This window comes from Dioscorea cayenensis, chromosome 19, assembly GCF_009730915.1.
Source record: "Dioscorea cayenensis subsp. rotundata cultivar TDr96_F1 chromosome 19, TDr96_F1_v2_PseudoChromosome.rev07_lg8_w22 25.fasta, whole genome shotgun sequence".
NCBI classification, from domain to species: Eukaryota; Viridiplantae; Streptophyta; class Magnoliopsida; order Dioscoreales; family Dioscoreaceae; genus Dioscorea; species Dioscorea cayenensis.
Window position 1 is genome coordinate 8,996,417 of NC_052489.1, and position 72,089 is coordinate 9,068,505.

The following is a 72,089-nucleotide window of genomic DNA, read 5'->3' on the forward strand; positions in this document are numbered from 1 at the left end:
ACACACCATTGCTTGTGACCCGCAAGTGCACGGATTTGTCAAAGTAATAAATCCTAGGTGAGTGGGTTATCGTATCCACAGGGAATAGTGAATAGAAACACAATGATTGCTACTTAACTAAATGAAGATGAAACAATAATGGTGTGGATAAAATCAATATGAACGAGACTAAAAAAAATAAGAAAGAGAGGTATGATAAAATGACGGGAAAGACAATCGATAGAAAGTGGGGCACTCAGACATTGCTCTTCTTAGGGTTATTGATTCAAGTGCAAGACCAACTATTATGTCTCCTAACTGATGCTTAATGAGTTGTGTAAATCCTAAAATACACGGTCCCAAACCTAAGGTCAACTGTGACTAACTCTACACTATGTCCCGATGAAGAAATTGCTAAGTCTCAAAACCTCACACTGCACAATGTTGCAAGGAGTTCTAGGGATTCCAAGTGATAAACCCTATTCCTATATTTAGATCTAACTCTTTGGTCCAGGTGAAAGACCCCTAGTCACGATTAAGCCCTAGATACTAAGGATTACTTCAATGCTTCACTCCGTTGCTCGCGCAACTAAGCCTCAGTGGAGTTCCTTTCTTAGCACTTCACTCTATTGTGACTGCAAAGAATTATAGGAAATGGAGGTAGGATAAATCACACCGGAGGGGAAAGGGGAAGTCTGCTACCTCTCGACTCACCCTCTTAACCCTCTCCAATCTTACTTTGTCTAACTCTTATGGTGTGTCACTCACTCACAAGGATTACCAATGTAGACTCTCAACCCTAGTGTCACTCTAAGGGAGAAATCATTCAACAAGCATTCAAGATTGGAACTCAATTAAAGACGTCAATTAAGGAAAACATAATAAAAGGTCAATGAAACAATAGCATCCTAGGGTTTACAAGTCCAAGTACCCACTAGGGGGTTTAGCTCTCCATGGAGCAAGATACAATCAATAATGAAATTCCACTAGGTCAATGCAACGTGATCTACATCATAGATGTGTGCCCGTCCATGCTGTAGATAGCGTTGCATCTTCAAGTAAAAGCACATTTGACGGAAATCTTACTAGCCTTGCATAAGTCGGAACACATGAATGTGACTGCCTTTGTGCCCCTCCAATTTACATATTCCATCAAGCATAATGGAGGTTGGCACACACTCATATGTCTTGGAGCATAACTTGCGTCTTCTCATGTGTCCACTTTAAGATTCCATCAACATAATGCATTCGCAATCTACTTTGGCTCATTTCTTCTCTATTTGGCTCCACAACCCTATATGCGCAAAAGAACACAAAAACACACGTATTAGTGATAAAACCTGATAAAAGTAATGCTCATCGTAAGAAAAGAATACTTCATATTCTCAGTACACAAGCACTTATCAAAGGCCCCAAGACATTGGTCTAAGGCTTATTTCTCCACATTGAGTAGGTATGAAATATTGCGGAATTAGCTCTATCAGTGCTTCAACAAATAAATTTTGGGATCAAGTGGGAAGCCTATATTAACAATAATGGAAATAATAAAGACAAAATTGATGTATAGGATTACAATGAAAAGGGAAGAAACCCTGAAATATATAGGATTTTTGTGCCCAAAAATCCAAAAGAAGCTAGATAAAATAATTGATGAGTCAGGTATACGCTGGGCTAGGTATACTAGTGGACCAAAGTACCAAGTCTCATGTGGGCTAACAGACCAACATGTGGTGGACATGGAGTTGAAGAATTGTTCATGAAGATAATGGGATCTAACTTGCATCCCATGCAACTATACAGTTGTAGTGATGTTCTCCATAAAAGAAAGGCATGGGTAATATGTCAAAGCTTGTTATCATAAGGACACTCAATTGCAAATATATTTGCATTTCATTCAACCAACCAAAGGAGCAAAATAGTTGAGTAATGTATAAAATGAGGAACTATACTCCTTCTCATGATGAGATGCCCTCCAGATAGGCCACACAAGAGTAGAAGAAAGAAAGTTGATGAACCTCCTACAAGTCTATCTAGGGTTGGGAGCAAAGGAGTACAAATGACTTGTCACAAATGTGGAAAATTAGGGCATAACATTAGAACATGTAGAGGAGAGGTTGCGAGTAATAGGAGGCTGCCCAAATTGACTATAAGTAATACCAATTTATTTGCAAGGTAATTCATAGATCCTAAATATTATTTACATTTCAGGTCGGAAGAACTATTTGAGTAAACCCAAGGCAAGATTCAGCAACAAGGGTATGAATAGATATGGGCTTATTTTTCCCCCCTCTAAAACAAACATTTGAGATGAAAAAAATCAACTCCATGTTCCTAGGTATCCACCCAATAGGGCAAGCTAAAAATGTTAGGGAAAATGCTGGTAGAGAAGAGAAAGTGGAACAAGGTGCATTTAGAGGTAAAAAAATTAATACATGATGTGGTTTACACATTAGCTGCCTTTTAGTAAAAACATTTACATTTTAGAGGAGAAAAGATAGGGAAAGAGCCATTGATAGCTTTTAACTTCATAGGTGTGCATGAGGACCCAAAGGCTTTCTTCAATATCGCAGGTCTCATGAGGTTTGATGTGTTTTTTCCATTCATGTTTTGTAACTTACTTGTCATATGCATAAAAAAAATGTAATTTATGTTTTCTAGGAGTCCACCCAATAGAGACAAAATTAAAATGCAAGTGGAGGACAAAGAAAGATACAACTTCATAGGTGAGAATCTTTTCCAAATGTATATAAGAATAGTGATGTATGTAGGTCTTTTACTCACTTCCTAAATCCTAATGAGTAATTGAATTTCATGATGCAATATCAGATAAGAGAACTGGAAAGGTAATAAATTGCTCATTGAAAGAGAGAGGAATTTTTGTTTTTTTTTTTGTAGAAGAGGACATAACTATTATTGGGGAGGTTGCTCACATTGTGCAAATATTTTCTAGAGTTGGATGTATTTTTTGTTGATATACAATTTTTTGTTGAATGTAGAAAAGTAGGATGTTCAATTGTTCATAAATTGGTTCCTTTTTGTGCAAGTGTTTCAGTTGTCATGTAGTTCTATAACGTTTAGTATTTCCAATCAAATGGAAGTTGTTAAGATGAGTTCAAAAACTACTTATTTTTGTTCAATATGAAGATATGGTTACAACAAATTGAATTCTTAATCAAATAGCAAGATCTTATGTTAAATTCTTATAATTATGTATCTATTACATGTACAATAGAATTGGGTTTCAGAACTTTTGGAATTTCAATTACTTGCTTGTACATCAATTTGAAGATGTGACTTACAACTTTTATATTAACATTTTAGCAGCATGATACTACTTATTTTTTCAGTATGAAGATGTGATTTACAACCTACATTCTTAACAAAAAAACAAGATATTGTGTACACTATATATATAGATATATATACATATCTACCCTACTCGAATAAAACAAAATTATACTTTAATATAAAAAAAAATCAAATAACAAGCTTGCACCATTTAAAACAAACAAGGTTAAACTAGGGTAATTAACCTTGCTAACAAATTCAAAACTCTCATACAATGAAATTAAAACCACTCAATCAACTTGAAAACAAGCTTCCCAACTTTTTTCACTTCTCAAAAAGAAAAAAAACATTAATTAAAGGGTAGGGGGAGAATCATGGATAAACCAAACATTTGTAGGGGCTCTATGGCTTGATATTATCATCATCAGGGTGTTCATAATTAACAGACAAAGAAGGTTTCATCCTCGAATAGTTAGGGTTCCTGAAAGGGTGTTAGAGCTCATGAGGAAGATAAGAAAAGGGAAATAGAGCAAAAAAGGAAAAATAAAAAAATTAAAAAAAAAGAGTTTGCCATGGGCATGATGTCTCAAAGACCGTGAGACGAGCATGACATGTGGGATTGTCATTAACGGTGTGAGTAGCAGTGACTCAAATAGGTCTGATTTTAAAGTTTGAGTACCTAATTGAAATTTTTTAAAGTTCGGTGATTCAAATAGGAGTAAAGGAAAAGTTGGGTGACCGTTTAGATAATTTACCCTTTTTTCTTATCCTCCTTCTTCTTGGTTTCACTGCCTTACCTTTCACTTTTCTCTCTCACTTAGTTTTCATCACATTAGCAAAGTTCCCATTTTTGCCCTTAAGTAACTTCCACTATTCACATAGTTTTTTTCTTTTTTCCTTTTTAATTTAAGTATTGGGGTAAAACCCAATTTATTCTGGCTTTTAAAGGGGTTGAACCCAATAAGAAAAAACAAGCATCGGATATAACTAATGATGCAATCACAAATATTAAGCACTCATTCATTCCTTTTCTCATATGGCATACATAGAAGCATCTCTCTCCACAAGGCATCTGTTGTACCCTGTCCAGATTTTTGACTTTAGACCTTTTTAGATTCTTGTGCAAGCATTAGGTGTAAAATGGTCATTTCACACTAGTGACCTCCTTGCATGATTTCACAGTAGGTTGTGTCTGAAAACCGGCTGAAAACTGGGGGCAATTCCGTCATTTGGATCTAATTTCTTTTATTTTCTATTAGAAGGGCATTTTGGTCATTTTCCTTTGTTAAAAAAAATGAATGAGAGGATAAGAAGCAACGTGGTTTTCTCTCTTTCTCTGATTTCTTCCATTCTTCTTTTTGTTTTCATTTTTCCCTTCATTCGGCCGAACACCAAACTTGGAAAAAAAAATTATTCGGCAAGCTTTCCGATGAATCAAAGCTTCTACTCTCTTCCTCTCATTCTCTTAAGCTAGGTAAGGCTTCGATCCAAGGTTTTTCTTTTGTATTTTTCTCGTATTTAATCATTTTCGAAAATCTTGGAAAATCTAGAAATACCCCATAGATTGGGTTGTTTTTTTAGGCTCAGATCAAAGCTAGTGTCATTGTTATTCATTTGTGTGAATGTTTGTAAAGAAATTTCGTGATTTAGTGTTGTAGATCGGCAAGAAACCATTATTTAAGGGCCGGGTACTGTAGCAATTTCTTTGTACTGTAGCAATCCCGAGGTTACTATGGCTCCAAATTTTTTTACCCTTTTCTTGTATTTCTTTGGTCGAAATCGAATCCCTTCTTACTTGGAATTCATTGGAACTAGGTGATAAGTGCTTGTGTATAAGTATTAAGAAGTATACTACTCTTACATTGAGCATCACTTTTATCAGATTTTATGTCCCATTCGTGTGTATTTGTGTTCTTTTGTGCATTTAGGGTTGTAAAGACAAGTTTGGAAGAAAGGAAGCAAAAAATAGATCATGGATGCAATTGTTGAGAAAACTCTTTGACCAAACTAGGATCAAAACACAAGTTGTGCTCATAGACATGTGGGTGTGTGCCAACCTCCAAAATGTTCAAGTGATACATAAATTGGAGGGCACAAAGGTAGTCACACTCATTTTGTTCTGACTTGTGCAACATTGTCTAGGGCTTCGTCAATGTGACTGAAAGCAAGACGCGACGTGATTTACCATATGGGTGTCTGCCCAACTTGGCAACCTCGATGAAAAAAATGAATTCTGGAGTAGTTCGGCGAAAGAACTGTAGAAGTTACTGTAGTAAAATTACTGTACCAGTTACTGTTCATAGCGCATAGGAAAACCACAGCCTGAAAATCCACACGCCCATATTGAATTTCTACAGAGACGTGTGGATGCCCGATTTCAGCCCTATAAATATCGCTTTGAGAGTTGTATTTAAGGAGTTGTTTTTTTATCTTTTGCCTATCTTTTGGGGAGAGCACAACTAGGGTTTAGAGGGGTTTTTGCTGGTATTTAGGAGCGGTTCTAAGGCATTCGACCTCGATCTCCTTTGGAGGAGAGCTATTGGGGGAGCTTTCATCGGCATTGATTCGGCGAGGTGTGCCTTAGGCTTGACGAAGAAGTCTTTGGAGAAGACGAGGTAGCTCTTGAAGACCATCGACACGGACGACAAGTGGGTTATCTCTATGAATTGCTTGCACTTATTTTTTATTTCATCTTTGACTTTGTATTAATCTATGGAGAGCTAAACCCCTAGTGGGTGCTTGGACTTGTAAACCCTAGGATAATTTTCTTTCATTGACTTTTATTATGTTTCCTTTAATTGATGCTTTAATTGAGTTTCAGTCTTGTGTGATTATTGTTTCGATTTTCCCTTAGAGTGACACTAGGGTTGAGAATCTATCTAGGTAATCCTTGTGAATGAGTGACACTTTATTAGGGTTAGACTTACAAGGTTGAAGAGGGTTGAGAGGATGAGTCAAGAGGTAGCAAAACATCTCCTTTCCCCTCTGATGTGATTTATCTGACCTCCATGTTCCAAGAGTTCTTTGCGATCATAATAGAGTGAAGTGGTAAGAGATCTTCTCCACTAGGCTTTAATTATGTGAGTAACAGAGTGAAGTGTTGAGTTATCCTTAGTAATGGAGTTTAATTGTGGTTAGGGATCTTTCACCTAGAGCAAAGGGTTAGATCTAAGTTAGGGAATAGGGTTTATCACTTGTAATCCCTAGAGCTTCAAGCAGTCCCACACAGTGTGAGGTGTTGAGAATATCCTTTTTCGTCGGGGTATAGTGTAAGGGCTAGTCACGGTTGACCTTAGGTTTGGGACCGTGTGTCTTTGGATCTCCATGACTCATTAAACTTCAATTATGAGGCATAATATTAGTCTTGCACTTGAAACAATAGTTTTAGGGAGTGCATTTTCCGAGTGCCCCATTTTACCATCGATTACCTCTCTTTATTCCTATTGCTTTCTATTTTTACTCTTTTATTTTTATTTGCATTGATATTTTGAATCAACATCATGAATTGGTTGTCACTCTAGCTAAATAGCAATACTTCTTGTTTCTGAGCATCTATTCCCTGTGTATTCGACTACCCACTCACCGTGGTATTTTATTACTTCGATAACCCGTGCACTTACGGTACACACATGCAAAGGGTGTATCACTAGATTTCCTCCAGTTTGAGGTCATTTGGGTCCAAGATGATGTCGTTTTCCCTTAAAACCCTAGAGTTACATGTTCGCCATGTAACATTGCATTCACATACATTTTAGTTTTCATTCTTGTGTTCATTGGTTCTTGGATTCCCTGCTTGATTCTAGGTGGCAAACAATCCTTCAAGGGGAAGGAAATTGCCAACCATTGAGCGCGTCTTGAGGTGAGACGACTGGTTCTGTGAGTGGTTTAATTCATAATTGCATAGATTTAATAAGAGTATTATAGCATTTTTTATGCGTTTTATAACGTAAATTTGATGATAAAGTAGATTTCATTTGATATATATATATGGATATTTTGAGCATGGATTTATTTGGCAAAGATGATTCTAGTATACTTATGCGTATTTATCTTGAAAGAAACATGTGTACATGTGGGTGTATTTACATGCAAATGGAATATTGTTTGATGTGCATTTTCGTATTCAAACATTGTATGGTTGATTCCTTGAGTTGGAATTGGAAAGAATTACATTGTGGCATTTGGTTTTGATGGTGACTATGGACTTTAGTCCGACACTGCAGTGGGGGTTTCATGTTTTGACCTGATGGGAGACAACGTGATCAACCCTAAGTTTACCATGTTCAAGAGGTGCGTGGAGCCATTGACGGGGGTTCTTATATGTGAGAAACCCGGGGTCACCACACGGGGATCTCCATAGCCAATGTCTAGGTCATGAATACCTTGATGGCTCCCAACCTAGTTATGACGGCAGCTAAGTTAAGAGTGTTTTTAGTCTAATGACTTGATATTAGTTTTACCGTTCAATTGTGCAAAACATATTATTTTGGATTGTGATGAGGGGGAAAAGCCCAACTGTCATTCTTAGGAGGGTAGTCTCTCACAAAACTTTATATTTCTTAGGAAAATGTTACTTATCTATACTATTTATGAATCATTATGTGAACTGTTAATCTGTTGAATACTTGGAACTACTTTTATATTATTATTGTGGTAACTATTATTTGAAATGCTTAACTACTCTGTTATATCTATGCTGTCACCACTCATTGGGTAATATCTGTTACTCACCACTCTCCTTTCTTCATTCTCAGATTGCGATGTTGGACTGAGTTATGTTGGGCAACCAATAGACTGACTTATCTATTCCCCTTGTTTAGGTTAGTTACAGTGCGCATGTAAACTCTATGGATCCACTAGACTTGATATTTTGTGTGTTGTTCTGGTATTTGTATTTTCAGGTCATATTCGGAACCCTGGATGGTTCTGTTGTTATTATTGTCTCCTTCGTTAGTAAGTTGTGATAGCAGGTTTGTTTTGAGCCTTACGGTAACTAGGAGGTGGGACGCTGTAGGGTCCACTCCTTGTTGTCGTGGCGATTGCCACGTACCCAGCTAGGGTCAGGACATGACAGCATCATCATGTATAGACTTAGTTTCCTTTGCATAAGGGATAGTATTGACAATCCCCTTGCGTGTGTATACCACAAGTGCATGTGTTGTAGAAGTAATAAAGTACCCTAGTGAGTGGATAGTCGTATCCACAGGGAATAGTGCTCAGAAACACAAGAATTACTATTTAACTATAGTGAAGATGATTCAAGAGTGGTGTGAACAATATCGATGAAAGTAAAAATAAAGGAAAGAAGAAGGAGACGCAATAGAAAATAAGAAGAGGCAATCGATAGAAGATAGGGCACCCGGACATTGCTCACCCTAGGACTATTGTTTCAAGTGCAAGACTAAATATTATACCTCTTAACTGAAGTTTAATGAGTAGTGAACATCCAAAGACACACGGTCCCAAACCTAAGGTCAACCGTGACTAACCCTACACTATGCCCTGGCGGAAAGGGATGTTCTTAACACCTCACACTGTGTAGAGTTTCTTAAAGCTCTAGGAACTCCAAGTGATAAACCCTATTCCCTAATATAGATCTAACCATTTGGTCCAGGTGAAAGACCCTTAGTCACAATTAAGCCCCAGCACTAAGGATTACTTCAACACTTCACTCTGTTGCTTGCGCAACTAAGCCGAGTGGATTTTGTCTCTTAGCACTTCACTCTATCATAACTGCAAAGAACATGGAACATGGAGGTAGGATAAATCACACTGGAAGGGAAAGGGGACGTTCCTCTACATCTCGACTCACGCTCTCGACCCTCTCCAACCTAGCTTTGTCTAATCCTAATGAAGTGTCACTCATTTACAAGGATTACCAATATAGATTCTCAACCTTAGTGTTACTCTAAGGGAAAATCAATTCAACAAGCATTCAAGGTTGGAGCTCAATTAAAACATCAATTAAAGAAACATAATTAAGGTCAAAGAAAATAAATCATTCTAGGGTTTACAAGTCCAAGCACCCTGACACACCCCTTGCGTGTGACCCGCAAGTGCACGGGTTTGTCGAAGTAATAAATCCCAGGTGAGTGGATTATCGTATCCACAAGGAATAGTGAATAGAAACAGAATGATTGCTACTTAACTAAATTAAGATGAAACAATAATGGTGTGGATAAAATCAATGTGAACAAGACTAAAGAAAATAAGAAAGAGAGGTACGATAAAATGAGGGGAAAGGCAATCAATAGAAAGTGGGGCATTCGGACATTGCTCCCCCTAGGGTTATTGATTCAAGTGCAAGACCAACTATTATGTCTCCTAAGTGATGCTTAATGATTTGTGTAAATCCTAAAATACACGGTCCCAAACCTAAGGTCAACCATGACTAACTCTACACTTTGTCCCAGTGGAGAAATTGCTCAGTCTCAATACCTCATACTGTGTAAAGTTGCAAGAAGTTCTAGGGATTCCAAATGATAAAACCTATTCCTATATGCAGATCTAATCTTTTGGTCCAGGTGAAAGACCTATAGTCTTGATTAAGCCCCAAATACTAAGGATTACTTCAACGCTTCACTCCGTTACTCACGCAACTAAGCCCCAGCAGAGTTTCTCTCTTAACACTTCACTCTATTGTGACTACAAAGAACTCTAGGAAATGGTAGTAGGATAAGTCACACCGAAGGGGAAAGGGGACGCTCTGCTACCTCTCAACTCACCCTCTCGACCCTCTCCAATCTTGCTTTGTCTAACTCTCATGATGTGTCACTCACTCACAAGGATTACCAATGTAGACTCTCAACCCTAGTGTCACTCTAAGGGAGAAATCATTCAACAAGCATTCAAGATTGGAACTCAATTAAAGATATCAATTAAGGAAAACATAATAAAAGGTCAATGAAACAATAGCATCCTAGGATTTATAGTCCAAGTACCCACTAGGGGCTTTAGCTCTCCATGGAATATGATATAATCAATAATGAAATCGAAAGTAAAACATGTAATCCATAAGAAAAAGACCCTCGATATTTGTGTTGCTGGTCTTGTGGAGTAGCCTCGTCCTCTCCAAAGGTCCCCTTTTCAAGCCTAGGGCACACCTCACAGGATCGGTGCTGATGAAAGCTCCCTAATAACTAAATATCTTCCAAGAGAAACGCGGTGTTGAAGTCGTAGAACCACTCCAAAAGCCTTGCTAAAGCCCCTCTAAACCCTAGCAGCAAGCCTCTCAAAAGATAGAGAAAAGATGGAAAGAAGGATTCTGAAATTAGGCTGAATCGTGGCTTTATATAGGGCTGGAATCTGGAATCCACACGGCCATATGGAATTTCCATACGCCCGTGTGAATCTGCAAGAACCTGATTTTCTGCGGCCTGTGAACAGTAAATGCTGTAGTACCCTACTACAGTACTCCGCCAAAAACGCTTTCGAATCCACACTTTTCTCGAGTCAACATAAACGGGCACACGTCTATGCCGTAGATCGCGTCGCTTCTTCAATAAGGGATAACATTGATGAAGATCTTGCTATTATTGCACAAGTCAGCGCACATAAGTATGACTGCCTTTGTGCCCCTCCAATTTATATATTCCATCAAGAATAATGGAGGTTGGAACACACTCATATGTCTTCGAGCACAACTTACGTCTTCTCATGTGTCCACTTTAAGATTCCATCAACATAATGCATTCGCAATCTACTTTGGCTCCTTTCTTCTCTATTTGGCTCCACAACCCTATATGTGCAAAAAAACACAAAAAACACACGTATTAGCAATAAAACCTGATAAAAGTAATGCTCATCGTAAGAAAAGAATAATTCATATTCTTAGTACACAAGCACATATCAAACTCCCCGACACTTAAGCTTTTGCTTGTCCTCAAGTAAAAATAAAACATTAAAGCATAGAAGAAGGAAATATCGAAAGTGCTTGGCCTTAGGTTCACTAAAGCATGCAAGGGAAGCATTCTACAAGGGAAATGTCAACACTAAATACGAAAAATCATTGCTCTAGCTAAAAACTCGAAGAAAAAAGGACAACAAACCTGAAATCGTGTAAGTGTGTGTAAACTCACTCAAGTCGACCCAACTTATACTCCTCAAAGTTCTAGGTATAAAGGGACTTATTTATTTACAAAACAACACAAAATAAAGAGATGGTAGTAGCTTCACACATCTTCTGAGGTAGCCCTCTCCACAATCCTAAATGCACAAAAGAACACATATACACACGAATAAGCGATAAAATCTGATAAAAGTATTGCTCAATGTAAGAAAAGAATACTTCGTATTACTTATACATAAGCACTTATCAAGTATCTATTACTTCAAGTGCACTGAGTGCATTCATGCAATCAATAGCAATTTCATGATCTTCTATTGGCCGATATCTATTACCATCACCACTATCTCAAAGTAAGATAAATGAAGTCATAGAACCACAAGGGGTGGAGGGGGTGGGATGACTTTAAGCATCAGCATTGAAATTTCAACATCATTTGATTTTAGAATATAGTTCCCCAATATGCTAATGCCTTTGTTGTCTTATATCTATGATCATCTTCATCATCTTTGTCACATCCCGAACCTGGCTTGCTGGACCAAGTGCGCATGTAAAGCCTCAAAACTGTTCTCACAACAAAAATATAACTTCAAAATTACAACTTTAAAAACAAACTCAATACAAGAGGTTCGAATACAAAGAGATTTTCATAAACAAAATTCACATACTCATATAGATATAATGACAACCATTTAAAAGGGAATACAAACTCTCACAAGCCCACTAGGTTGCTTGCCTAACTATTTACTCCTAATATGAAGAAAAATTTAATAATCAGATTATGAGCTTGAGATGCCAGTAAGTAACCCACTAAAAATAGATAGGATCATATAAAATTTCAAAAATTCAGAATAAAAAACAAATCATATCAGATAGTATAAATATTTATCCAAAATATAGTTCATAAAACCAAAGTGGCTCAACAAAATACAATTTAATAACAAACAAAAATATATTTCTCCAAATCAATATAACTGAATCAAAATATTAGAGATCATTTATTTAAACTCAGTAACCTGAGTTCAGAACTCATTTGTTTACCCTCGATGACCCAAGTTAGATTATTAGAAACTATTATTCTTTCACAAACGTCACGGTGAGAAACTATAGTCTCTTGTCAGAGTTAAAGTTCCATGTCAACATGATTAGTTATTAACCCCCTATGGCAAGGTTAGTGCATAGTTAATTGGAGGCTAAACTAATTTATGTCAAAAACAACTTTATTGTCTGAAAATTAAGCAAAAAATCATAATTTTAAATAGAACAGGATATACAAAATAATTTGTCGAGCAAACATACAAACATATGTATGATTTCATTTCTTTATAATAAAAATAATCTAGTTATATTCAAAACAATTAATAAACATAATATTTCAAAGATTGACAAATATAATCAAAATATGGATGTTGATTTTTAATGAAAATAATAATAATAAAGAAGTTAATAATTTCATAAAATAATAAACAATTTTAGGTATTGAAATCAATACAAAAAACAATCAAATATTATACGAATAGTTTTTTTAACTAAATTTTTTAACTAAAACAATTAACTAATTATGTAAATAATTTCCAGTAGTCAGAAATTGCATATATACATATAAATAGATTTATATGTAGTGTTACTTACCTGATTAATGTCCAAAAACTCTGAATCCTAAATCAAACAAGTTTCCTTAGAACACCCTATATTTGGCAGTAAATTCCAAGGATATCTAAAATCTTTTTAACACAAACAAGAAATTTGAAAGAAGTGCTAATCAAACCTAACTTCGAAAGCTAGCAACAATATCAGAAGATTGTGCATAACATTGGATTCTTAACCACCTAGCTAGAATAATCAATTCTGCCTACTTGAACAATTAAACATTCTGTACATTAACAAAGGAACTCACTAGAATATAAATATATATATAAATATTAACAAATGCATAATTCAAGTAGGACTTACACCATTGAGAACTGAATCTAGCATAACTTTTTCTATACTTTCCCAAATCACAAAATTCAAGATTCTGAAAGAGTAGATACCTAAAACTATGATATATCCAAAATTTATATTGTTTAGAGTACTACTCAATCTATATCATTCATTAAATCTCTAGCCATTTCTACAGACTTGTAATTTAGATGAATCCCTTTCAAACATGTATATCTCTTAATATACAACTTTAAAAGGAATAAATTTTACTAACAATCAAATAACTTAATAAGAAACAATTCACCTATTTTTTACCATACCCAATTCAATCTTCATAATAATGAAAAATACCCATCAATATTCAGGTTTTGCACAGAAATCTCACCCGAGACAGTTATACCAATAGGGTTATATCTCACAAACTACATATGTATAAAATCAAAAAAATTTCAAGGAACTTAGCTAACATTAAACTCTACAATTTTTTTATATTACTCTCCTCCAAATTCTTCCTCTAAGATCCCCTAAAATGGAAGAGGGATTTTTGATATTATCAAATACGAAAATCTAAAACCTATCAAATGAAATAAACTCATAATTCTCCTCTCATGGAAAAAGATTGTATTCTAATCAATCACACATCACATTACATCAATTATATCATGCAAAACCTCATCCTTGAGACATGGTTAAGTTTGTTAAAACACCATGGTCAAAGGTCCCAAGAGTATACTTAGGTGCAAACATTATAAGAGAAATAAAAAGAATTCCTGCAAACTACAAATTGGAATCAAACCCTAGAAACTCAATGGCTAATTCTGAGGTTTCAACATGATCACAAAATAGGAACCAATTCTAGGGGTTCATAAAAAAATAAACCTCACAGAGCTAACAAGCATCAATAACAAGAATTAAAATTCTGCACAAAGCTCCAAGATCCTACATTGACAGTGGAATAAAAACCACTCTCAATGAGAAGATCATCTTGTCCTTACCATTGGCACCACTATGTAGAAAAGGAGAGGAAGGTTGTGAGTTTCTTTTTTAAAGGTGAATGTTGTTCAAGGGTTGCATGATAGGATTAGCTCACAGAGATTTGAAAAAATCACTAAGGATAAGAGCAAAGGCTTTTAAAATTTTAAATTCAAAAGTAACTAAAAACTTTAAATTAATACTACTAATAAATGCAATAATATTATTACTAAGTATAAAGGGGTGGGGTCTACAATCTTTATTGGAATTTCTTGATCCGTGCTTATTATTATTTGATTCCTCACTTACAAGGTCTTTTGGTGGATGATGATGTCACCATAAAATTGTGCAAAACTTATCAAAATAATTCCATCTTGTTTTTCTTTTTCTCTATCATATGCACGGACAAGACACCATTATATATATATATTGACAAAAGCGACAAGCACCACCCTACAAAGGGATGCCAAAAAGACAGGTAAGTACATTGACTTAACGACCACCCTAAGGATTTATTAACTCAGTCAGATGTCACATTGGGGATTAGAGTTTTACCATGTGCACGGCCAGAAGATCTTTGAAGAACCAAATCGAGTTAATAAATCCCCCTATAATACAACCCTGAAGGGGAGGAAAATGACATCCTCACATAAGAGGACCCATAAATAGTAAATGGACAATGTTGCTATAGTATTTAATAGTGTGTGCATAAAGCTGTAACAATATTTTGGACCCTTGGTCTGTCCATTCATCATTCTCATAATGTTTCACTACATCAAATACTATTTATATATTGTACATCTAGGTCTAATGATGTTCGTTAGTACGGCCCAAGTGTGGGCTCCAAGATTGCAGGATAAGGAGCTTTTTCTAGGAGATTAGTAAGCCACCTAACTGGCGCACCTCCGTACCTATCTATCCTTTTAACAATCCCTTATATGGAGGGTGGTTGTCACCTATTCATCAAAAAAAAAGGAAACCTTATGTGTTCTATGCATATATTTTTAGCAAATGAGCATGTTAATTGATGGAATGATTATACCTAACCAAAAAAGTTTTACCTTGTAAAAACCTTTCTACACTTTTTACCCAATTCCTGTTTCATTCACAGTTTATTAAAAGCCTTCCATCTACTTTTAAGTGAACTAAATTTATTCATCATTTGGTTGGATGTGTAGTCTTTCAGTGTTTTTGTTCAATTACTTTTTGGTGAATTTCCATTCATTCCTAGAGAAGGAAGTTGTTTGTCAATTTCCTTTCTTGACATCTTCCCTTGTTAAACAAATGAATAAATATTCGATGCTATTAGGTCAATCATCCCTTGTTTAATCATCTCAAGCACCTTATCCTCATCAACATCAAACTTATCGTTTGCCCATCCATCCCACAAAATAACTAAAATCTAGAAGATCATTATCATGATATTTTAAAATTTTCTACAAAAATAAATTATATATATATATATATTTGACAAATGCGATATGCAGCATAATTAGGGGTGTGAGCAACATGGCAAGATTTTGATCGTCGTGCGCCTTGTCCTCGCCCTCACCCAACATAGGGTCCAGGCTGTAAACCCACACTTACATCCAGAGACCCATTGCCACCACTCTACCTAGAGGAGCTTAAACTCGGACCCCTAAATCCTTACATCAATGTTTTCCGGAGTGAGGTCAATGATACTAGGCTATGAACTCTTCAATTCTTTTATATTAATGTCTTATTATTAAAAAAAAAGTTAGAAAAATGATATATATATATATATATATAGAAAAGCAATCTTCTTGTTTTATTTTTGCCATGATGAGTGAATAGACAGCTAAAAAAGACGAGGATGTACACAAGCCTCGTGGAAAATTTCTCTTGGAATTATAAACCACTAACAAGATAAGGTGGACTTTGTGTTGGAGAGGAGTGATTTATAACGAAAATAAAATTTGAATTAGAGATGTTGAGATTAAGAGATAAATTGGAGAGTGGATCACATATCATTAAACCAAAAAAAATTGATATTTATCTATTTTTTAAAATTGAAAAACTTTTGATTTGTTAGGTGGATTATAAAAGATTTAATATATCTATATTAAATAAAAAATGTTATTGAAAAAATGTTCATTATATAAATTAATTATGAAATTATAAATATTTTGTATTAAAAATAAAAAATATTGTTTTAATAAAAGTAAATTCATAATAAATATGGTGTATTTAAAAATATTTTTCTTACATACAAAACATAAAGTGGCATGAAACACTTACACATGTTTGTATATATATATATGAACTATACAATGTGAGTGGTCCTCTTATAACCACTTTCTTTATTAAATAGAGAAAATGATTCATAAAGAGAAATGTGTGAAACGGATTACAAAGTTGGCTATGAAAGTTTTGAAAAAACAAAATTCCCACATTACCCTTTTTATCATAACTCACACATTTGGTGGCAATCATGCGTCCGACTTTATTTTCCTTGCTGCCTCTTTTTCCCAATTTCCTCTCATTTCTTCTTTTATGATTTCATCTCATACTCTTATCTTTGAAAGCTACTCGCTAGTTTTTATTTTGCTTTTGAGTTTGAATTATGATTCTCTACCCATACATTAAACTATTTGAGATGTGAATATTCTTTATTGTTATTTCAAGTTTTCTTAAACTTTAAGCAGTTGAAACTGTTTTACTCGATGAGTTGGATTTTTTATAGAAGTTTGTATTGATTTGCTAAATTATTAAGCATAATGCATGACAACGCCCATTGCATATGTCCCGCAAGTGCACGGGTTTGTCGAAGTAATAAAATCCCAGATGAGTGGGGTATCGTATCCATAGAGAATAGGGAATAAAAAAACTTAAATTGTTTTTTAACTAAGTGAAAGATGAATAGTGATATGTGTGACAAGATATGAAATAACAAAAGTAAAAGAACAAGAAAGAGAGCACAAGTAAAGGAGAAGGTAAGGCAATCGATATAAATGGGGTATCTGGATATTGCTCTGCCTAGGACAATCGTTTCAAGTGCAAGAACCCTCTATTATACTTCCTAACTGATGCAATAATGAGTCGTGGAGATCCTTAAATACATGGTCCCAAATCTAAGGTCAACCATGCCTAACTCTATACATGTCCCGAAGGAGAAATTGAATAACCTCTCAACCTCGCACTCGTATAGAATTGCAATGAGTTCTAGGGATTCCAAGTGATAAATCCTCTTCCTAGATGTAGACCTAACCCTTTGGTCCAGGTGGAAGGTCCCTAGCCACAATTAAGCCCTAGATGCTAAAATCACTTCAACGCTTCACTCCGTTGCACCCGCAACTAAGCCCCAGCGGAAGGTCATCCTTTAGCCCATTCACTCTACTATGACCGAAAAAAACTTGAGGAAATGGAGGTAGAATAAATCACACCGGAGGAGAAAGGGGACACTCCGCTACCTCTCGACTCACCCTCTCAACCCTCTCCAATCTAGCTTTGTCTAACTCTCATGGTGTGTTACTCACTCACAAGGATTACCAACAAGAACTATCAACCCTAGTGTCACTCTAAGGGAGTATTCATACAATCAAGCATTCAAGATTGGAACTCAAATAAAACATCAATTAATTGAAAGCATAATAAAGAGGTTTAATGAAACGAATACATCCTAGGGTTCACAAATACCCAAGTACCCACTAGGGGGTTTAGCTCTCCATGGAGCTAATTGCAATCAATGAAATCAAATGTAAAAGCAAAGAATCCATAGAAAACCCCCTCGATAGTCGTGGTGATGGTCTTGTGGAGAGTCCTATACTAGTCAAAGGGTCCCTTTGTCCGGCCTAGGATACACCTCACTGGATCGGTGCCGACAAAAGCTCTCCCACTAACCTTTTTCCAAACAGAGCACGATGTTGGAGCTGTAGAACCTCTCCTAATACCTAACCAATACCTCTCCAAACCCTAGCTGCAGCCTTCTCTCAAGTTGGGGAAAAGATGGAGAAAAAAATTCTCAAATCGGGGCTGAAATCGACTTTTAAAGTGCTGGAATCGGTAATCCACACACCCATGTGGGCGCCCCTGTGGATTTTTCGCACGGGCGTGTGGAATTTCCACACGCCCCGTGTGGATTCTCTGTTTTGCTCCTTCTTCGGCCGATTATGAATAGTAATTACTACAATGTTTTGCTACATTACCCTGCTACAGTGCCGGCCCGAAACACTCCCGAATCCATGTTTTCATCGAGGTAACATAAACGGGCACACGTTTACGTTATAGATCGCTTTGCTTCTTCAATAAACGGACACGTTGGTGGAGACCTTGCTATACATGCACAAGCCGGAATGCTTGAATGTGATTGCCCTTGTGCCCCTCCAAATCATTGTGCTAACTTGAATACAATGAGGTTGGCACACATTCTCGCATTTTAAACCCAACTTATGTCTTCGCATTTGAACCTTCTCAAGACTTCCTCCAAATGGTGCATTTACGATCCATATTGGCTTCTTTCTCTAATATTCGGCCTCACAACCCTATCTGTATGAAAGTAACATAAATACACATATATTAGCGTTAAAATCCGATAAAAGTAATGCTCATCATAAGGAAAGAACACTTTGCATTCTTATCACACAAGCACTTATCAATGCACTCAAGAGGAAGTTGTGCTGACAATATGAAGGCATAACAAATCAAACAAATGCTTGGAGCATTGTTAGGAACTTTATGAAATTAAACAACATAAAATAAAACAAGGAAAAGATATGCAATTTAAAAACTTGTATAAATGACAAATTTGAAAAATTACAATAACTTTGTAGAGGAAATACGTTCATACCAAATGATTAAACTAACTTTCCATGCATGTTAATTATAACTTTCATTGGACATAACAAGCATTGCAACCCTATTTTATAAGAGAAGTAATTACAAAAAAATCTTTGGAATTAAAAACTTTGGAAAAATAGTTTTTCAAGCTTTTTCCAATATAATTTTTTTTATAATTATCAAAATGACCTCATATAAAATTTATTAATCAATATGGGTTTGAAAACATTACATCAAGGCATATCATCACCTAAGATATGAGTTGGCCTTATAAAAACATTGCGATATTGAATTGTTTTCATTCACACCCTTCCCTTTTAAAAAACTACAAAAATAAGACATTTTTAGATTTTTAAGTGGGTTTTAAGTTATTATTGTTTTAAAAATTTATATATTTTTCAACCACATTTATTTTAGAAAAATATGTTGTTGTTGTTATTATTATTATTATTATTATTCATTTTTTTAATATTGGATAGAGAATAGATTTATTTATTGTAGATTTCAAAGACATAAATTTATTTTGTACATATATTATTTTAAATTTTTGGTTTTAATTAAAAATGATGGCAAACTACAAATAATTTCTATTAATTCGTAGTTGAATGCAATTGTTATTTAAACTACAAATAAGTTGTTCAACCAAAATAACAACAACAATAACAACAACAACAAAAACAACAACAACAACAACAACAATAATAATTTTTCAAAATAATTTCCATTTAAAAAATAATAACTTAAAAATATTTAAAATTTTTCACTTTTGTAATTGTTTAAGAAATAATTATTTTAATAATAATAACAATTTTTAAAATGTCTTAAAAAACCAAGAAGATGTAATACTAACAACAACAATAATAATATATCTTTTAAAATAAATATGGTTAAAAAATTATAACTTTTAAAAAAATTAATAATAACTTAAAAAAGGTTTAAAGACAAAAAATATTTCATTTTTTGTGATTTTTTAAAAGAGAAGGGTGTTAATGAAAAAAGCCAATAATTAAATATTTCTAAAAGGCCAACTCATCACTTAGTGATGACATGGCTTGATTCGATGTTTTTAAACTCATGTTAATGAATAAATTTCATATGGGATGTTTTGATAATTATAAAAAAGAAAAAGAAAGGTTATATTGAAAAAAAAAACCCTAGTTTTTCACTACAAAGCACCAAACACCCCCTAAGTTACAAGAGATAACATGCAAGTGCGAGAAAAAAACATAATCAAAAACCAAAAATCATTTATTTCAAGAATGATACCAAGAAGGCTCTATGAAATTATACTTTTAATTTTAAAATTTTAACTTTTATTAATAATAATTTGCTCAAAACTTGATTAATATCACATAAATCTCTCCAAAACAAATTCAACCTCTACACCCCACTTAACTCAATTTTTCTTTTAACTTTAGCCAAACACCACCCAAATAAAAGAAAGAAATCAAATAAAGTTTAGAAGTATTCATTGACAACTTTTCTAATATTGAAGGGGAGCTCATTTACAGCTTAAAATGAACCAGAGTTCTACTCAACTTTCATTGATTGCCAATACAATTGTTTGTCATAATTAAGTTTTTGAGTGTTATTCCATTAGTAACCCTTTTCATATTACATTATTATATTCTAATAAGCTTTCATTGATTGCTCATTTACCTTGCTCATAATCAGCTAGTTGTCCATAACCAGTCATATATGACCATCCGAGCCAAATAAAAGATTTTCTATTCAAAGAGCAAGAAGCTAAGAAAAAGGAAAGGAAATTAAAAGAAAAATTAGATCTCCGGCAAAGTTCTCTAAGCCATCAGGGGCTATCCATGCCCTGGAAGTAGAAAGAAAGATGTGGATTAGATCTGTTGTGGTTTGCAAGCGCATCAGAAATTTGATTATCTTCACGATTGATAGTGACGATATCAGAATAAGGAGAGGCGTTCAACTTCAGTCTGAGTGAGTCGATGTTGGGCTTCAGACGCCAAGCCACACAATTGTCAAAGTGCTCAACATATGGACAATGCCAGGGCAATCACAAAAAATTCTATTAGGAAGCCAACTTCTAGAAAAGTAGTGATCCAAAGCAAAGTTGATAGTAGTAATCTCAACCGCGATAGGAGAGTCAGTCACAAAACCCAATGAGCCTGAAGGGTCCTTAATAGCATGCACCATGTTTTTGTGGTGTTTGATTTTGACAGAGGAATGGAAGAATTTAGAATTATGCACTTCCTCTGACATCCAAAGCATTTTCGCTCTCTGACCCCAGTAGATAGAATTTTGGCGAAGGAGAGCGAAATGCCGATTGTAAAGAGCTTGAAGCTAGATTTGTTGCCAAGAGCTATCAATAGAACCGGTCGCTCCCTCAATGTTTTGGATCTCCATTTCAATATTTTGATTTCTTTGTCAAGGTGGTGAACACCAGAAGCTCTCCATCTGAGAATATTATGTTTAGTTTGAGAGATAAAATGAGAAAAAGAATGCATGGGAGAAGCGAAGGACTGAGAGTTCCAAGCTTTAACAACGCTGTCATAACAACTAGCATAGTTAAACCAGAAATTTTCAAAATAAAAATTTCTTTTGTTAAAAGAACGGGGGGAAGAAAAAATAGTAAGAAAGATAGGAGAATAATCAGAGTTAGTACAAGGGAGGTGCAGATTTGAAAAGTTTTTAAAACATGAGATCCAGCTAGGATTGGTAAGGTAGCGATCCAACCTAGCCCATCGTATGGAAAGGCCAAAATGGCCATTGCACCAGGTGAAGCTAGGGCCAATATAGCCAAGATTGATAAGATTATTTTCAAGAATAAAACTAGAGAAAATGGAACCTTTGGAAAAATAGTTGTGAAAAGAACCACCTCTATGCTCTTCATAAGAAATAATAGCATTGAAATCTTCGGTCAGAAGCCAAGGAGTGTTCAGAGCTAACATATTAGAGAGAGTTTTCCATATAAGGTTTTGGAGAGAGAGCACCTGAGAGTTGTAGACCACTGAAAGGATCCAAGAGACGTTATCGGAAGAAATCACCATATGGAGGACAGAACAAGAGGTAGCGACTGGGGTGACGAGGCCAAAGTCTCATCTCCAAAGGATGATAATGCCTCCAGACAGACCAATCGACTGAATGGTAGCCAATCCCAAAATTTTTGAAGGGTACCACAGAAACATTGAATACAAGCGTTATCTGATTTAGTTTCAACAAGACAGAGAATGTTAGGCTTGAGCCTGCTCATGATATCGTGGATGCGATCCAGGGTTTTCCTATTAGAGAGACCTCTACAATTCCAAGTAAAGATTTTTAGATCCATGAAAAGTCAATAAAAGGAAGAAAGAAAAAGTTAGGATATAGGAGTGCTTCTCCAAGTAAAGATTTTTAGAGCTCTTTGAAGGACCCCTTCATGCCAGAGCTTCAAGTTTTATGTCTTTTTCATAGTGCCTAAGAGTTATATTGTCATCCGGATCTATTATAGCATCAAAGAACTTAGAGTCTGAAAGCAAAGGCGAAGAAGGAGAGTGTAAAAAGTTAGGGTTAGGGGACGGTGGAGTCTTTGAAGGGCCATCCTCATCAGTTTCCAACGGGTGGTCTACACTCATCTCAAGGCAAGGATTTTCCTCGGGATCTCTTTTAAGACAGAGAGAGGGGCCCACGTTAAGTCTATCAGAGCGAACAGGAAAAGCTGAAGGGTCTCGAGGCAAAGAAGAGATGTTGGGGAGAGCTAGAGGGGTGGTGTAAGGGTTTCCAAGGAGCGAAGGGTTTTTCAAATTGATGTGAGGTCCGCCTCGCAAAGAAGGACCACCACATGTCGCGTGCATGCGAGACAACTCTCCCTCGGGATCCAAAGGAGGACATGCATGCGAACACGCGTCAGTCGTCGGAGGAGCTTCAACCTGTGGAGGATTAGTGTTAGGAATAGCACCACCGTCTCAACGGCCACCACTACCACCATCGCGGACACCGGAGTGGGCACCACCACGACCACGACCTTAGGATTTGGAGCTTCTGTTTCGAGGAATTAACCAAGGACCCAAGTCGCTATCCTTTTCAGAAATGGATAGCGACTTGTTTCCCTCCAACCTCATCAATATGCATATCAGGAGAAACATTCACCTACCCTTGAACCACTGGTTCCAGGGGCATACGTTGCTCCGAGTGTAGACGATTGCTGGAGAAAGAGCAGTGGGCTTCACCATGACCGATTCCACTACAACTGTAATAAAAAACTGGCAACTTCTCATATAAAATGAGCACAAAGACAGAATGATTACCATAATTTACCCAGGTGCCCAGTTGAAGAGGTTGGGAAAGATCAACCTCCATACAAACTCAGGCAAATTTGGCCCTGGAACTATCAAGCGTGTGTTCGTCGACTTTTAGAACTCGGCCGAATTGGGAAGCAACCATCTTAAGGATGTCCCCACCCTAGAGCTCCATGGGAAGATGAAAGATTTGGATCCAGACAGCGGCCATCGAGAGCTTCTCGAAGGCCGGTTGGAATGATTCTTGCCAAGGGGAAAGTTATAGAATGCATCCGGCCACAGTCTAAGGACAACCCCAGAGGAGACGGTTCTGCATTTCCAATGATTCACGTCTGATGAAATAGTATCTGTTCGGGAGATCAGTGACCGAAAAGGTACCGAGTCCTCTCCAGTGTCTGCGAGAGCAAGTTTAGTTTGATCAATAGGAAGAGATTTACCAAGGAATTTCGCATATAATGAGGATTACATGGCATCTCAACATGGAGCCAAAGGTCTTGATCAATGGAGACAAAGGATTTGGAGGAGTTTTGATTTTGTCAAAGTGTTCACATTGAAGGTGGAGAGGAGTATCTATTGAGGGGAGTATGGAGTTGGAGTTGACAATGTTTGCCCAGGAGACCCAGAGCGGGTTCTAGGGGGAAGAGAAGAGGACGAAGGTGGCCCCGACGGGGCCATGGAGACGATGTTAAGGGAGTCGAAGGTTTTCTCAGCTTCAGCCTTTTTCATGCATAAGAATTAAGGAAAATAAAGAGTTGCTAACATAAAGAAATTTGCAGCTGTTACTCTTTCTTAGTTACTCTAAAGTTAAAAGGCCTAAATGCTGCCAAAACCACAGCTATCTTACAAGTAAGAAACCCCGCAGCACCGAGCAGAAGTTCCATTGGTGTTAATGATACAGATGCACCTGCAATCCCATATTTCACTACACTTAAACTTATTATCAATATCAATGCGAAAGAAAACAATGGCTTCTGCAATCTTTGAGGGGTTTGCCTGAAATTATAAAACGTAGCATCTGTAGTTGAATCTATTGGCAAGCCATCAACCAACCTTTGCAAGAGCAATAGATAAAGTAGGCCAGCCATTCCACCCACTAAGAAGGCATAACCTGCTTCTGAACTTATGGCAGTAGATGTGACCATGAAACCAGCAGTAATAAGAAGGGTGTCATAAATTAGCAAGGACAACTTGAGATCTTTGTATTCTTGCATGCTTTCCTCATTTGAATGGGTAACAGTTTCCAATCTAGAACATTGAGAGAAATTTAAACTTGATATTCTCAAAATGTTGTCACTGAAAAATTCAGCAGAAAGCACAGGCCTCATGTTAGCGACAGATACCCCTCCTTCTCCAAGTGGCATATTATCTACCTCAAATTTATACTGCATCCCGTTAACTCGTGCTTTCTTTACCTCATCAATGGATCTACCAAAGGATAGAGGTCCATTGATTACTGCAACGTGAAGACCATCCATCCTCCATGAACCTGATTTTGAAGTTAACAGAAAAACGGTTCTATCAGCTCTAGGGCAATGCAAATGTCATTTTATTTGGTTGATGCTAGGAAGATGAAAAGGAATCAAATAGATAGATATGCATCATACTAATCTAAAACCATTTGGTGGGCATGATCCATGACACCGAACAAAAAATTAAATAAATCATCATCAACATGGAAAAATGATTCTGTTGTGCATGACTGCATGATGAAAAATAGAACAGTAAAACCCGAATCAAAGTCTTACAGACGAGTACCTGATTCAACACCAATCCAAAGTGCTTCAAGTTTTCCTAGCTTTGGTCCAGCAAAGGTAACAATATCAACTGAACCTCTCTTAAAATTGATGGAATCAGAGGAATCTACTTTTTCTTCCCCAAGATTCACATATGAAGCGGCAGATATCCTCTGCAGTATTGAGTAACCTTTTTTATCTATCAAGCAGAACAGTATAGCAGCATTTAGATCTCTCAAACAAGAGCCGAAGTCTTTGCTTGTGTGCAGCTCCACCACATACAGTGCATCAGATTCACTAACCTCTACGGAAGAAAATTTTTTTTCAGAATCATGTCTACTGGTTGTGTTTGGTTTAGTGGCAGCCAGAAGACATAAAGGCTTTACGAAGTCCTTGAAATCTGAAGCAAAAGTTAAAATTTATGATAAATGAACCATGCTAGAATCAGACCACATGTATTTTAAACTTGTGATGGAAAATGAGAAATAATAGGGAGCATATATATATTTCTGTAAATTTGCTAAATTATATATAAAAATACCTCTCTAAAGTTTGCAATTGCATGTATACCAAAGGAAAACCTATATATTTGCGCATGCAAAATTCTAGTTAGGTATTTTATTTTATTTTATTTTAATTTTGGTTAGGTTTTAACACTTCACCATTACAGGAGAAGTAGAATACGCAGAAACCAATTAAAGTATTATCAGACCTTCGCATTTAAAATATCACATATTAATTTAATTTAAAAAACCACATAAAATTGTTGAAAGTATGATTTATTAATGATGACAAAAATAGCAGTGAACACTTGACAAAAAAACCACATTGCTTTTGCAGGGTACACATGAAAATACACATTTTAGAGGATCATTTTGATATTTAACCATACAAGGTTGTATGTGCATAAAAACTCCAAAAGTAATGCTTGAAAAAAATTAATGGTATATAAAATAATGTATAAAAACTCCAAGAGCTACGTCATAAGCTTCCCAAATAGTTTGGCACATAGTTGCCACTAAGCCTCCCACCGATCTTAAATCTAGTTCATACCCAATCGGAGTTCCTTTTTTTCTGGATCGATTGGGTACGAGATCTGAGCCGATAAAAGAGGCGTATTAAAATTAACCATAAATTTTATAAAAATTAATCTAACTGGTTTTTTAAAAAAAATAGTTATAGATAATGCTACATTCTATTAGGTTTTAAAGGTTGTTATAGATAAAATTTCTATTTATTTTTAAACTAGTATAAGTTTTTTAATTATTATCTAATATGAAATTTTATTGCATAAAATTATAATCTATATATACTTTAAAATTGTAATAAAATTAGTTCTTTAAAGTTTGCTCAAAGACTTTTATAACTTTATGTTTAAAGTTCTCTTCTTATTAAATGTTATGCTCATTCACTTTTAGATCTATTTAGTAATCTAAGAACATCTTTTTCTTTTGGATTAATATTAAAGTTGTATAATTTTGTATGTATTTTACATAACCGACTCTGATGTAATTTTCAATTGTATCTTAAATCAAATTAATCATACCGACTAAGCCTACCCCCACTGTATCGGATTCAATAAATGCATCGTTTCTTCTATCCGTACCCGTCTTGCAACTTGGATTGCATTGCATTTCTAGTAACTATGGTTTGGCATCCAAGCCATTCTTTCTCTCTCCTAAGCTCTCTCAATTAAAAAAGAAGAAAAAACCCTTACTTTTTATCATTGTATAGAGTTTATGTTTAGGGGTATAGGGTTTAGGGTCTATGGTTTAAGATTTAGAGTTTGAAGTTTGGATGGTTTTAGGGTTTTATAGGGTTAGTTTGATGGTTTTGGATTTAGGCTTTTATAGTGTTTTTCAGAGTATAAGGTTTATTAGGCTTTAGGGGTTATGAGAAAAAGAATAATGTGGATGCCAAAAGCTATTTGGGTTGGTATTGACTAGCATTAAGGTGGGTTAATCCCAATGTATTTAAAAATAACAAAATATAACGAAAAGATCACTAAATACCTCATAATCACATGTAATCTCATTTTACTTCTCTCTTTAATTCGTGTTCTTAAGAACCAACATCTTATAATCCTTGATCACCTAACGTGAAAGATATTCAAATATTACAGCTGAAAATGAGGCATGCTTTGACATGTTCACTCTAGATATGGGTAATCAGCCTATATAAAAAAAAAGTATATAAACTTAAATAAAGGGATGCATATCTTTATTGGAAGAAGCAAATCTCCAAAATGGTTAAGCTTATATTTTTATTGGAAAATTCGTTGTCCAAAATGGTTAAGCATATCTTTATTGGAAGAAGCCTATATGGGTAATCGCATCACTCTCTCTTCTGGAAAATTCGTTGTCCTAGAAAAATTACCCTTTTTTGTTGGCTTGCTAGGGAAGACAAAATTCTTATTCTCACAAATCTTTTCAAGAAAGGGTGCAATACTCTATATTCCTCAGATGCCTGTGTTCTTTGTCATAATGCCTCTGAAAGCCTGAATCACCTCTTTCTCAACTGTGATTACTCTAAGCGTATTTGGGCATTTTATTCTCAGGCTTTAGATTTAAATTCATCACCTCAATCAATTACTCTACTGTGGAACACTTGGCTACCAACCTTCACCCCTGAGCACCGTATCCTCTGGGACCTTATCTCCCCTGCAATCTTGTGGAACATTTGGATTGAACGAAATACGCGTATTTCTCACTTGAACGTGTTACCGCCTTATAACATTATGTTTAAAAGTGCTAATATGCTTCTCTCTTGGTTCTCAACAGCTGCTGATAGCCACCAGCAATCTCTCAATGAAGCTTCTCAGAAGATCAAGCACTCTCTCAACTTCCTCAGCGCTAGAGGCCCAAACCCTGCACGAGACTCTGACCCTGATGCTGCTCAGGAGTAGTTGCTCCTAATGTCTTTCTAAGAAGGCCTGAGATGCCAGACGGTGTCTTCCGCCTACTTAGATTTTTTCCTCGTCTTTTTACTTCCTTTTGCTGTATTCTGTTTCTCCTCACCCCCGGTGAGAGGAGTTTCCTACTTTGTACTGTTTTTTCCTATTCAATAAATCTGTGGTTTATCCACATTTATTTCAAAAAAAAAAATGCTTAAGCTGAATTGCTCATATTAGGTAGCTACAAAAGGACCCATATCAACCTCAGATAAAAGGGACAAAAACCAAAAACAATAAATTCTCTTTTAAGTGATGGCTTGACTTAGGTAATGAAAAGTCCTTTGCGCCTAACAAGCTTAGGAGACCCTGCTGCCTATTTTCCTCTTTGTTGACAAAAAATCTATTCGGCCAAATTAACAAGGGGAAAGTTTCCACCACAAACATCATTAATATCAACATCATCATCTTATCCGATTCATTGATCATGATTTGTCCCCATCCCAAAGTGGGATAGATTTTCAAATCAATAGTTTGGCTATGTAAACACTAAAAAAGCAGTGCCCAAGTGGGTAATAGCGTTAAGCGAGTTTGATATTCCGTCCGGACTTTGGACTATCATTAAAGCACAAGCCCTAGCTAACTTCTTGGTGGAACTTATGTTACTAGAAGACACTGTAGCATAACTCATGAAGGCAGAGAAAGCGCTAGTATCATAGTTCATATTGACAGGTGAGCGAGGAAAGATTGCATGCTACTGCCATAAGGTTCAAGTTTAAAGCTATCAACAACAAAACAGAATATAAGCACTCCCCATAAGGTCGCGTGGAGCCTAGATTATGTTTGATGATTCAAAGCGTATGCTTACACCAACTCTCAATTTCTTGTTGGGCAAAGAATACAAAACTAGAGATAAGGGTATAGCTAAGTACAAGACTGTAGTTTGGAAATTGACTCAAAGTTCTGGGAGTTTGAGATCATCAAGATCCCCCACAAAGATAAGAAAGAAGCCGATTGTTTCTCGAAACTCACCTTGTTCTAGTGCTGCAACCTCAAGAAGACCATCCATCTTAGGTTTTCCTCCCACAGGAGTATCAATTGGGCAACTAGAGGAACAAGTCATGGAAATCTGGAAGGAATGTGTTAGACAGATCCCATCACAGCAGGAGATCAGGTTGGTTCATTATTATCAATTGACAACTCTATAAGAGACCCCTTTAAGGTAGATTACTTGCTTTAAGAGGTTCACAAAGGCATATGTGGCAACCACCACAGCAGGAGATCGCTCCCCACAAGGTCCAAAGGTAAAGTTTCTACTAGCCTACTCTCATAGAAGACGTAGTCACTATTGTGGAGGTGCCACACCTAGTAATAGTCTAATACTATGCCTTAAGCATTGACCAGGGACATAATTTACAACAACAGTAACTCTTCAGCCTTCACCATATGCAGAATGGACATTCTCGGACCATTTCCTGTGTCTATAACAAATGAAATGTCCCATATTGGTTATCAAGTACATTAAGTGGGGGGAAATGGAGCCCTTGGTGGAGATAAACCGAGCAAGCAATGCTAGGAAATCTATCATTTACAGGTTTGGCATCCTCACAGCTTTCATCATTGGTAATCAAGCATAGCCTGGGTTTGCAGAGCTTAAATGTTATATTTTAATATTGGAAATAAATATTGTGAATATTTGTAAGATTCCTTAACCTATTTTGAGGATTTTGTGGAGCTTCCTATTTTGAGGAATTTTTCTTTTTTTACTTACATGTTCATAAACTTAGAGGGTTATACTAAAAATAAAACTCAGGGATCTTGCTATTTTGGGTAATTTAAAATATTAGGGTTTGTTTGGCTGGAAAATAAAAAAATATGGCATAATTTTATTATGTAGGAAGTGTAAGTGATTATTATAGAAATTATTGTATATTTTATTCCTACAGAATTAGTGTTTGGTTAACACAATAAAAACAATTACGGAGATCGGCCGGTCAGCAACTACACCGCTGGTGGACCGGTGGCCGATCATCGGAGGCCGTCGGAAGTTGGCCGGACTACCAGTGGACCACCGTCATGTCACCGGAGGCCAGCGTCCGATGACCGGACCACCTGTGGATCGCCCGCGTGTCACCGGAAGCTGATGGACGATTGGTCGGACCACCGGTTGATTGCCGGCATGTTACCGGAGGGCGGTGGACCGGTGATCGGACCGCTGGTGGACCGGTGACCGGTCGCTGGAGGTTGGTCGGAATGGTGGCTGGTCGCCGGAGGTCGGCTGGACAGCCGGTTGGACCGGTGGCCGGTGGCTGGTGGCCGAAGGCCGGCCGAGTCACTAATGGACCAGTGGCTGAATCAAAAAAGAGAGAAACTTTTTACAATGAAAAAATATTCCACTAAGAGTGGATTTTTTTTTTATGCCATAATACCTATATTATGCCATAATTTTATACTCTGAAATAAGCACCCAAACATCCAATATGGCATAATTCTCAGTAAATATTAAATTATGCCATATTGTACGGATTATGCCATAATTCCGGCCTATCCAAACAGGCCCTTATTGTGGTTTTATATTGGACAATCTGGTAAAAGTACCAATAAATTACTGTTTTATGAAAAACAAAGAATAAATAGTTATTTTCATAAGCTTGGCTAGAGGTGGTAATAAGGCGGGGAATCCCCGATCCCCGCGGAGACCTAACCCGACGGGGACGTGGATTCCCCGAGTCCCTCCCCCAAGGGGGCGGGGATGGGGGGGGGGGTCAATCCATCCCTGTTTCCTAAACGGGGACGGGGGCGGAGAATGCCCTCCCCGTCCCGTGGCGATTCCGACCGATTATATATATATATATATATATATATATATATATATATATATATATTTCAACATTAAAAATTCCAAAGGCCTAAATAATGATATAAAAGACTCTATATTTAATTTAATGAGACTAATCACATAAACTATTTATTTTAAACTAATAACAATTAAAGTTAGATATGAGAGGTTTTATATAAATTCAAAGGCCTAAGTACACTTGATACGTCATTGTATTTGATTGTAATAGTATACTACATACTTGTATGAATTCCAAATTTTATGTTTTGCTTTATATTGACAACTATTTGGAGAATTTTTTTTAAGTTTTTAAATGTTAATTTGACAAGTTTGTTGAGCTCAATGTTGAGTATTTTTTATGTTATTATATTTTTATGTAAATATTTATTCAGAGTAGTTTTCATGATCCAAAATGTAATAATATGTTTGCAAATAGAAAATCTCCGTGGGATACCCGTGGAGAGAGGATCCCCGTGGGGATGGGGATGAGGGAGCAAATTCCCCCCGTCGGATAATCGGGGATGGGGAATCCCCGTCCCCCGCCAATGATGGGGAGGGAGATGGGGAGGGGCCTCCCCGTCCCCTTCCCGCCCCGTTACCACCCCTAAGCTTGGCGGCTTTTATGAAAAATTCAAAATATACTAGTTTTTTCCTACTGTATGTAATTTTATAATATTAGGGATTTGTATCCAAAATGCCAACAAATTATGATTTTTATTACTTACCCTAAGTTCTTATCATGTCATATACAAAATTGGTATTTATTATTTTCTCATACGGCGAGAAGCTCAGGGATATATATTTAAACATCAAAAGGTATTGAGAGTTTTGTTTAACACGAGGCACTGAAAGAGAAAAAAAAATCACCCACACTACTTTGAATAATTGAACATCCTTTCACTAGGAGCAAAATGTCTTACAGCCAAATTAGCTGTGGGTTGTTTTTTAGCATTTTAAGTCTAGATGCAAGTCAACTTACACGTAAGCAGCTTATTTCGAGTGTTTGGTAACATTCAAGTCACTACTTATATGTAAGTTGACTTGAAGTACCCATATATCACAGGCCCATGATGACGAATGAAAATAAAGCAGATGCTGAGAATTCACATATCATGTAGAAAATTGAACTATATGTGAGCATACCTTGATATACAGACTTTTTGGAGTTTGCATGGTTGCGCATACAAACAATGTTTCTGGAAACATTCATTGAGATTGATGGAAGTTTAAGAAACTCTTCCTGCGTGTTCTTATCCAAGTGCCATCTCATGGACAAATTGGCATAAATAGGAAGCAGGGGTGGATTTGGATAGTGTAAAAGCACCATCTTCATTTCTGTGATAAAGAAAGTTATTTTTTCTTTTTTTAAAATAATGAACCAACTTTAAAATAAACCAACAACCCTCACTATATCACATACAAGATATATGATAGATCTAAACTCAATATTGCACATAGAAATAAGATTCAATAAGTAAAACCAGGGCTCATACCAAGAATGATCTACGATACTTCAAAAAGATACCTATGAATAGATTCTAATGTCACAGAATACATGAAGATTAGCAATATATGTATAAGATGCAACTAATGTTCTGGGGGAAAAAAAAAGAGGACAAATTTGTGTAACAATGAGGTAATGAAATTCAGACCAATAAATTTAGTTGGCCAAATAAAGAATGAATTGCAAGAAAACTAGTTGTAAGTGAACTTTCCAAATTTTATTTATAATGAAAAAATAACTTATAACAATCCAATGGTTAAGGAATCCCAGTCAAGGAATTGGTAGATTCTTACTGTTCATGAGCACAGGTTCTCAAAGTCTCTGAAATCAACACTTAATGGTAGGGAAAGAATTCCTTGAGCTAGCTAGGCAGCGGCATGAGTTTAGATTTAAACAGGTTCTAGGAATTTCAAAGTTTTTATTATAAAACAAAGGGACTAGTACACAAAAAGAGCATGGTTTAAAGCATGATAATGACTTGGGTTTCAAAATTAGAAGAACCCTGGGAAAACCAGAGACCGAACCTTAAGCCAATCACAAGTTGGGATGATTATAATGACCCATATTGTTGTAGAAATCCCTCATACATAAAAACCACAAGTCAGTGGAGAAACAAAACTTAGTAAAATGTTATAGATGGTCTTGAGTTTGCATTATGAAGTGTGATCCCAATGTCCTATAACAAAGCAAGTATTTCAAAAATATGCAAATACCTTAATTAAATAATAATCCCAAGTTATTAGTAGAAGATGCCCAATAAATGCCCTACAATGGTTAGGTCAATCTTTTCTAGATGCACCAAAGGGTTTCTACAAAACAACTGCATACCTTAAAAATTGTTCAAAATAAATGTGTGCAACTTGCGCAACTTAGGCAGTGAACTAGTCATGGAGATAAATTAAGTACCCATTTGGGATAATGAATAAAAGTAGTAATCGCCATGTATGAAGTCTATTCACTCTGAAGATGTTGGGGGACTTAAGGCTTCACTTAAGACCCCTTTCGGAAGCACTAACACGCCCGTAGATGTCCCAATAACCTGTCAAGCTAAGTCTCCAAAACACATGCAAAGATAGGGCTATAATAGAGAAAGAAAGAAAAAACACACATAAACCACGACACAGTAATTACGTGGAGTTCGGCACTCTTGCCTACGTCTCCACGGGGGTCGGGAATTGAAATCCACTATGAAGAATATCTCCGATGGCTTGAACAACTCTCAAGCTCGTCTCAAGAAGAAAACAATAAGAAAATCCTGACTTATATATATCTCATCCCCAACTCAATGAGAGATAATCTTATTAGCATATATTATATGCTAATATATTCTTATATACTAACATAATAATATATGCTAATATATTTATATAACATAAGTCAACATGTGACTAACATGCACATGCCCACAAAACCACTCATAGTTATTTCTTATCATTGTTTCTCTTCACAGAAGAAGTTTTCGTAAATCATACTAAAAAATAACACACAAACACCCACAATAGAAGATTACTTTAAGGACAAAATGATTTCAAATCATGGGCCTATCAATAAGAATATAAATCAAGCTATAATCAAGTAGTAATTTGAAAGGAATATTGGAAAATGCACACATAAAGCTTAGCAAATTATCAGCAAGATTTAGCATTGTGATCATCAATTAGTGAGCAAAAACATCCATTAGTCAGAATTTTGCAAGCAAAAAAATGAAATCATCTATTGTAGTATCCAATACTGAATAAAGCTAGTCACACCCCTTAAATTCAAAAACATGATGCAGACACACAAGGTTGACAATCTGAACTTCCCAGAACAAAACTGATATACAACTAAAATTTCTGAACAATCATTTCTCAAAATTTTCAAGCAAATTTAAGGGTAAATTTTTTTAATTTTTATTTTTTTTACTAGGCCCACTAAAGAGATCAAGAATTGAGCAAATAGAAATATTCTGATGAAGTGTTTGACCATCTAAGTGTCAAAGACTCTTAAGACTCATGCTCTGACTACCTAAGGCTATAAGGAAACCTAACTCTTAATTCTTAGCCGCTAGCATCGCTCTCAACCTATAACCAATAGCTTTCAAATTTTTTTTTTTTAAATATGTTGAGAAGATAATCTTTGCAGGTCATACATTAAACTCATAACGTAAAACATAAATATTAGAAATTTGTTAGTTAAATTTTTTCTGATATAGTTCTACTATATGCTTCACATATTTAAAAACAATATAGCCCTTTTTAAAATATTATTTAATTTTTCTAAATTAAAAAATAAAATGACTAACTGACCAAGTCAATTTTTTAGCATTAGCTAAGTCAGTCAAATGCCAGAGACCTTGGTATAATAAGCAACAAGGAGCTTTTTAAGAATGAAGCATCTATTCAAATGTCATTTATAGAGACCACTTTTTCCAATTGTTGCACCAACAATCATGGGCCTCCATTACACTATAGCAATCAGTCTTTGAATATTCACTTTTTAATACACAGTCAATGAGCTCTGCTCCCTTCATTTTTGATGCAACAACCATATAATTAGTCACCTGATCTTGCGAATGCGTGCCGTGGTCTTCTCTCACTAATTCTTCAAGATCTCTTAAGGAAAAGTTTCTGTAGATTAAAGAGTGTGCATATAATGCGATTGCTTATATTCAAGCAACATTCATGCTGAAGATCTTATGATTTTGCTCGCTAATAAGAAATGAAAAACACGCATATTTTCCTCAAAGTACGCCTATAAGCTATGTCTATAAACATTTCTTGCACACTGTTGCATTTGCTCATGTGTGATGCTAAAAGTTTTGCGAAAACATCTTATGAACATGTAATCACAAGAGGCATATAAGGGTTCAGGTTCAAATAAGGAAGACAAACTCTTGGGTAAAAATAACTAATAACTAACAAAACACAAATTGGTGTAGGAATGTTATTATTTTCCTTTTTTTTTATTTATATTCCGGACCTATGAAAGTAGAAGCAACTCCTAGTTAGTCTAGGCACTTAAATAGAAGGAACTATGAGTATTCTCACAGGGCAAACATGTCCATTAGAGGATATTTAAGTTCAAAACAATACGAAACTTAAGATCATGAAATAAGCATGTCAAGCCACTTGGTTTTGTTCAATTTAAGATGATTCACTTTTCTTAGCGTAAATATCTAAATTTGTTGAAACAGTATCTTCTACCAAACAAGGAACACTAAAAGAGATTTAGTTATATGAATATTACCTACATTTATGTTCTGTTGAAGATTTATCTTAAATATGAAACATTAAGACTTTGGTTCTCTAAAAACAATATCCTTTATTTCGATCAATAGGCAAAAACTAAATAAAATTTTTGGTGCACAATACAAGGCATTGAAAATTAGAAAAGATAGACTACTTCATTTGGTTACATGACTATAGGTTGATTACATCCTCTCGCTCTTAAAATAAATTCATCTTCTCAATTTGCGTATGCCTTGTGACAAACAAAAATAATCAAGTTCATCCTCAAGGCTAAGGAGAATTGCAGTAGCCAATAAAGATCCCTCGAACACAAATATCTCTCTTTCCTGTAACTGATAAGTTCCTCAGTACTCTAGCACTGTAGTCAATCCTAAGAAAACCGCAATATTAAACATTTTTTTACTCTATGAACAGCACCGAAATAGCTAAACAACTACAGTAATGAAGTACCAAGGAAGTAACACAGCGTCTGAACGAAGTATCACAACTTCAACTGATCAATAGACAAGTCCATTGCCAAAATTTATGTCTAAATATGGAATTGCAGGATCACAATGCACTTCTGAATTTTAACATTGAAAATTCACCAAACTTGATGCAATGTCCAGTGATGATCATCAGTTCAAAAGTTCCATCATTGGTGTGATATGTTTAAACCATACATAGAAACTTCAAAAGGACCAAACCGACTTTCAGATAAAAATAGATGGCCACCAATTAAATAAAACGATTGGAAAACTCAAAAAATAAAAAAATTTAAAAAAAATAATACTGACAACAAAGACGAAATTGAACTTTTCAAGGTTTTAGTCCAAGAACCGAAGAACTTTTTCAGATAGTTTCGCGTAAGAATTTCAAAGGAAAGACAGCATCAGACGAAATAGTCTCAGAATGAAGTAGCACGAGCAAAATCGGAGTAATCCAAATTTAAACAAAGCGTTTTCTAACAATAATGATCGGAAAAAAATGAAAAATCCTGGACTGACCTCTGAGGCTTCTTCCCTCACGTTCAGCAATGCGTGTAGCGTTTGTTTCCAGCTTCGGTCGGGATGGAGACAGAGAAGAAACGTCTGGGTGCAAAATTACGAACATTGGCTTCCTGTTGTGTGGTGTATAGACCTATGCAAAACTGGGATCACAAATTTGATAGAGCGTGAGCACGACAGCTTAGTTGTTTTAGGCCTTGTTTGGGAGGAGGTTTTTGAAAATTTTGCAAGGTAGAATTGTTGATCAATCTATACTTAGATCCAAGGTTAAATGATTGGTAGAATATAAGAAAGTTAAATTGGTGGTTAAAAAACTTCCATTTAATTCCATTGCCTTCATTTGACAAAAATATCCTTAATCTTTTCAAAGAATTGTATTCATGTCCTTTTATAGTCAAGCAGCCCTAGGAGTCCTAAACTCTCAGCCACTTCATTTAATCTTTGATTTAAGGTTCTCTCTATTTGGTTGTCTATTTTCACCAAGTTTGTCTGATTTGCTTGTGTCATAAGATGGGTATCTTGCACAGTATCAATAATCAAAAGTCAAAACCAACAATGGAGATAACAATGAACAAGACAAGGAAAATAGGATGAAGCATTTGTCATTGTAACAAAAATAAAAAATATTTGTGCATAAGAAAAGAAATGATGAAGAAGAAAATGAAGATGAAGATGGAGATGAAAAAGACGAAAATAGAGGAGGATGTAGAAAGGAAATTTTATCATTATAAAATTTTGAAAATCATGATATGATGTTTGTAGCGAGTGTAGTGGCAAGTATGGAAAAAAAAAAGTTGGTCCTTGCAAGTCACTTGGAAATTTCCAAGTACCTCTTGGTCATTGTCCATTAGATTATTTTCCACATATTTAATATAGGACAATTGTTAGAAGTTAACATATTTAAAATTAAAGAGTCTCTTTTAACGGCGGGCAAAAAATAAATGAATGTATACACACATATTTTATTTATGTAATATATTTTCTAAATAAATTTCATAAATGAAGCGGATGGCAAGTTGGCTTTTGGATCATTATTCATATCATTCTCTTTTCCATAAACGTTAAATTCAAACTATATGAATTCTAACTATAAAAGATTATAAAACCCTAAATATAAAAACCCTATAATTTTAAACTGAAATATTAAGTTATATACCAAAAATTCTAAAATCATAAATCCTAAATACTAAATATCAAACCTTGAATAACACTAAATATTAAATCTTAAACCTTAAACTTTAAATCCCAAACCCTAAATGATTAACCGCAAACCGGGTTTATAGATTCCAGTTTGTTATTAATAGTTTAGCTTTAAATTGATGATTTAGATGATGAAGAAAAACTAAGCTTTTTTTCTTTTAAAAAGAATGAGTAGGAAAAAGGAAAAATGGCATGGATGCCACCTTAGCATCTATGTCATTTGGGAAAACTATCCGGAAAACTTATTATGTGAAAATATTATTACTTATATATATATCTATATATATATTATATTTATACATATTCATATATGTATAAATTGCATGATTTATGTAAAATTTTTGTTAACATTCTTAATGTTTCTTTCCAACTAATTTCAATATTATTTTATATTGAAATTAATTGTATCTATATATTATCAAATTCATATTAATATTAATATTAAAAATCAACTTAAATATATAAATATTAAAGAGTGTAAAAATATTTATTTTTTTAAAAAAATTATAAAATGATTTATTATGATCATTATGAATAATTAACTTTTTAATTCAAGCACTATCATATTTTTTTTGATTGATCTCCCTATCTTTGGGGAGACAACCATCAGTGACCATCTTTCCTTTTTACTTATCTGGGTGTTTTGATTTCCCATAAGAGACTAGTTTTATCTCATTTCAATGCCATGGTTGATAAAGTCAATAAGGCGGCCTCTAATTGGAATAAAGCTAAGATTTCTAAAGTATCGAAGATTATTCTTATTAACAACTCTATTATGGCCCTTCCTTCCTATTATTTGTCAGTGTATCCGGTTCCTGATTTTGCTCTCGATAAGATGACTTAAGCTGCTAGGAAACTGCTTTGGGCCAATAGTAGCAATGGTAGTCAATGATCAATTGGAACGTTACTACACTTGGTAAACCTGAGGGGGGTTTGGGTATCGGAAATCTCCAATTAGCTAAACATTCCTTAATGTCCAAAAATGTTTTTAACCTTCTTAATAACAGAGATTTTATATGGGTTGACATTGTCCAGCAGAAATATGGTATGTTTCATCCTTGGATGTCCTCCATTCCTGCGAGGTGTTCTTGGTTTTTCAGAGGTCTTTGCAGAACCGTTGAAATTATTACACCTCAGATTTGGATTAATGTCTTTTAACCCGGATAAAATCTCCATTTTATAAGATCTGTCCTTTTGAAATTTCTTTGAAATTTAAATCTACTTACATGAACATGGATTTAGATTGGGAGAATATCACTTGTTCAGATCTTTATAATAATGATGCTTGGAACTTTGAAAATTTTATTCATCATTTTGGAATGAATGTGAATTCCTCCATTTTAAGCAATGGAAAAGTGGACCCAATTGGTAATAATCATTGGGTGTGGTATCTGCATGCTAACAATGACAAGATTCCTATATATAAGTTCTTAAATTGCAGACATTATAAAGATGAAGACTGGATTGGGTGGAGGAACCTTTGGGAAATTGACACTTCTCCCAGGGTTAAGACTATTATTGGCTCCTGTGTCGCAACAAGATCAAAACGTATGATTTACTTTATTCTATGAATCTTGGACCTCATCATGACTGTGTTTTGTGTGGGCTACAGGAGGAGACAGCAGATCATTTATTTAACAGATGTAACAAAATCCAACTGGTTTGGGCTAATGTTGTTAATATTTCAGCTTTTAGATTGAACTGGCCCAACTCTGTTATTTCAGGTGATTGGTTGGATTATAATTTGCCCAATTCTTCTAAGTTTTTGGATTCAATTGTTGCTACTGTTTGTTGGTATATCTGGAAAAGCAGTTGTGATTTGATCTTTAATAACAAGGCTACAGATATTTTGGGTATCGCTAGAGCTGCTGTGGATCATGGTAAGGATTATTCTGATAGCTCAAAAGCGGTTGAATTTTTTCTATGCTAACAGACCTCAAGTCACATTAATATTTTTGTTGCAGGTTGCTGGAGAAGGCATGTGCGGGTAGAATTTTTATCCGGTAGACTGTGTGGTAACTACCACGGAACGGAGACGAAGCTCAATCTTAGCCATGGATTTATAAATTTTATTGTTTATTATTATATAATCTATAGATATATTTATAATTATCTTAAAAGATTCATACCCTTTACTTTAGAAGTTATTAAATAGAGGCAATCCAACCGATGAGGTTGAGGCACATCTCGGTTCTATGATAACTATCATGGAACAGGTTCCGTGGGATCATCTCTCACGTGGGTAAGGCTGGCTTAGGTTTCATAGCTGTTGATGCTAATGCTTCTATTATATGTGCAGGGGTAGATCAAAAGCCAGCAGCTTCTCCGGTGGAGGCAAGTGGTGCTGCTCTTCTGGCGCTAAATTGGTTGTCTGGGGAGAACAGTTGTAGCACAAAAGTTTACATTATTGACTGAATGCTATGGAGGGCTTTACATGGAATGGAGGATGAGACCAATTGGAGGCTGAGGCAGATGTTTATTGAGATCAATCAGACCATGGAGTATATTACTAATGTTTAGATTAATCTCATTCCATGGGCGTGGAATAGAATGGCAGCACACATAGCTGGGAGAGGATTTCAAGAGGTTCAACTATCTTTTTTTCATCAAGGGATGGAAAAGCCTCGTTGGCTTATGCAAGGCTGCACCAAATTTGGTTTTTTTTAATGTGGTTATATTTTATTTATTATTACTGTGTTTATTTTTAGCTTTAGATTGTTCTCCTTGGGTTTTGGTCTAGTATTCCCTGGTTGTTTTGTAGTTCTTTGTTTCATTTTTTTTAATAAATTAGCTAACTTGTAGTTCTTTTCTCAAAATATATATATATATATATATATATGAAGTAATGTTAAATTGGTTCTCTAAATATTATTGAGTCAAGCTGCCGTTTTTTTCACCCATAATTAGGAATTTGTTATTTCTACGGAATTTAACCGAATTTAAATTTGAGATTTGATATTTTTTTTTTAAAGTAATACTGCTAAACTATAATTTTTTTTAACAGTACCTGATTGCTTTCGGTTATTATAAAATAAAATAACAATAAAATAAAAATCTACATACGGATCTTTTCCAGTTCGTCGTCCTTATCGGCTTATCCAGCTTTCCTCATCTGAATATTCGTCTCAAATAATTGCACTCCTTTCTCAATTGGAAAGAAATTAACACTTTCTTCTCGAAGCCCATTCCCTATTCGGACTTAATACGCTTCTCCAAACATCTCCAAACACCATGGACCGCGAAATCCAGGTCGACGTCGTTCACAGCCAAACAGCATTCACCGCTACTGTTACACGCGCTGATCATGCTCCTCCTTCATCCATGGACTCCTCCTCCCAACTCCTCCACCAACCCATTCTCCCAATCTCCTCCACTCCCTCCAACAAGCTTTCCCTCCTCCCCCTAATCTTCCTTATCTACTTCGAGGTCTCCGGCGGCCCCTTCGGCGCCGAGCCCGCCGTCCGTGCTGCCGGCCCTTTACTGGCCCTCCTCGGTTTTCTTATCTTCCCTTTCATTTGGAGCGTCCCTGAGGCCCTCATCACCGCCGAGCTCGCCACTGCCATCCCTGGCAATGGCGGCTACGTTCTCTGGGCTGACCGTGCCTTTGGCCCCTTCTTCGGCTCCCTCATGGGCTTCTGGAAGTTCCTCAGCGGCGTCATCAACAACGCCGCCTACCCCGTTCTCTGCGCCGACTACCTCTCCCGCGTCATTCATTCCCTAGCCGCCGGTACTCCTCGCGTAATCGCCATTGTTCTCTTCTCTGTCGTTCTTTCGTTCCTCAACTACACTGGCTTGACGATCGTGGGTTATACTGCGGTGGCGCTGGGGTTCATATCTTTGACCCCGTTCTATTTGATGGCTGGGTTTACAATCCCTAAGGTTCGTCCTCACAGATGGTTGAAGATGGGGAAGGATATTGATTGGAGGCTTTACTTTAATACTTTGTTCTGGAATCTCAATTTTTGGGACAATGCTAGTACACTTGCAGGGGAGGTGGAAAATCCCCAACGGATTTTCCCAAAGGCTCTGCTTGCTTCTGGCCTCATGACTTGCATTGGGTATTTGGTGCCATTGCTGGCCGGAACCGGTGCTCTTGATGTTCCGCAGGAGGATTGGTCTGATGGTTACTTCGCGGATATTGCAGGTACTCTGTAGTTTTGTTTATTTTGCTTCACTTGCATGCTTGGTTGGTGGTTTCTTGCTTTTGGTAAAGCTGCACATGGGAGTATTAAATTGTGTTTTGTTTTGTTTGATAAATTATTTGGTATGATGACATTGACATATAATGCTGTGATATTATTTTGTTAAATAAAGGGGGGAGCCCGCATCCTCTTTTCTAATGTAGAAAATCTTTAGTCGAATTATATAAATGTGGAGGGAGATCTTTTCCGTATGTTTGGATGAGCTGTGTGGTAGTTGAACAAACTTAAGCAGTAAGAAATGAATGTCTTGGTAAGCGAGCTGTGTTGTGTGTCCTGCAAACATTTTGCTCGAAGAAAATTTCTATATGGAGGACGCATACTATTGCCTGTTGGATTGAATTGGGCATTGTTGTTTTAAGAGTCCAATATCTGTTAGTTGTCTGTAACGCAAGGTGGTTCATTGAGATCACTTTTGAAAAGCTTCCAGTTAAGCCACAGGGCTTGTACTTTGGTACGAATTATGACTTCATTAGCCATACGATTTGTTGAATGACATAATAAGTCCAAATTATTTTCCGTAGCCAGTTTGACAAAATTTATGAACTTTTTTTTTACATTTTTATCACCTTTTCCTTTCTTTTCGGTCTGAGTGATGTTTTTATGATGGAATATCTAGCATCAACCATTAATGGAATTGTTGTGTTGTGAACAATAGAGTTGCTTATAGATTCTAACTGTTGCATTTGTGGATGTTACAAACTCTTGTCTCAGAATGCTGGATGAATTTTACCTCCTTGTTGACTTTGCTGGACTATAGGATTAGTTCACACTTTTTAGTTGCCTTTTTTGGTAATCACTTTGGGGGTATGAAGCTGCTGCGTATAGGTTCATTAAAAAATTAGTTACTGGTAGAACTTTACCTGATGGGATGTGACTCATTTGACTTCTGATAAGCCTTTGTTCATATATTGCTCATGATCTACTGGTAGTTATTAATAAATTACTCTCTGAAATTCCTGTTTTTTACAAGATTAGTACTTTTTTGACCGCGTGCAATGGAGGCATGCTTTAATTAAATTAGATGTGTGGCAAGATGTGATTTATGAACATTTGACTTTTATGTTGTGGGTGATGTAAGCAATTTGTTTGAACTTTCATGTGAAGTCCAAGTCTAACTATGTTAAATTTTTGGTGGTCCATCTTTCTGCATACAACTTGTCATCTCAGGCAAGTACTTTAGAAGTGATCTAAGATATTATTGTTTAGACTTCACTATCTAAAGGGAATTTGCGTGAAAGACAGAGGTTCTTATTCTTATTGGTTTGTTTGAAGACTTTGCTGATAAAGCTGTACACAAATTTTATAAAATGTATGATATTGACAAAACGACCACTCAAATGAGAATGCCAAAAAAGTCTTTGGAAGATTAATTCCTTGTAGAAGTACCAATAATCTGCCCTTTAGTTATCTGATTCATTTACATATTTGCATTCAATTAAAGGAAAATATTACAGATAGCTATCTGAAGATATTATGCATGCATCATTGCTAATATGGCTAAGTTTTCTGCCAGTTTCTATTGGGCTCCTGCACTCAATTCTTGGGAAGGAGATTCAGGGCTTCATTTTGCAGTGAATACTTTGTAGTTTCAATTTTATAATTTGCACTGGATGCAAGCTCGGTTCATGCATATACTAGAGGGTTGCTTAGAAACCTCCAATAAGATAAACTTCCCTTAACAGGAGATAACATGAAGTTGTCTAATTTATCTGATTATAAATGAGGCTAAACAAACAATAACGAATGAATTCCAAGAATGTCGTTGGTTGAGTATATTGATTTTCTATATCATTGTTAAATGTTTCCTAGTGTCTTCTTGACCCTGGACCTGCTATTAAAAGAATTCCTTGTATCAGCGACGGGTGCTTTGCTATCTTTTGTTGTGTACTTGAATGTCAAGCTGCTTACAAGAACCAAATCACATCTGTGGTCTATCGAGCTTGAAATGGATTATTCTGGTTAAACTTATAATGTTGGAGGGTATCATGTAAAATTAAATCATTAAACCAGGTTTATTTATTTTGTTGCAATAATAATGTTTTGTAATGCTTCTTCGGTGCTAAGAAGAAGTGCACCACTTTGTTTTTATTTAAAGTGTCCAATCACTCATTTTACAGATGACATCTTTGGTACCTGTATCTTGCACATTGGCACTAGAAAATAGTATGAAACACTGAATTTTGGCACATTACCACTAGAAAATTGTTTGAAGCACCAAATTTTGTGTTCAATGCCCACAATTGTCAGATCAGTAATAGGCTGCCATAGGTGAGAAGATACAGCATTATCTAGAAGTCCTTGACCCATCAGTGAATTTAATCTCTAAAGTTTACTTGACATTCATTCTTTTGCCAGTGGCTTGAATTGCTTGTCCTAAATGCGAATAGAGTTCATAGTACAGTTAAAATGCTTGTTCTTCTCCATTGCTGTTCACCAATGCGGTATTTGTGCTGCTTCCATGCCTCCAACAGGTATGATTGCTGGGAGATGGCTAAAATTTTGGATTGAGACCGGGGCCGTGCTATCAGCGATCGGACTTTATGAAGCCCAACTCAGTAGCAGCTCTTTCCAACTCCTGGGAATGGCAGACCTAAGCATCCTCCCTCGGATATTTGCCTCCCGAGCCAAATGGTTCCACACTCCGTGGGTTGGCATCTTAGTTTCCAGTCTCATCACCCTCGCAATCTCTTTCATGAGTTTCACAGATATTATCTCATCAGCGAATTTCTTGTACAGTCTTGGTATGCTTTTAGAGTTTGCTTCATTCCTTTGGTTGAGGAGAAAGCATCCTACCCTTAAGAGGCCATATCGAGTTCCCGTGGGCCTTCCAGCCCTGGTTTGCATGTGCTTAATTCCATCAGCATTTTTAATCTTTGTGATGAGCATTGCAACCTGGAAGGTTTATGTGATCAGCCTTGGCTTGACATTATTAGGGATTGGAGTGTACTATTTAATGCAGCATTTCAGGTCCAAGGGTTGCTTGGAGTTTACAAGAGGGGAGGACAAGGGTGTGGAGGTGGAAGAAGCAAGTGGAACTCAGATTTGAATGTTGCACTGATTAGCCCTTCTTTATGTTCACAAAATTCAGGATGTATCAGCTGATTGTCTCCTTGCTTTATTGTTATTTGTGTTTATTATAGTTTCATTACCCATAATTTAAATTCAAATTTGAATTTGAATCTGTACATAATTCTTGCTATGTTTTTACTTTTTACTAATGCGTTGATGGGGGTGTGTTTGGATGGAGGTAATGTGTCACGCTTGGCGCAACAAGGACCGAGTACAGCACACCAAGGACCAAGAGAACCCGCCATGACTAAGTGGAAGGGAGGTTCTCTTCTATACTTAGGGTGTGTTTGTTTGGGTGTATTTGGTTTTACATGTAAAACCAAATACTTTATTTTATGAAATTCATTGTTTGTTTGAGTGTATTTGCAAACCCTGATGTAATTGGGATTACATTACAATAGCTTTTTTGTTGTATTTGGTTTTACGCCCAAATTGGACGTAAAACCAAATCCCGGGAGTTGAAAACCAATGTATATATATATATATATACATGCATACAGACACATACATATACATTTATATATTTATTATATAAACATATACATATATTTTTACACATATATATATATACATACTCATATACATATATGTATATATACATATACTTATACAGATATATACATATACATATATATTTATATACATATATATACACATACACATACATATATACATATATATACACTCATACATATTTTTACACATACATATATACCCATACATGTATATGTATATATGCACATATATATGTATATATGTATATGTATATACATATATATACATATACTTATACAGATATGTATACATATACTTATATATGTATATGTATATACATATATATACACACATATACATGTACTTATATAGATATATATAATCATTACATATATGCATATATACCAAGGTTGTCAAACCCGGATCTGCTCGGCCGGTTCAACCGGAAAAATCGGGAACCAGTCATGAGGCCGGTCAGGTTATACCCTCTAACTCGGTTTGGACGTAACCCGGCCAAAAACCGGGTGACCCGGCCAGTTTGCTCGGAAACCGTTGACTCAGCCGGTTTACTCGGGTCAAAAAATTAAAATTATTTTTTTAAAAAAAAAATGGCGCTGATGAGATGAAGATGTGAGGGAGAAAGAAGAGGGTGCGCCGGCGGCAAGACGGGAGAAACGTATGAGAGGGAGCGAGGGAGAACGATGAGAGAAAGGAGAGAGAAAGAGGAACAGAGTTTGAGTGTGTGGCACGTGATTTTTTCTTTTCCGAGTCCCGATGGAAGAAGACAAGGGTGAGATGAGGATCATTAGGGTTTTTTTTTTGTTTAATTTTATGGTTTTAAAAAATCAAGAATGGATTGATGGTACATAAAATTAAATTTTTAAATATTACATTTAATATTATTTAAGATATTTTTTAAAATCAAGAAAACTATATGAAATTAAAATTTTAAATATTATATTTAATTATTTATGATTTTTAATTATTAAAATATAGGTTATATTATTTTTTTGGGAAAATTACTGTTTACCCCTCGATAATTTCAAAACTTCCCAAACAGCCCCTGTGAGTTTTGCATACCTCAGACAACCCTTCCTTTATTGTTTCACTTCCTTTTTACCCCCTGCATTATGAAATTTCATCATTGCCCTTAAACCTTTTTGCATACATTTTTTTCATTCTTTTTTGCATTCCTTTTTGCATGTACTCATTTCTTAAACAGAGAGCTCATTTTTTTAAACAGAGAACTCATTTCTTAAACAGAGAGTTCATTTCTTAAACAGAAACCAGAAACCTCATTTCTTAAACAGAAACCTCATTTTTTTAAACATAAAACTCATTTTTTAAACAAAAACATTAATATTTAAACAGAAAAACAAATATTTACGTGATAAATTAATCCTGGATATAAAAACCAATTAATCTTGGCCACTCGTACATATTTAAATAGAAACAACTATATTTAAGCACTTTTTTAAACGTAAACGCAATATATTAAACAGAAACATCGATAGTTAAACAAAGACAAACAAACATATAAACAGAGAACTCATTTCTTAAACAGAGAGCTTATTTTTTAAACAAAGACCTCATTTTTTTAAACAGAAACTTCATTGAGTAGGGACATTGAGTATCTCATCGTCGCTGATCTCGCTCGAACGCTTGAGTGCTGAGCTCCAGATCTGGCGAGCGATCTCGAAGGTGGCATGCTCGTGTGGGTCTTAAAGGAGAAATCTTTATTAGCGTTGGCGATCCGGTTGGCGACGTTCCTCGGCGGTCGGAGTGGTGAGGTCTTCGGTGGCGACGTCGGATAAGACGGGCTGAACTTGAACGGAACCATTCTCGACTGCGGAGACCGCAACATGGATAGCAATAGGGTTAGGGTTAGGGATCATTCCGGGGTTTGGATCCATGGTGCCTAAGTCGGTGACGGGAACGGAGGGAGGAAGCGGCGCCGATGAGGGTTCGATCTCGCCGTCTTCGTCTTCGTCTTCATCGTCTTCCCTGTTGTCGACCTCATCTCTTTCATCTTCTTCGTCGTCGACCTCGGGGAAGACCGCATGCTCCTCGTCGTCGAGCGAAGGCATCGAAAGGTTGCACTCGTACATATTTAAATAGAAACAACGATATTTAAGCACTTTTTTAAACGTAAACGCAATATATTAAACAGAAACATCGATAGTTAAACAAAGACAAACAAGCATATAAATAGAGAACTCATTTCTTAAACAGAGAACTCATTGAGTAGGGACATTGAGTAGGGACATTGAGTATCTCATCGTCGCTGATCTCGCGCGAACGCTTGAGTGCTGAGCTCCAGATTTGGCGAGCGATCTCGAAGGTGGCATGCTCGTGTGGGGTCTTAAAGGAGAAATCTTTATCGGCGTTGGCGATCAGGTTGGCGACGTTCCTCGGCGGTCGGAGTGGTGAGGTCTTCGGTGGCGACGTCAGATAAGACGGGCTGAACTTGAACGGAACCATTATCGACTGCGGAGACCGCAACATGGATAGCAATAGGGTTAGGGTTAGGGATCATTCCGGGGTTTGGATCCATGGTGCCTAAGTCGGTGGCGGGAACGGAGGGAGGAAGCGGCGCCGATGAGGGTTCGATCTCGCCGTCTTTGTCATCGTCTTCATCGTCTTCCCTGTCGTCGACCTCATCTCTTTCATCTTCTTCGTCGTCGACCTCGGGGAAGACCGCATGCTCCTCGTCGTCGAGCGAAGGCATCGAAAAGGTTGCACTCGTACATATTTAAATAGAAACAACGATATTTAAGCACTTTTTTAAACGTAAACGCAATATATTAAACAGAAACATCGATAGTTAAACAAAGACAAACAAGCATATAAACAGAGAACTCATTTCTTAAACAGAGAACTCATTTCTTAAACAGAGACCTCATTGAGTAGGGACATTGAGTAGGGACATTGAGTATCTCATCGTCGCTGATCTCGCGCGAACGCTTGAGTGTTGAGCTCCAGATCTGGCGAGCGATCTCGAAGGTGGCCTGCTCGTGTGGGGTCTTAAAGGAGAAATCTTTATCGGCGTTGGCGATCCGGTTGGCGACGTTCCTCGGCGGTCGGAGTGGTAAGGTCTTCGGTGGCCACGTCGGATAAGACGGGCTGAACTTGAACGGAACCATTCTCGACTGCGGAGACCGCAACATGGATAGCAATAGGGTTAGGGTTAGCGATCATTCCGGGGTTTGGATCCATGGTGCCTAAGTCGGTGGCGAGGGAGCGGAGGGAGGAAGCGCGCCGATGAGGGGTTCGATCTCGCCGTCTTCGTCTTCGTCTTCATCGTCTTCCCCAGCCGTCGACCTCATCTCTTTCATCTTCTTCGTCGTCGACCTCGGGGAAGACCGCATGCTCCTCGTCGTCGAGCGAAGGCATCGAAAGGTTGCACCTTTTTCTCGAACTTGAAATCCCATTTTTCATGCAGCGTGACTGTGATTGTGAGCCGCATGCTTTGTCTCACTAGCCCATTTAAGCTACGATAAAGAGATTTTTGGGGGTGATAAATACACCACAAAAAACTCATTTCTTAAACAGAGATCTCATTTTTTTAAACAAAACCTCATTTCTTAAACAGAAAACTCATTTCTTAAACAGAGACCTCATTTTTTTAAACAAAAATCTCATTTCTTAAACAGAAAACTCATTTCTTAAACAGAAAACTCATTTTTTTAAACAAAAAACTCATTTTTTAAACAGGAAACTCATTTTTTAAACAGAACCTCATACCTCATATTTTAAATAGAAGCTTCATTTTTAAATAGAAACTCATTGCACCCAAGGGCATTATAGTCAAACCCTGTCACACTTGCCACAACTTCCCACGCAAGGGACAATTTCATCCAAAAAATTCCAAATTAACTCTATCAATCACTATTAGATGTTTGGGGGGTTTAAAAAATCATTGTATTCAAAAAGAAGGGGTTTTTGAGGAGTGCAAAACTAACGGGGTGTTTTTGGCAATATTGCAAACTTACAAGGTGTTTTTGGCAATTTCCACTTTTTTTTATCATTATTAATTATTATTATATATTTTTTTAATATTTTATTGTTGACCCCGGTTCAATCCGGTCGAACCCATCGACCCCTGACCCCTGGATCTGGCCGGGTCAATCCTCGGGCCGGGTCTGACTACCTTGATATATACACATATATACATATTTATATATATATATATATATATTCGTATACATATATGCATATATGCATATATACACACATATACACATGCATTTTCCAATTACAGATTTACAAATCCTTTCAAATAAACATAAAATTTTATAATACAGTAATTTCAGTTACATCCAAACAAACACAAGATTTGACTGCACTGTATTTTGAAAACCAAGTATTTCTAATTAAATTGTAACTAGAAATTCACTGCATTTAGAATTACATCCAACCAAACGCCCCTTAGAAAAATTCTAAGTATTGTAATATAAAATATCATGTAAATTATGAAGTGTATAGAGAAGTGTAGGGTTTACATAGTCTTCTTCACTAGCTTAGAATGAGATAGAAATCTCGAGGACTTAATGAAAGATTTAGATATTTTCATGGAGTTGTGTAGAGTTGTATAGAATACTCTAGAGGGTCATTAATAGCCATTGGATTGAAATTATCCTCATCGTCCATTAAGGAGGTGGAGACCTACAAATACTCCTTAAGGGCTTGCCTTGAGGGATATAGAAAAGTGTGTAAGAAGAGTCTTTGTTAGTAAAGAGGCTTTTCTTCAAGTCCTATCTTCAAATTTCATATTTTGTATTTTAGGTGACCAAGCCCACTTAGTTAAGTCAAATAAGCCAAGGCAAGTAAGGGAAGACTAACTTGATCGAGGAGCAGAGGTCAAGTGTTGCACGCCACATTGGTGAGAAGTCCGAGAGGGTGACAAATGGACATGGTTTGAATGGGAATAATTTTTAACAATAATTTGACTATGAAGGAGTGCATATTCTGTCCATAATTAGGGGAGTGCTTATTTTGTCTATAACTATGAGAATGACAATGTGTAGGTTGAATGAAGAGGACTAACTTTGAAAAGATTGTTTTATCTTTGTAAATATTTGATTAAATAAAAATTATTAAATTAAAAAGTTAATTATAATAATTAAATTAAATTATTTAATATATTTAATTACAATACCTAAAACTGGTAACTACCAAAAAACCCTTGGAAGTTTTCTTTATGCACACTTGGTCCTCCAAAATGTGAGTATTCTCAAAACAACCTTCTTTTTTTCTGACAGTTTACTTTTCATTAATTCTGACATAAAGGTAACTGACGTTGACAGGAATGATCCTCACCATTTTAAATGGAAACACATAATATTAAACGGGAAGGTTAGATATTAAATAAAAAAATAATTATTAAACGAAAAGATAACATATTAAGTGAAAACTTATGTGGTTATACATGTTAAACAAAAATTATAGTTATTAAGCGGGAAGTACATGTTGTAAGATAGAATAAACTGACAGAATAAGCTGCATTGATAGAAAAAGAAATGTACTGAGAAAGGAGGAAATGTCTAGGAAATTCAATCGTCAGAGGGGGTTGTCTGGGAAATTTTGAAACTTTTAGTGGGCTAAAAGTAATTTTTCCTAGTTAAAATGAAATGACTTTTTTCCATGAGTATTTAATTAAATAAAAATTATTAATTTAAATTATTGATTATCCCGGGTTTGTTTGGATGGATTTTGAGTTAAATGTAACTTGAGTTACTAGGTTTTAGAAATTCAATGTTTGGTTCATAGGATTCAAAAAACCCATGTAACTCAGATTACATCCAATGAGAGATTTGGTTTTACGCCCAATTTGGGTGTAAAACCAAATCCCTTGTTTTTAGACTTCTTCATGTGCATAACTAGGCCTAATCGAATGTTGCGAGGTGCCCTATCAAAATCAAGATAAGTTTTATCAAAATGTTTCCATACCTTAGCATCGGATGGATGATATATTACCCCATCATTTCTTTTGTGTGTGGCATGACAAGTCGTATGTGTTACTGTAGCATCAGAAGCATATAACCTCTATAATCTTGGAGTTAGCGGCAAGTATCTTAGTATCGTCTGTGCAATTATTTTTACGCCGGTGATTATTAGGTACCGAAAGTTGACTCTTTAATTGTTTATACCTTGGCTTATTACAAAACTTGTAAAAAACTTCCATAGCATCATGCTTCTAGTACAACATGCAACCATTTTTGCAAGAATCAATTTTAACCACAGGAAAAACACAATTCATTCATGGGTTTTATATGATGGTAGTTGATAAGTGCTTGTGTGATATGAATGCGAAGCATTCTTTCCTTATGTTAAGTATTACCTTTCTTGGGTTTTTACACTAATATGTGTATTTTTATGTTACTTTTATAAAGATAGGGTTGTGAGGCCGACTATGAAGGAAAGAAGCCAATGTGGATCATAATGCACCGATTTTTGGAGAAAATCTTGCTAAGATTCAAACGCAAAGACATAGGTTAGGTGTGAGATAGTAGAGTGTGTGCCAACCTCCTAGTATTTAAGTTAGCACAACCATTTGGAGGGGCACAAGGGCAGTCACACTCAAGCATTCCGACTTATGCACATAGAACAAGATCTCCATCAACTTATCCGTCATTGAATAAGCAAAACGATCCACGATGTGAACGTGTTCCTGTTTGCGTTAGCTCGATGAAAGTATGGATTCGGGAAGTATTTCAGGCAGGATACTGTAGCATATCACTGTAGCAAGTACTGTAGAAGCAATGTTCACAGCCGGCCGAGAAAACTGCAGAACAGAGAATCCACAATTCCACACGCCCGTGTGAAAATTCCACAGGGGCATGTGGATCCCCGATTCCAGCCCTATTTAAAGCCGATTAAGCCCCGATTTCAGTATTTTTTTTCTCAATCTTTTCCCCAACTTGAGAGAGGGCTTCGGCTAGGGTTTTGAGAGGTATTGGCTGGGGTTTTGGAGAGGTTCTACGGCTCCGACATCGCGCGTTGTTTGGAAGAAGGTTATTGGGAGAGTTTTCGTCGGCACCGATCCGGCGAGGTGTATCCTAGGCCGGACAAAGGACCCTTTGCGACAAGTAGAGGACTCTCCACAAGACCATCGACATGACTATCGAGGGGGTTTTCTATGGATTCATTGCTTTTACATTCTATTTCTTTGATTGTAATTAGCTCCATGGAGAGCTAAACCCCTAGTGGGTACCTGGGTATTTGTGAACCCTAGGATGTATTCGTTTCATTGAATCTCTTTATTATGCTTTCAATTAATTGATGTTTATTGTGAGTTCCAACCTTGAATGCTTGATTGTTTGAATACTCCCCTAGAGTGACACTAGGGTTGAGAGTTCTTGTTGGTAACCTTGTGAGTGAATGACAAACCACGAGTGTTAGACAAAGCTAGGTTGGAGAGGGTTGAGAGGGTGAGTCGAGAGGTACAAGAGCGTCCCCTTTCCCCTCCGATGTGTTAGATTCTACTTCCGTTCCTCGAGTTCTTTGCGACCATAATAGAGTGAATGGTCTAAGGGATGACCGACCTTCCGCTGGGGCTTAGTTGCGAGTGCAATGGAGTGAAGCGTAGAAGTGATCTTAGTATCTAGGGCTTAATTGTGGTTAGGGACTTTCCACCTGGACCAAAGGGTTAGGTCTATAATTAGGAAGAGATTTATCACTTGGAATCCCTAGAGCTCATTGCAATTCTATGCGAGTGCGAGGTTGAGAGGTTATCCAATCTCTCCTCGGGACATGTATAGAGTTAGGCATGGTTGACCTTAGATTTGGGACTATGTAATTAAGGATTTCCATGACTCACTATTGCATTAATTAGGAAGCATAATAGAGGGTTCTTGCACTTGAAACGATTGTCCTAGGCGAAGCAATATCCGGGTACCCCATCTTTATCGATTGCCTTACCTTCTCCTTTACTTGTGCTCTCTTACTTGTTGTTTTTACTTTTGAGAATTGAATCATTGTCATGTATATCACTATTCACTTTTCACATAGTTAAGAAGCGAATTAAGTATTTTTATTTCCTGCTCCCTGTGGATACGATACCCACTCATCCAGGATTATTACTTCCACAAACCCGTGCACTTGCGGGATATAAGCAAGGGGACCTTGTCAGTAGTAATCAATCGGCCTTGTGTTATATGATGGAAGAACCTCCATAATAGTGGTGATCATGGTATTGAAATTAGCCTAAGATATATTAGCATTAGACTTGATAGATAACATCATGGCAACAAAAGACAACTGAGAGTGATTCTCATAGCCCTCATATAGGGGTTGATCGACAGCTTTTAATTTATTAAAAAATTTGTTAGACAATTGGCTTATTTCATCACCCTGTAAACCCGAAACTGGCTCATCTAATAGTGGTTCGCACTTGGACCAGCTTCACCATTATAATGAGATTGATCCATTAGTGGAACATGAGAACGAAGACAATCATATATTATCCTTGATCGTAATTCATCTGCTCATAATCACCCTCATGTGCCATCTGATCTAAAGTCTGATCATGAACCTTCTCAGGCTCTTCACTAATTGGGAAAAAATCTTCACCATGACAAGTCCAATTCAAATAGTACTCTTTAAACACTTGGCGATACAAATGCAAAATGATATCATTTGGATGAAGGAATCGCCTATTTTTGCACTTGGAACATGGACACCTGATTCCCCCCCCCCCTTTTTTATACAAGACATCTTGATTAATTGTAAATCGAATAAATTCATCAATCCCAATAATGAACTAACTGGTCAATCATTTTTTTCCAATAGATTCCGATTATACATCCAATGTCTTGTCAACATTTTTGTTCTTATAGTCATGGATTTTTTTTAATATTTTTATTATACATTAAAAAAATAGTGTGAACACAAAATCAATCGTTAGAAAACGGAATTAACTTTTAAGGTTAAAAGTTTATACTTGTTTTACAAAAAGGTCAACAAATTTATAAGCAATGGAGAATGATATTAAATTCATAATAGCTTATTAAATGTCCACTGACTATATCCACTATTGAAGATCTCTTAAACACATCATTCAACAATTAGTAATATTCTCAAGTCTCATTAATGAGAAATACATAGCAAAAAAAAAAAAAGTTCTAAAATCGCACAAATATATATATATATATATATATATATATATATATAATTTTTAATCCTTGTTTGTCTTGGATTTAATGTGCACCCATTCAAGGGACCCATGTCACACTTTTGTGACTGACATAACTTTCATATATGCTCCAATGTCATGTTCATGCATGTCCATGTCTTGGATGCATTTCATGATATATAACTTGAACTTGTTTTTCTTAACATCAAAAGAATTCACACAAGCATTTGGATCTATCGTACAGTTAGTGATGGGAATAAAACATAAAACTAATAAAATGATGAATATGCTTTATCTATTTCACAATTTATAGATTGTATCTAAGAGGGTTGTAAAAGATAAGAAAGACAAACGTTTGAAGAGATGCATCCTTTTTGAAAAGGAGTTTTATTTAAGAAGTTCAGAAGCACTATGATAGATTTGTTTACGTATACATCTTCTGGTTTAACATATCTCTATACATATTTACTGGTTCAATAGATTGTGACTATGATATAACATGGGGGTGTGATTGCCTTTGTGACCTTCCAACTCACAAATTGGCTTGAAATCTCTTGGGAGTTGACATAAATCTCCATGTACATGAGCTCCTCTTGTGTCTTGATCCTTATGTTGCACAAAAATTTCCAAAATTTGTCTTCATAACCTATCTTTGCTTCTTTTTCTTCCTTCAAGGCATTCACTACCTAATTGCATAAAAGAATACCAAATACACTATACGAGACATAAACCATGGTAAAAATGATGCTCAATGTATGTAAAACATATAGAAAAATATGTTTAATCAAGCAATTATCAAAGGACATTGGTCTCACAACAAAGTACAATCTAGGAATCAACATACAGAGTTCTCATGTATATAAAAACATCAAAGTACACCAAGCTTAAATCTCAAACACACCAATTGCAATAAAATAGATCAAAGCATCCAACTGCACAAGTTCACCCTAAGGTTCACCAATATCTGGTGACCTTGGGGTTTAGTTGTTCATACTAACAAAATACATGATCAAATCCGTAATGAAAACCAAATAAAGCAACATAGAACTCCCTCAAGTGATGAATGCGAAAAAACAGCCGTGGAGAGCTTCCAACGATGCCACCAAAGGGTTGGCTTCCTTGCCCTCTACAAGCTTCTACAATAGGAGATGAGATGAGATCTTGTTGAATGCTGCTTTTTCCTTCAATTTCCACTCCTAAGGATGTCTTCTTGAGCTTCTTTTGCCCCGAATTTGGAGATGGGAGTGAGTGGTGTATGGTAGGAGGAGATGATGCCTCAAAAAGCCCTAAAATAACCATTTAAAGTCCTTCTCGGGTTAGCTTCATGGCCTTGTTTATGGGCATGAAGGAGAATCCTGTAAGAGCCTCGGGATTTCTGCCAAAAATTTTGTAAACGAAATGCTACAGTAAAATGCATATTCTTCAGCCAGTTTATAGGCAGCTTCACGACCATCAGGAAACTCGTCAATGAAACTAGAGACTTTGTCATTTCCTAACCTTTGTGATATAGTGCTTGCTACAATGTTGTTATAGTGCTCGGGCTCTAAAATGTTCTTTTCGGTGTTATTTTCTTTCTCATTTGCATTGTCGAGCTCACCTGGACATCCTTGAGGCCTGTAACACAAATAAGACCAATTAAATAAGAAAAACGGCATTGAATCATCATTTTATAGATGAATAGTACAATATAAATACGCATTAAATACACACATTTAGGCGTTCATCAATAAGCATGCAAGTATGCACTTAATACTACAATTGGTCCATTATACCGCAAGTGTACATGTCAAGTAATACCTCGTGGGTGAGCATGAGGGTCATATTTCAACAGGAACGACGAGAGGCTCCTATTGCTTCCTTTTCACATAATTAATAGCCTAATCGTTTACGCTTTTTCTTTAGTTTACTTGTACAACACTATTAAACAATACAATTGGAGACGTCATTAGGCACATTTAGAAAGAGTTGAGAGTATGTAATATAGTTATTTTGATTATTAATTATGCTAGGCAATAAGTGTCAATCAGCCATGGCGACTAGGCCTAAATCACTTGGAACTTAAGATAGAATCTCTTCCACTTCTGCCTCCTATGTTTGCCTTAAGTGCGGGAATCCTATGAGAAGAAACCAATCAAACCCTAAGCCTAAGGGGGAATCAATCCCTATTCCAGAAACCTAGCTATACTTAACCTCATAGAACATCCATGGATCTATCATGGCATGGGTGTCATCAATATGGGGCATATCCTTCTCATCCACATTAATAATAATAAGCAATTAAGAACATGCAATGATTATGAAAACTAGAACAATTTATATTAATTAATCAAAATTCATAAATAATAATCGAGGGACCTAGACAATTCCCCTAAAATTAGGTTCTTATGGATCATACAAAACAAAGCATCAAAGCACAAGATAGACAGAAGACCAAATTAAGAATAAATAAGCTTTTAATGTATTCCTAGACTAACTCTCTTCAATAGTTCTCTGAAGATGGTGATTAGAGGATCCCAAGATTGTCAGGATGACGTGTGCCACTTACACACCTCTAATGATGATCTTTGAATATGTCTGTCACGCGCAATCTTCTCCGATGATGCTCGTTAATGTACTCTCAAGAAATGCAATGGAATCTGTTGGAATACGAAAGCAACACCATCTCTCGCTGCACAAATCTCTAGAAATTCGGCCACCATAGCTTCTTTAACAAAAGAGTCTCCCAGAATTTTTAGAATATTGGGGTATTTATTGTAATCGGTTCTGCCATATCCTCACCATGGACATTGTGATGCCTATTGTGAGTAAATTGATTCTTGTGCTCCAAGTCGCATCCTTGCACGGTCTTTGGACGTTATGTATCTTGACAACGGCTATTATGGACATCACGATAGGCGTTGTAAGGCCGTTATGGCTTCTATGTTACTACCAGTGAGCTCATGCTGCCACGGCTTGATCACAGTAGTGGTAAGTGTAGGTAACGGGCGTTGTGAGTTGCCATAACGTCCGTTGTGACTCATGGTGCAGTCTTTATTTAGCAACTTGCTTCATTTTGCTTCAAAACATCCACAAATTCGCTTCTTTCTACCTAAAATTGAAATAAAGGTTATTGTGAACAAAAAGATGAAATTGTGTATTAATGAGATGCTAAAAAAGTACTATTTCATGCTAAATGCAGTGTAAATAATATAGAAAATATGATCAGTTTAGCACTTATAAAATATCCCCACACTTAAGCATTTGCTTGTCCTCAAGTAAATAAAACTAATAAAAATAGAATACATGATAAGTGCTTGATCTCAGGTAACTATGTATGGAGTTTAAGTAGTACAGGGGAACAATCAAACGCCAGGTAGCATGATTATTGATAAGTGTCTAAATGTAAGTATTATCTTATATATATTTTATACATTTAGCATGCATTTTATTAAGAATTGATGGCTGTTTTTGTGCTTAATCATGTGTTATTTTTTTTGTAGGGCACAAAGAAGCTATAGAGAACATGAGGCCATAATTAGGGCAAAAAGAAGGAGAAAACAAGTTAGTGTAGCATTATAGCAAATTTACTGTAGCTGAATTTCTGAAGCACTGTAGCAGTCACTATATCACATGGAGATTTTTCGAGATAGAAACTTTTCCCTAACTCATACAGCCCTATACGGGTCTTTATCAGACCCGCATGGCCCCTGGTATTGCCCCCGTTATATATTGACAATTCATCATTTTGGGCTTTGTACAGTCTTCATACGGCCTACTAACGGCCCATATGGATTGGGGGAGGGGGGTTATAAAATGAGTCTTTTAGGGATGGAAAAGGAGTTCTCAGGCACCATTAGAAAATGAGAAAAACTAGAAACGACAACAATCTTTTAAGGTGATTTCAAGGGCATTTGAGTCTTCAAAGTATCATCCTTCAAAGCACAAATCCACCACCTTGGAAAGAGAGGAGTTTTAGGACCGAAAAGTGACCTTCTGCTATGGGAAGCATCATTCGGAGATCCTTTGGAGAGGGAAGCATCATTCGGCCCGATCATCCTCATCTTCGTCATCTTTTCATCTAGGGAGTGGCATTTATGAACTTTCTCGTATTTTGATCTATATTGTTGTTTGCATTTGTTTGATGGCATACTAGACCCCTAAGCCCACCTGATGTCGATGAACCTTGGAGGATTCATCATGTATTTTGGATGATTGCTACTTAATTCTATTGCTTGGGTCTAGTTTGTGATTTAATCCATTATGCCTTCATGCTAAGTTACATATGGAGAGATCCATAATTCTTTTATGAGTTGTAGACGTCGATGTGACCTACTCACTTGTATTAGATCTTGTCGTATGGAATTTGGGTTCAACCGCCGAGAGATTGGGGTTGATCTAATCTAGAAATCCCTCGGTCAAATCCACCTTTGTATCTTTTGTTCTTCATCCACACATCATCATGACATCCATGACCCTTTGCACATCATTGTCGTATTTGTAACCTCTTGCTTAAATCTTCAATTTGTAGTGGTCTTTTATTTGTTTTCTTGTATCTAGTTAAGTAGATTCTCACTTAAGAGTTAGGCTAGAAAGTAGATAGCAATGGAGTAATAGTAGATCCTTAAACATGAGGAATATGATCCTTGTGTCTTTGCATGAGGTATTACTTGGCGACCCCATACACTTGCGGGAAATCAATCAAGTTTTTGGCCCACACCTAAGTGTTTGCTTGTCCCTAAGCTAACAAATCATGAAAAACAAAGAGGATGATAAGTGGCTAAACATATCACCTCCTGTTCAAAAAAAATACAAGAGTCTAAAAGCAATGGATAATGATATAACAATGTTGAGTTAAAATAAAAAAGCACAATAGAACGATCCTATCTCACCTCTTATATGTTTGTGTAGTGTGTGTGAATCTTCTATCTCATTTGCCCTAATCTGGTCTAGCCTAATAACTTCAATCAGTACAACTCTCGATGCTAATCACTCCACACACAATGAATACCTAGTCTTAAAATGCTAAGTGCTACTTCAAGAAACAACTAAGATCCTTCTAATTCTTAGAATTGAGACTAAACCTTTTTTTCTCAAAAATACTAAGTACGCAGTCAAAAATATCAAAAAGGGGTTTTATTTTATTTTATTTTTTTTATTGAGTCTGACTAACATAGACTACACAAAATATTTTTGGAGGATACACATGCTGGTTAGGCACAAGAGTCACCCAACTACTCGATTACAAATCTACATAAATGCATTCATGCTTCCTTAGCAGAGGAATACTATTATAGACTCCCTTTTATTTTCTCTTTTTTTTCGAATAACCCTAAATCATATCTTTGGACTGTTCTACATGCCATAATACTAGGACTTGCTCAATAAGACTTAGAAGTTCTTAAGAGTCCACTGAAGGATAGAACTTGGTATTTTAAGGCTAAGTACTCAAAATAGTGTGTTAAGCATACAAGAGAGCTAAAGTAGTCAAGTTGGCTTTTCTTAGGGCATCAATAAAAGATTCAGTGTACAAGACAATACTAAAGATAAAACAGGATTGAAGAAATCACAGAAACATGTAACTCACATCAATCATTAATCCAAGCTATAAGAATCTCACAAGAATGAACAAAGGCATCATAGGTAACCCTAGCATGTAAACAATGGCCCTAACAAATGAAATACAACCATCCCCACACTTGGTGTTGTACATTGTCCCCAATTTATAGTAATCATGAAAAGCATGATGGAATAAGCGATGAAAATAATAGAGGATGGTGAAAATGAACTTTCTTTGTTTATCTTATGCATGTGGGGAAATGTGACAAGAACACAGGGTATGGCGAGCTGTACATGTTGGGTCTGGCTTCCACTGAATGTGTGAAGGCTCACCTCACTCCCTTAATGCCCTGCAAGGAAAAAATGGGACATCATCATTCCACAAAAAGAAAATTTAAACACAAAAGCAAACACTAGGGAGTACTCAAGAAGACATACTAGATAAAAGAAAATAAAGTTCTAAACAAAAGTTTGGCAAGGTGAGGACCTTGGCCAACTTGTTAGTACAAGAAAGAAAACAAATATGCTAAAATGTAAATAACAAAAACATAATAAAATAAGCAAAACAAGTATCTATTCTCAAATGTCAAACTAGTCATCGCTGGATGCTACATGTGGTAGAGGTCTTGGTGTGCTTCGAAAGTTCTCAAAACTCTCAAGGTTAGTTGGTGATAGGTAGGATCATCAATCGCAAACAAGTTCACCCAACAACCATGTGAGACTAACTCCTTCACTTGTTCACAAATCTCAATTGTTTCCAAGATACCCCATTCTATGTGACGAAATGTGCTAAAAGGTTTGGTCTTCAAAACCTCATACTTCACCTTGTGATGAGCATGCGTAAAGTGAGGTTCTTAAGGGTTGGTATTGTACTTCTTGGATGTTTGGAGGTGAGTTTCTTGATGTTCGGCATCCCAACAACATAGATAAACCCAATCAAGCTTAAAGGAATCCAAAACAAGTCAAAATATAATGCAAGAGATGAAGAAACAATGGATAACATGAAGCAAAATGACCATACTGCCGTATTGAGGTCGTATGGGCACTATTCACTTTGCAAGAGTCTGCCTATAGTCATAGTAATGAAAATAGTTTTTCATCAATTTCAGGGAAACTTCATACATGACAATCACACCATAAAAACCAAAGCCAAATACTTGAATAATTTCAAATACAAGCTCCAAGAAACCAAGATAAATGTAAAGGATAGAAACTAGGGCACCAAAGCTCTTACAGACGAAAACTTAAGAAACCCAAGATTAAACTTGAGAAAAACCACTACATTGAAGTCACCAAGAGGTTAGAAGGAGATTTAGGAGCTGAAATGGGAAGATTTAGCCATGAAGTGAGAGAGAAAGAGGGAGATAATTTGGGAGAATAAGAAGAGAATAGGAGGAGAGAGAAAAAGTGGCAAGATGAGAAGGACTTAAAGAGAAAAGAAATGCGCCATGCATCCTCCATGTGGCCCGCATGGAGGTCACATGAAGTAGTGTAATCTCACTGGTTTAGGGCATACGGGCTCAATCAAGGGGGTATAGAGGCGGCGCGACTTAGACAAAAGTTTCTAAAATTTTCATGCTGCCTCAGTGACTTCTTAATTGAGGCCATATGGCTTAATATGAGTTTCTTACATCATTAATCATCCTCTAAATGATCAAATGAAGCCAAGAAAGGATAGAGAACTCCTCCAAGATTGAATGTAAAGCTTAAGACTTTGATCTAATGCACGAAATAACACCAAGAATATGAGTATCTCAACAAGAAAGATGATAAACCACAAGAAATACAATGATAGAAACACATAATGCAAGTCGGCATGGACTTATTCATACAAATAACACACACAAAATGACTTCAAGAATGATAAAACTAAACACTAGAATATGAAGGAAATAAAATGTAAACCCCAAATGCTTGGGTTGCCTCCTAAGAAGTGCTTGTTTAATGTCACGATCCTGAAGTACCTTGTTACTTACCTCATGGGGGTTCAAAGAGTTGAAAGTTACCCCTGGTCATCTTTGGAGTGTTGTTATTGAAGGATAATTTTTTAATCATTGTCCATTCACCTTGAAAGTACCTTTTTCCATGTGGGTTACCTCTACTACTCGATGTGGGAAGACTTGAGTGACAATGTACAGACCTGACCAACATGATTTGAGCTTCCTTGGGAATAGTTTAAACCTAGAATTGAATAGCAACACTTGGTCACCTTCTTGAAATTATTTAGGGTGCTTGATGTGCTGGTCGTGTTACTCCTTTTCTTTTTCCTTGTAAAGCTTTGAATTCTCATATGGAGTGGAGCACCATTCATCCAGCTCATTTAGTTGGATCTTCCCCTTATTACCTGAAAGAGTAGAATCAAGATTTAAGAATATAATATCCTAATAAGCTTTGTGTTCAAGTTTAATAGGTAAATGGCAGGCTTTTCCATAGACCACTCTATAAGGAGTGGTCCCTATAGTAGTCTTGTATGCATTTTTGTACGCCCAGAGAGCATTATCTCAATGTTCTGCCCAATCTCTTCTATTTTGCTCAACTGTTTTCTCTAGAATTCATTTCAAATCTCTATTAGACGCTTCAAAATTTTTGCAAATTGGGCATTACAAAAATTAATACCTCTATCATTACTGATTGCTCATAGTGTGCCAAATCTGGAGAATAATTTATGTAAGAATTTCACCACTGCCCTTGCATCACTTGTTTGCAAGGCTTGTGCTTCCACCCACATAGAAACATAGTTAACTGTTGTGATGATGAACTTGTACCTATGAGAGCTTGGAAAGGGCCCAATAAATCAATTCCTCACACATCAAAAACTTCACAAGATTGATTCTAATTTTGGGGCATTTCATCTGTTGAGCGCTTCAAACCCTTGTTCCTCATCCCATCATACTATTGAGACTCTTTCTCTTATGTGGAAACTAAACTCTCATCCGAACTGTCATACATGCCATATGTATGCTGCATCTCGCATTCAGCCCCTTCTCCTTGATCTTCTCTTGGTTTTAGCATAAGGTCCAAACTGGGTACTTGTAGTTGTGTGCTTGACCAGTTTTCTTCAACATGTTGGAATGGCAAGTTAGGATTTATGGTTACTACTAGTTGTTTCTCAATAAAAGTGTGCTGATCAACTGGGGTACTTTCTTCTTCCCTTAATGTGATTTCTCTAGAATTCATATATTTCATTAACATTGAAATGTTATCCTTACTTGACAGGCTTGAACTTTCCAATGGCTGAAATGTGTAAAAAAAATTATCTTGGGTGTATGAGAAGTGGTGTTGAGTTAGCTTCCATTCATGCTAGTTATCTACTATGTTCATATCACTTTCTTGTACAAAATTCAGATTTTCCATGGTACACTCTCAATATTAAACTGTATAAAATAAAATAAAATCAAAAGGCAAATTAAAACCAATATAATACAAGAAAAATAGAGGAAAGAGAAGAATGAATGAATAAATAAATAAATGGCTAGAGCAATAAGCTAAAAGCTTCATAGTATTCCTTAAGTATTCTCCAGCAACGACATCAAAAACTTAATTGATTTCTGGTATTCTTGTGGGCAATCAATCAATTATTCTGCTACAAAGAGTATAAATACATAGTGACCATCAAGTATTTCGTACCCCTCAAAACATTAGGGTTGGGCCTTGTTTGAGTATCGACCCTAATTAGAGATTTCCTAAGCGTAATGTAATCCTAGAAAGATTTGGGCGGAAGTAATTCTGACCTAATACTTGTATGGAATTAGGGGTTAATTGCCATAACCATCCCGGTTGACCTATTTTAGGAGTCTTTTGGCCCAAACTAACATTGACACGCGTCCGAATATGCGTGTAAACCGCAAGTGCACGGGTGTCGAAGTAATAATTACTCCGATGAGTGGGTAGTCGAATCCATAGGGAACATGGCTACTAGTACTAACTTCTTCTCTGCTTTCTAGCCTAATGATAAATGGAAAGGTGTGGTGATCTAATGTGCGAAGAAATGAATACCGGAGACGAATATGTAAGGATGAAATGGAGGGAGATCTCAATCAGTAAAAGTGGGGTATTCGGGCAATGCTCCCCCTAGGATTCGGGTATTAGGTACCGAATGAGCAAAGTGTTTCTATGATGAGTAAGTTAAGTCGTGGAAATCCAAATATAATCGGAATAAGCCTCCCGATCACCGATACTAGTCCCCTATGAGGTCCCGGTGGAGAAATCGCTCAATCTCAACACCTCACACCACATATTACCGCAAAGCACTCTAGGGAATCCAAGAAGTGTATCCGATCCCTAAAGATTAATCCAACCCTAATTCCCGGTGAAGGATCCTAACCCCCTATAAGGTCCCGGTGGAGAAATCTCTCAATCTCACGCCTCACACCAAATATGGTTGCATAGAGCTTAGGGAACGGAGATAGAATACACCAATCAGAGGGGAAAGGGGATGCTCTCTATCTCATGACTCACCCTCTCAACCCTCTTCAATCTTGATGGAGAGCTAAGAAAATCCACAAGAAAAACACACTATCAATGAATGAAAGTACATTAAAATCATAGAAATAAACTTAATCAAACTCGAATTAAATAGAAACAATAAGAAAATCCACAAAAGATGAGAATCCTAGGGTTCACAAGCCCAAATACCCTCTAGGGTTTTAGCTCTCCATGGAGCAACATACAAAACACACCATCAATGAATGAAAGTACATTAAAACCATAGAAATAAACCCCTTATATATGAACTGATGGCCTTGATGGAGAGCTTCGACGTCTTGAAGGACCTACTCTGAAGCTAGGTTCGCCGGTGGCTTCCTTGATGCTATGACGGAGGAGGAATCGACCAAAGTTGGTGACGAAGCGCCTCCAAAGCCACAAAGACCTCCTCTCCAAACCCTACCCGTCTCACCCCTCAAGAGCCGCACAAAAGATGAGATAGAATAGGGCAAAACGGCTATTTATAGGCCTTAGATGGCGCCTGTCACGTGCCCTCATGCGCCCTTGTGGATTTTCCACGCGACCGCGTGGGCTGCAGGAATTTCCATGCGGGGCGCGTGAACAGTAATTTTGCTACAGTACTTTTCACAAAAACTCCCAACATGTCCGGGCATACGTCCATGTGGTAGGCTATAAAACTTTTCATCATTGATGTATCTTTGAGATGTCTTGCAATCTTCACAAAGAGAAGGAATATGAAGATGTGGCTGCCTTTGTGCCTTTCCAACTAGTGAATTGACTTGAATCTTCTTGGAAGTTGGCACTTATCTCCACGTTTATGAACTCCTCTCGTGTCTTGGTCCTTGAATTGAACAAGAACTCCCAACATTGTGTCTTTATAGCCTATCTTTGCTTCCTTTTTACTCTTCAAGGCATTCACAACCTATATGCATAAAAGAACACCAAATACACAATATAAGACATAAACCATAGTAAAAATGATGCTCAATGCATGTAAAACATATATAAAAATATGTCTACTCAAGCATTTATCAACCATCTCAACATATCACCCAAAGTTCAGGACTTAATGACAACCCTAGGGGAATTCGTTGTCCAAATCGCACCTTCTGGTGTCTTGGTCCTTGACTACCAATTATGTGTAGTAGTAGTCTAGATTTCATTCTAGTTAGTTCTTTATCTTTTTGTAATTACTGTTCATCTTTTCAAGTGTTAAGCTAGGAAATAGACGAAAAGAAAGTAATAGTAGCTCCTTGGCCACATGGAATACGACTCTTGTGTCACACACATGGTATTACTTGACGACCCATGCACTTGCGGGATTCACACCAAGTTTTTGGCACCGTTGCCGGGGACACAAGGGATACTAGGAAAACTTGTAGTCTATTGCTCTAGCCATTTATCTTTCTATTTGTAAATACTTGTCTTTGTATGTGTCTTTTACCATTTTGTGCATATTTATTGATTTTCCTTCTTTCTTTGTTTTCCTTGATAGCTTATTAATTTTTGTTTTGTTTATTTACATAGGGCCATAGATTTTTAAGAAAGATTGTTGGCAAAAAAAAAATCTATGCACTTGAGAAAAGTATGGAAATTTTTTTTTGCCATGAAAGCAAGACAAGGCAATTCACAACAACCAAGACCATCACAGCCCCAAGTCCCCCAATTTCAGCCCCAATTGCAACAAGTGAAGAAACAGACTACCGAAGATGTTCTAGCAAAGTTTATGCTCAACACAGAAGCAAGATTTCAAAACATAAACACTCGGTTTGATGAACTTGGTACAGTACTAAGGAGTGCCCAAGCTTCGATTCAAGCACTTGAGGACCAAGTCGGGCAGCATGCTAGGGCAAATTCTGAGTGTTCATCGGGTAGCTTATCGAGCGATATTGGAAAATAACCCGAGCGAGCACTTGAGGGTTGTCACTCTTAGGAGTGGGAAACAAATAGAGGTGGGGGCCGAAGAAAGCCCAAGTGTCATGGAAGACGAGGTAAAGCAAGACAAAGTGGATCACATTATGGCCATGGAAAAATATGAGGAAGTGGAAGAAGCTCAATCGACCACAATTGAAGAAGCCACTTGCCACAACATTGATCATTCCATCAATCTATCCATTTTGGTCAAGTACACTAGAAAAATTAAGGGAATTGTATTTCAAGATGTGGTTAAGAAGCTAAGGTCATCCTTGAATCCACCAATGCTCGGCTTGGACAATTCCCCACAAAAAATATTTCCTTGGCGACCCAAGCAAATTTTATGGGCCATTTTTGATCATTAAAGAAAGGTTGAGGAAAAAAATGTGGATAGGATGTTAATGACACCAATTGATCCACCAATGCCAAGCTTGATGAGTTCTCAACCAAACTTGTACCCTTTGAAACCCAAACAACTCTTATGGGTAGTTCAAGGACATTTGACAAGAGTCAAGGAAGAAGATGTAGGTAGAAGATGGATAACATCCAAGGACCCACCCATGCCGAACTTAAATAACTCCCAACCTAAGATTTTTTCATGGAAGCTGAAAGGTAACTCATGCATGACCTCTACCTTGACAACATCCTGGAAAGTACGATTCATCTTTCTTGATAGCTCTTATGCCACCTCTAGCAGGGATGAACACACCATCTTCAAGCCTCCTTAAGGTAAGAAAGAGATACATTGAGCTAATGACGTCAAACAAGCGCTTCTTGGGAGGCAACCCAGGTTTTTATTCCATTTGTACTTTTATTTTTGTATTATGGTGAGTTTAGTTGTTTGTGTATCTTTGTTTTGCTCTATTGTGTTGTGTGTTTTGCTCATGCTCTTATTTTTTGTGTGTATGATCTATCAAACTTGTGCTCATTTCGCTTGCGGTGTTATCTTCTCCTTTGCTTAGAGTTTCATGCATGCTTACTTGAATATTATTATTACTTCATACATTCTTAGTGCTTAATTACTATCATTTCGTGCATGCATAGAGTCTTCTTGATGATTATTCATGGAGTTGGTGTTTATTGGAGGAAATTTCATGCTCGATTTGATGTGTTTTTGAGTGTATTATCCTTGGTGGGTAGTTTCTTGAGTTTGGAGAATGTTTGGAAACTAACTTTGGCTTCAATGGGTGCTTCACGGGCAGCTTTGCCCGTGAAGGCTTGCCGAGAGCCTTCACAGGCTCTCCATGTCGCATACCAAGCCATGAAGCCCTCTTTATGGCTTAACGGCTTGCTTGATGGGCATCAACCAAACCGTCAAGCCATCTAGAGAGCTTGAAGGGTTGCTTAGCCTGTCAAGCAACCAGTTAATGGGTCGGGGTACCCTATAAACGTGCACCCTTGCCACCTTTTCTCTCTCTTCTTCTACTCTTCTTTTTCCTCTCATTTCCGTTCATTTATCTACCTTTTTCACTCATTTTTTCATGATTGTTCTCCAAATTTCTTGCTCTATAACACTCTCCTTCTCTTGGACACTTGTTTTGCAATGTTTATTGGGTATTTTACCATCATTTTCATCAACTATTAAAGGTATGTATCTCTAAACCCTAGTTTTAAGAATGCTCATTTCTTCTTCTCTCCCCTCAATTTCTCTTGTTGAATAGATGGTTATATTATTGGGGAATGGTTGTTTGTTATTTTTGTGGGGGTTTGAGGGAATTCCCATGCTTGTAAAAAATTTTATGCTCCATGTACAAGAGAAGCTCTTGAAATATTTTTTTAGGAATTACTGTAGCAATTCTAGAATTCTTTCATACCCCATCATGTCGCACCAATGCTTCTCTTGTGTTTGGATTAACATTGTAACATCTTTGTAAACACCTAGAAATACTTGCATTAGAGAGATTTGGACATCATGCTACTAATTGAGCAAAGCACTTGCGTGGAGTCATGCTTTCATATTTGTGTTTAACTTAGTTTCATTTTTGTGTTTGCTCCCTACTAATAACATGGTGAGATGATATGTGCTTGTTGATCATTGCAGGACTATCATGACGAAAGCTTTACTCTCACTACCCTCGGATTATTGAACTTGCCCCAGGTTCATGCTATATTACAAATCTTTCACCGAACATTTGGGGAAGTTTCTTTATACTATCTCCTTGTACTTGGTGGATATCTTTCACTTTGTACTACTGACTTACATACATTGAGGGAAATGTATGACTCTAGGTGTAGGGATGGAGTATTTCATACTTATGCATGCTTAACTTACATATGATAGCTATGATACCTAGTTTATGAAGTCTTGTTTTATCTCTAATGCACCTTCATGCCTTGTCATGAGAACTTCTACCTTATACACTCCTGCAAACCCATCACTTTGTTATTGGTGTTAGTTTGTTAAATTCTACACTCAATTTTCTTTTAAGAGCTTTTGGTTCCTTTATTGTTTATCTTTAGCCTAAGTGAAAAATAGCAGGTTTCTAAACCAAGGGACATGAGATAGAGTATTTATATATGTTAAAAAAGGGAAAAAAAATGAGAAGAAAAGAGAAGAAAAAGGATTCTATGACAGTATTCCTCTGCTAATAAAGCACGAATGCGTCTATGTAGACATGTAATCGAGTAAGTTGGGTGGCTCTTGTACCTAATCAGCATGTGTATCCTCCATAAAGATTTTTTGTGCGGTCTATGTTAGTCAGACTCAAATATATATATATATATATGCATAAAATGAAAGAAAATATCTCTACTGATCCTCTAGATCCTGTCGTACAGTCACTTGAAGGTTAAGATTTTATTTAGGAACCGAGGGACTCTTCACTGACTGTTGAGGGTGTCTTTAAAACTTCTAACACTAGTTATCATCATATGTGGGGTAAATGGACACCCTGGGGTAATCCAAGATGTCGAGAATGAGATTAGAAGTCTACACACACTCACAGGAGCACTTTAGATGAAACAAGACTATTTTTTCTACTTGGTTACTCATAGAACAACTCACTATGTTGACTTCTTTTCATTTGTGCTTGTGGAGTTCTTTATTTTTGAGGTTGAGGCCACACATTTAGCCATTTATCTTCTTGCCCCTGTTCTTCATGGTTGTTTGCTTGGGGACAAGCAAATGCTTAGGTGCAGGGATGTTTGATAAATGCCTAAATGTGTTTATTCTATATGAATAATTATCATACTATTTATGAATAAATCGATGATTCATTGCTGTTTTTGTTGATTAATTGGTTTTTTTTTGTGTTATAGGTCTCGAGGATGCCCATGTGAGCTTGATACAACCAATTTGCGTGTGTGTTCCGTAAGTGCTCGGGTGTCGAAGTAATAAAATATCCGGTGAGTTAGGTAGTCGAATCCTCAAGGAATGGAAGTATGAGTAGTAACCACTTCTCAGTTATCTAGTCGAAATCAAGAGTTGTGATGAAATGAACTTAATTACAAGAATACGAATAAGCAAGCAAAGGGAAGATAGAAAACAAGGAAGATCTCAATCAATAAAGATGAGGTACTCGGCAATGCTCCCCCTAGGATCTAACATAAAGCACAAGACTTACTAAATGTTTCTAAATCTAGTTAGATGAGTTAAGGTAATCCAAGAACAATCGGTCCCTGCCTCTAGGCCACCGATACTAGTCCCCTACGAGGTCCCAATAGAGAAATCGCTCAATCTCAACACCTCACACCACATATGACCAAAATAAACTCTAGGGACACCTAGGAGTGCTATTAATTCCTAAAGATAGATCTAACCCCACTTCTAGGTAAAAGATCCCTAATCCCCTACAAGGTTCCAGTAGAGAAATCTCTCAATCTTACGCCTTACACCAAATATGGTTGCATAACGCTTAGGGAATATAGAGATAGAAAGCACTCATCGGAAGGAAAAACGGGCACTCCACTATCTCATGACTCACCATCTCAACTCTATTCAATCTTGGAGTTCTAACCTTAATGGAGACCTCTCTCTCACCAAGGCAACAAATCATACAATACAAATCAATCATAAGGACCAATACAACATAGATGCAATGAGAAAACAAGATTGAAACTCAAATAAACTCGGATTTAATAGAAAATATAAAGTAAATCAATACAAAGATATGATCCTAAGGTTCACATGCCCAAATACCTACTAGGGTTTAGCCTTCCATGGGGCAAGTTACAAAGCAAAGAATAATGCAATGAAAAGTAATGAAAACCATGGAATAAATTCCCCTTGAATTCATGATGATGGCCTTGATGGGTCATTCAATGTCTTGAAGGATCCCTCTCCGAAGCTAGGTTGCCAAAGGCCCCCTCAATGCTATAACAGAGAAGAGATCTATCAAAGTTGGTGAAGAACACCCCCCAAATTCGCCAAAGACCTCCTCTTGAAACCCTAGCCGCTTCACCCTTCAAATGCTAGCAAAAAGTCTCCAAAAAATAGGGCAAAAAGGGCTATTTATAAGCCTAAACCACGTTTGTCATGTGTCTCCACTCTACTGTGTGAGATTTCACACGCCCGGGTGAGCTGCAAAAATTCCCATGCGACTGCGTGGAATTTTCACGTGGTTACATGAACAGTATTTTTGTTACAATACTGCTACAATAAATTACTATAGTGTATTGCTACCGTACTCTTCATAAACACAAGTCACACACTCTTCTCTTGAGGCCACATAGTCGAGCACACACCCACATGGTAGGTTATAAGACTTTTCATCATTGAATCATTATTTGGAAGCTTTTTCATTTTTCACACAAGTAGAAACATGGGGATGTGACTGCCTTTGTGTCCTTCCAACTCACAAATTGGCTTGAATTCTCTTGGAAGTTGGCACACACCTCCATGTATATGAGCTCCTCTTGTGTCTTGATCCTTATGTTGCACAAGAACTCCCAAAATGTGTCTTTATAACCTATTTTTGCTTCTTTTTCTTCCTTGAAGGCATTCACAACCTAATTGCACAAAAGAACACCAAATACACTATATGAGACATAAACCATGGTAAAAATGATGCTCAATGCATATAAAACATATAAAAAATTATGTCCGCTCAAGCACTTATTAGAACTCAACAACGCAAAAGAGAAGGAAAATGGCGTTTTAGAGAATGGTAGTGTGGCATCACTCCAGTAGTTACTGTAGCACTAGGAGATTGGGAGAAGATCCAAGGCATCAAAGCATCATTTGAGGGGAGATCTCTTTAAACTTTCAAGTTCTTCACCATCCAAGGGGATCTAAAGCTAGAGGAAAGTGAGTAGTTCTTGGTTCTTTTCTTATTTATTTATTCCTTGAAATTGTATGAGTGTTATTCTTTCATGAGAAACTAACTTATCTGTGGTTTGGACATGATGAACTCTAGGATTGCTTGTTTGTATTTTGGATGATCGTCTTTATTGATGTATTGTTGGATGTTGTATTTCTTTTATGGGATCTTGTAGTTTTTAGTTCAAGCTTTGTGTTCATTGTGCATTGGACTACATGAGAACTCTATGGTTCAACTTCTAGGTTGTACTTGGTTGCGTGACTATCACCCTTGTACAACACATTAGCTTAGAAAGGATTCATGTATGAATAGTCCATGACCATTGGGTATTTCGTATCCCTACAAACATTAGGGTTGGACCTAGTTTGAATATCGACCCTAATT

The 72,089-nt window shown here is 36.5% G+C and overlaps 2 protein-coding genes across 5 annotated transcripts; one reads left to right on the top strand and one right to left on the bottom strand.

Moving 5' to 3' along the window:
* Positions 1 to 24,032: 24,032 nt before the first annotated feature.
* On the bottom strand, positions 24,033 to 36,617 carry LOC120283434. Of its 4 annotated transcripts, none has more exons than XM_039290119.1 (4): positions 36,454 to 36,617; positions 31,877 to 32,068; positions 25,027 to 25,308; positions 24,033 to 24,757 (listed from the first exon to the last, which is right to left on the bottom strand). In XM_039290119.1, exons 1-4 carry the CDS (start codon positions 36,557 to 36,559, stop codon positions 24,051 to 24,053), a joined length of 1,287 nt encoding a protein of 428 aa, XP_039146053.1. In that variant the 5' UTR covers positions 36,560 to 36,617; the 3' UTR covers positions 24,033 to 24,050. The 4 variants fall into 4 exon arrangements, with proteins under 4 accessions (XP_039146053.1, XP_039146052.1, XP_039146054.1 ...); XM_039290118.1 differs by having other exon boundaries at positions 25,027 to 25,404; positions 36,454 to 36,615; XM_039290120.1 differs by lacking the exon at positions 36,454 to 36,617 and adding an exon at positions 33,144 to 33,556 and having other exon boundaries at positions 25,027 to 25,404.
* A 4,054-nt stretch (positions 36,618 to 40,671) lies between these two features.
* LOC120250023 (probable polyamine transporter At3g13620) lies at positions 40,672 to 45,253 on the top strand. Its single transcript, XM_039258759.1, has 2 exons — positions 40,672 to 41,797; positions 44,327 to 45,253. Exons 1-2 carry the CDS (start codon positions 40,885 to 40,887, stop codon positions 44,899 to 44,901), a joined length of 1,488 nt encoding a protein of 495 aa, XP_039114693.1. The 5' UTR covers positions 40,672 to 40,884; the 3' UTR covers positions 44,902 to 45,253.
* Positions 45,254 to 72,089: the final 26,836 nt, after the last annotated feature.

Excerpts from the sequence above, each read along its gene's own strand:
- LOC120283434 (XM_039290118.1), bottom strand. The coding sequence starts at position 36,559 with ATGTTCGTAATTTTGCACCCAGACGTTTCTTCTCTGTCTCCATCCCGA. Across the intron at positions 32,069-36,453 it reads TGAGGGAAGAAGCCTCAGAG|AAATGAAGATGGTGCTTTTA; the intron begins GTCAGTCCAGGA and ends TCTTTATCACAG. Across the intron at positions 24,758-25,026 it reads TTGGATTGGTGTTGAATCAG|GTTCATGGAGGATGGATGGT; the intron begins GTACTCGTCTGT and ends CTTCAAAATCAG.
- LOC120250023 (XM_039258759.1), top strand. The coding sequence starts at position 40,885 with ATGGACCGCGAAATCCAGGTCGACGTCGTTCACAGCCAAACAGCATTC. Across the intron at positions 41,798-44,326 it reads TTACTTCGCGGATATTGCAG|GTATGATTGCTGGGAGATGG; the intron begins GTACTCTGTAGT and ends TGCCTCCAACAG.